This window comes from Pelophylax lessonae, assembly GCF_965119305.1.
Source record: "Pelophylax lessonae genome assembly, chromosome: 10".
Taxonomy (NCBI): domain Eukaryota; kingdom Metazoa; phylum Chordata; class Amphibia; order Anura; family Ranidae; genus Pelophylax; species Pelophylax lessonae.
In genome coordinates this window covers 52,437,914-52,510,002 of record NC_138777.1, presented here as the reverse complement: position 1 = coordinate 52,510,002, position 72,089 = coordinate 52,437,914, and the positions used below count along the sequence as shown (strand labels likewise).

General features: G+C 43.2%; 1 pseudogene across 1 annotated transcript; it reads right to left on the bottom strand.

Moving 5' to 3' along the window:
- Window positions 1-24,863: 24,863 nt before the first annotated feature.
- Window positions 24,864-53,869, bottom strand: LOC309565934 (annotated as a pseudogene). The gene is made up of 6 exons: window positions 53,574-53,869; window positions 52,922-53,187; window positions 52,662-52,806; window positions 28,876-29,010; window positions 27,450-27,538; window positions 24,864-25,038 (listed from the first exon to the last, which is right to left on the bottom strand). The product of its transcript is annotated as an uncharacterized misc_RNA (transcript).
- Between the last annotated feature and the right edge of the window lie 18,220 nt (window positions 53,870-72,089).

Below are 72,089 nucleotides of genomic sequence, written 5' to 3'. Positions count from 1 at the left end.
AAAAACTGATGGAGTCTGCAAAAGACCTGAGACTGGGACGGAGATTTGTCTTCCAACAAGACAATGATCCAAAACATAAAGCAAAATCTACAATGGAATGGTTCACAAATAAAACATATCCAGGTGTTAGAATGGCCAAGTCAAAGTCCAGACCTGAATCCAATCGAGAATCTGTGGAAAGAACTGAAAACTGCTGTTCACAAACGCTCTCCATTCAACCTCACTGAGCTCGAGCTGTTTTGCAAGGAGGAATGGGCAAAAATTTCAGTCTCTCGATGTGCAAAACTGATAGAGACATACCCCAAGCGACTTACAGCTGTAATCACAGCAAAAGGTGGTACATACAAAGCAGGGCCGCTGATAGGGGGTGACCACCAGCCCTCTTGTAGGGGGCCCGAGCACACAGGGGGGCCCACACAGAGAGGGGGATTAGTGATGGACAAAAAATACAGAAATCTTCCTCCAGCACTTGAATCTGATCTGTCCCTACCCCTGCTATCAACTTTTATCTGTTGAGAAAGAGACAGTTGTCCCTTACTAAACCCCCTCCCTTGTGTGGGCCCCCCTCCCAGCACTTATCTCTGCTCAGGAGTTTATTTGTAAATTGTAACTTTGTTTCTCTCTCTGTCTCTATGATCCCGGAGCTCCAACTTGCCCATCCTGTATATATTTCTCATCTCATGTTTTTTATTTAACATATTTTTTTTTTTTTTAGATTTAGCAGGAATTATGTGAGTTATGTTATATTTGTGTCTGCTAATAGAGATTTTGTTGTAATTTTAGCTAAATATATCTTTAATATTTTCTTGGGGGGGCCCTGCCAGGTAGTCTGTACGGGGCCCCGCGATTCCTAACAGCAGCCCTGCTACAAAGTATTAACTTAAGAAGGCTGAATAATTTTGCACGCCCAATTTTTCAGTTTTTTATTTGTTAAAAAAGTTTGAAATATCCAATAAATTTAGTTCCACTTCCTGATTGTGTCTCACTTGTTGTTGATTCTTCACAAAAAATTACAGTTTTATATCTTTATGTTTGAAGCCTGAAATGTGGCAAAAGGTCGCAAAGTTCAAGGGGGCCGAATACTTCTGAACCCTGAGGGTTGGCGCGATACATAAATTCAATGCATTAAAACAGTTTGTGGTATGTAATAAAGATAGTAGGTTATGTTGTAATAATGCAAAAGACTAGGAGGCCACCAAGGGGCCCATACTTAAAAATCTGTTAAAAAAGAAATCGCATGCACATGTTCTGCCACTGGGAATATTTATGCCGGGAGCTGTGGGCTTGGGATCCACGAGGGCCCGGCAGGACAAACTGGGCCATACGCAAGCACAAACCAACATAGTGTGGCATCCATGGTGACGGCTATAGTAGACATACCTATGTATCAGACTAATTTCTAAAGTGTAAATGAATAGTAATATCAGCAATCAATACAAAGAGTATAATACTGTACAATATGTAGGGGGTATCAACTAGTAACACTAGGAGTGATCCCAAGTTAAAGTATTTGCTAGTTGCTATTAGTTGGCAATAAAGCAAAAAGTGTGAAAAATGATCAATTAAAGGAAAAAGCAAAACAATTAATACCAGGGACCAGAGGCCTCAAAGAAAGAGGTAGTGAATCAAGGTGACCTACCTAAGTGGGAATATGTAGCAACAAATTACTATATTTTATACTGATATGCAATCAAAGTGAGATAAACATGACTGTCTAGGTGAATTGAATATATCATACTATGTAAGGGTCAGGGAGAATTGAAGAGAGTGAAGATGAAAATAGACTCCAAGATGATGTGGTAAGAAAGAAAGAAAAAGAAAAAAGGGGGATAAACAGCCACCAAGTCACCAGTCTCAAAGACAGAAAAAGTGGATGAAAGTGACCTACCACAGTGAAGCAATGCTCTTGCAAGCGGTTGCATGTATCATCACCGATCACCGTGGAGCCACTTTAGGCAAGTGCAGCACTGGACTCTCTTATTTGTACCTATAACGAGCCCCTGTGGACCCCACCCAATGTCAGGTGGGTGCGACTTACTGGGGAAGAGAGAAACATCCCCAGCAATGGCCGCCACCATGTAGGGAGGACGGCGCTGAGCGCACATCCAACTAGTCACCTCTGCCTATGGCAGGGAGGCTACCAGTGGCGACTGGTGCTCCATCGGTCGGGGGGTGGCAGACGGACCTGGCCACGGACCCCCCTGTCACTCAAGAGTCCAGTCCACACCATATCCCCCTCCCCCGGGCGCCAGTTCACTTACCTTGTTCCTCCGGACTGACAGGCGGTGACGGCTTCCCCCTCAGTCTCCTCCATGTCCCCTCTCGGCGGCCATCTTCTCCGTCCTCCACCAATAGGATGACTTCTCCTTTGGCCAATTGGGAAACAAGTCTCAGGACCCGCTTCCTGATTGGCCGGGAGGAGAATCAGTGTGACAATAGCAAATATTCACTTGCTATTGTCACACAACTGGGTGGGCTCAGGGCACAGTGCTCTGGGTCCCCGAGCCCACTGTCATTACATGTCTCCAAGATGGCCACTCTGCCCCTTGACCCTTGTCATCACTCCTGGGTGGAGCCAGCCTTAAAGTGACAGTACATGTGAAACCCTTCAGGTATAACACCCACCCTTTTTTGAAGCCTATTAAAGCCTATGCCTCTAATCACGTGCTTCTAAAAAAAAAAAATAAAAAACCCTCATTGGAATCCATGCATCCAGTGCCCTGCATGTAGATTAGGGGGCAGGATGCATGGATAGGGGGGTGGCGCCCCAAATGGGTGGGCCGCCACTGGAGGCTACACTCAGAAGGTTAGAAATATGACACATATTAAGCCCCTACATTTGTAACTGTTTGTCAAAAGTAAAACTTGAATTTATAAAAAAAAAAAATGACAGTTTGCTAAAACTTTTTTCTGCCAAAGTTTGCTTCTGTGATGAAATCAAGCAGACACCCATGTGGAAACTAGAAAGGATTAAGTGTTTCAAAGAATGAAAGAGCCTAAATAAAATTCTTTGGGGAATGTGCCAAAATAAAGCAGCAAAAAAACAGAAGGCAATTTTAATCTCCTCTGAATGATTTAGGCTAGGGAACGATGCCTTGTTTAAGTTTTGTAAATATTTCATGCTGTCAGATGTCTTATCTTAACAAGGTCTTTATAATCCATTCCTTGTTAGCCCCACGTCTTTTTTAATGTTCTCCCTCCAAGAGTTTGCCGTTCTCAGCAAAACTGGAAATGTCAAAGAATTTTAAGATTTCTTTGCATTCCTTTTTAAGGCTGTCACAGATCCTAAATGTATGTATTCCCCAAACACTGCAGACTGTATTAGAAGCAGATGGTGCGGCTTGTAAAATCGCTTCTGATATGTTTGATAGCAACTTTTGTTAAATGTGTCTGGGCAAAAAGAGTCCCTGGTCTATGAATGCTTAGTGATACGGTAGGACAGCCAATTACAAAGTGCCTGGCACTGCTTTGGGTCTGATTGGCTGAATCCTGGACTCAGAAGTGGGAATAAAACACAGATATATTCCAAAGCTTCACTTAACATCAAATCTGATAGGGGACATTTGCAGTACAGACCTATACATTGGACAGAGCACTGAAGGTGAGTAGTAATGATGAGCGGAATTTAAAGTTTTAATTTCCTTGACAATTTTGGTGAAAATGGGGAGATTTTTTTCAAAATGTTGCCAATTTTTTTCAAAATGTTTTTAGGAATGCTGTGTGAATGGGAATGCATAACAGACATATAATGAACTTTTCCCAAATTTGATTCCAAATTGGAAATACACTTTACATAAAATAGTGGTGCTGTGCTGTCAGATACCAGCTAATATACATAAAATCTTAAGTGCACAAGTGACAAACTGAAGTGCATGTGCTAATAAAAAAGATGTAGATGGCTAATAAGATCGCAAAATATTAGGAAACTGATAGTCCATATGCAGTGTACACAAAAATATGCAAATATAGCTGAAGAACGTAGAAATGTGAATATTAAACCAAAAAACAACAAGTGAATAGGTGATCAATGTGCATCAATCATCAACAGGATAATGAACAGTCCAATGCACATAAGATAAGTGCATGTGAAATCCCTTTGCCCAGAAAGAAATGTGACTGGTGTCTGGAAGATCCAAAAGGGGTGACACCTCTATTTGTGCTGGCCGTTCTCCTTACAGCTGTAAAGCCTAGTACACACGCAATGAATTTCCGCCGACCGGTCGTCCGTCTTTTGTCCAGAGTTGTGTTTTGTTGGTTGGAATGTGCCTAGACTGCACACGAATTTTCCCGCACGACAAAATTCTACTTCAGAAGTGATGTCATGTGTTGGTTTGCTTTCTTTGTGTTCTTTCTTCTCTGAGCATGCCCAGTCTTGCTCATCAGATTTTTCCCTGTCGAAATCTGTACTGACTGCACGAAAATCGGACATGTTTTGACGGAGGACAAAAATTTTATAGCCTGCAAGTCGGAGTCGGTTGTGGGAAGCATCATACTAACAAGCCGAAAATCGTCAGATCGGTCGTCGGACGAAAATTCCCGGCCGAATTTCGAAGCGTGTGTACGGGGCTTTAGGCTTGATTCACACCTTTGCTTGTTGCTTTTGAGCATTTCTGTAGTGCTTTTTGCTGTGCTTTCCATGATTTTGCCGCGTTTTTACCGCAATTTGCGTTTCTTATGTTTTTTTTTGGAAAATTTGTTGTTGGGCAGATTCAAAAACGCAAAATGCAAATCGCGGTAAAACCGAAATACTTGCATTTTGGTTGCAGGTCCATTGAAGTCTATTACATGCAAAACGCTGCATTTTGGAGGAAAAAAAGTCCCTGATCTTTTCCAGAAATGCCGAGACACAAAAATGCATTGATGTGAAAGTGTTCCATAGGAACCCATGTTAAAAAATTAAATGCATTTTTGCAAAAAGCAAAAAGCATGAAAAAATGCATTAATGTGAACTCAGCCTTAGGTTACACAGCATAGATCAGTGATGGTGAACCTTTTTGAGCCCGAGTGCCCAAACTGCGACACAAAACCAACTTATTTTTTTCAAAGAGCCAACACTGCAATTAATAACAGCCACAGATAATGGCCGCAAGGGCCTCTCAGCAATCCCAGTGACACAACAACACTTCCTCTGAACAGTTGTCCACTCACTCTCGGTTGGCCGTGGCAAGGCCCTCAACTGACATTGCAGGAAGAGTATCCTCACAGCCTCTCTGTCCCCTGGCTCACAGTGTGCTGCTCCAGTCTTTCTCTCTCTCACAATCTCGATCTCTCGATCTCTCTCTCCCCATAGTCTTCCGGGACTAAATGTCCCATGGTGTACTTGTCAACCTCCTCATTGGTGCTTGGTTGCAGCCAATGGGGAGGCAGGAGGAATCAGAGCGGGTGGCGATCTCTGCAAGTGCCGCTCTGTCCCTGTCCAGCGCTGCTTGACAGAAGGGAGGAAATAAACTGACAGTCCATGCTCGCTTCCCTCTTTGTCACAGCGCCGCTGCCGTGTGGGGGGAGGGAGGATTAGAGAGCCCAGGCATCAGCGGAGGCAGCTTCCCAGTGTAGCTGGCGTGCCCACATAGAGGGCCCTGCGTGCCAGCAGTGGCACGCATGTCATATTAGGTTCGCCATCACTGGCATAGATGGATAACTCACACTCTAGACTCCTATGCTTCCCACCGCTTCCAGGGATCATCCTGTTGTGGACTCTGGTGGGTAACTATGGTTGGAGGATGGATGTCACGTCTAAGATGGTCTGGCGGGCTCTCCAGGTGTATCCTCAATATAGGTAATATGTGTAGGAAAGAAAAGCTCCGAATATTGTAATACTATTTCCCAATTTTATTAAATATTTATATAGATATATTTATCCATATAAAATCATTTGGTGGAGGAATTGGGAATAAAAGCAGCTGAAACAGTCACTTTTCCAATTGTGGCACAAAACACATCATCCACGAGCAACGGGCCCTTTATCCACAGACACTTCTGGTTTGCCTATTGCTCAGCCCCGACGTGTAGCATCCCATCTACGTGACTGTTCACATGTAGAAATTTTAAAGAACAGAAGGACTTTTGAGAATTTCTGGCAACGTGGACCCTCCAACAGGAGAACTGGTGTTGTGTTGGTTCAGAAAGGGGGAGTTTGTTCTTGATATTCTGTGGAGCAGTCTCACCCTAACTGCTCAAGCTGAATGACAGGCAGGTACACTTTAAGGTTGCTCCTTTAACTAGCTTGGACCTGCTTATTTCCAAAAAAAAAAAAAAAGGCCCCTCATTAGCCTAATTATTTTACTTTTTTTCTCAAAATGAAAAAAAAAAAAAAAAAAAACAGACAATGAAAAAGCAACATTTATAGCAACAATTCACCAATAATGATTAAAAAAACTAATCTACCCTAAATACATCAAAGTAAAACATTCCATGCACTCTAAATTAGCATAAAGAAAGAAGACAGAAAAATAGAATTCCTGTACAGTATTATCTAAATCACTTCCTCCAAAACTACCAACCGCCAAGTTAGCAAATAACACACATTTGCCTAGAAATCAGAAATAAGGAACAATCTATAATGCAGTGCATATTCTTTGCTTTTGTTCAGGTAAAGGGGAAGTCCACACTAAAACTAAAATCACTACAACTACTGGCATCCCCAATCCAAGACTAAACTATCTAGCCCTGTAAACAAAAAATCAGTAAACATGCCTTTTCTGAAGCCGATCTGGTCTGATCCCACACTGAGCTGTTAGCAGCGGTTTCCCTGTGTAGGCGGGTCTGGAGGAGGCAGCCGACAACGGAAGCCCCATAGTTACTCTATGGGTGAGATAACTTCCCTTTCATTTCACAGCCTATCGGCGGTGTTCTCTGCAGAAATTCTGCAGCTGGAGACCGGACCAGATCGCCTTTAAAAAAGGTATGTACAGTATACTGATTTCTATTTTACAGGGCTATAAAGGTTAGTCTTAGATCTTGGATGCTTGTAAATGTAGCAATTTTAGTGTTAGGTTGGACTTCATCTTTGGGCCACAAGAGTAAGGCTGGGTTCATATATATGAAAATTGGATGCGGGTTTCCGGGATCCAATTCACATAACTAGCGAGTACGACCTGCTCTCAATGGAGCTTGTTCATAAAGGTCTGGGGCGGCCGTGGTCCAAATTGCAGAAGGGTCCTGTGCGTCTTTGGGTCAGGCAAAAATTCAGGCCTGAATCACACCTGAACCGGCGGTGAACAGAAACGCACCAGACCCCAGGCACGAACCCGTGACCGCACATAAGGGAGCCTGGCTTTAAAGTGATTGTAAAAGTCTCGTTTTTTTTTTTCTAATAAAATAACAGACATGTTATACTTACCTCCTCTGTGTAGTGGTTTTTCACATGGCAACACGGATCCTCCTCTTCTCGGTTACCTCTTCAGCCCTCCTGGCCCCTCCCTCCTGTTGAGTGCCCCCAAGTTGCAGCTTCGTGTATCCATTCAGACACTGAGTTGCCGTTCTAACCTATCCCTCTCTCTCCTGATTGGCCAACTGAGTTTGATTGACAGCAGCGGGATCCTCCTTTCGGGTACCTCTTCGGCTCTCCTGGCCCCTCCCTCCTGTTGAGTGCCTCCACATCAAGCAGCTTGCTATGGGGCACCCGACCCAATTTGCAGTTCCATTCAGGCACTGAGCTGCTGTTCGTCCCCGCCCTCCTCTCTCCTGAGTGGCCAACTGAGTTTGATTGACAGCAGCGTGAGCCAAGTGCAATGCTGCTGTGTCTCAGCCAGGCACTCATGGACATCGCTGGATAGAGAGGGGGCTCAGGAAGGTATTAGGGGGGCTGAGGGGAACTGCTGCACACAGAAGGCTTTTTTTTTAATGCATAGAATGGATAAGGATAAAAAAAAAAACTTCTGACTTTACAACCCCTTTAATAATTTAAAGGGATGCATAAGTCAGCCAATTTCTATAAAACGGGCTCACAGCAGCCATATTGTCAGTTGGAACTGCTAGGGCAGGGGTCTCCAAACTATGGCCCTCCAGTTGTTCAAGAACTACAATTCCCATCATGCCTAGTCATGTCTGTGAATGTCAGAGTTTTACAATGCCTCATGGGACGTATAGTTCCTCAATAGCTGGAGGCCGTAGTTTAGAGATCCCTGTGTTAGGGAGTACTGACAATCCTGTGTACGAAGATAATTTTTTTCGTTTATTTTTTTACCTATTTTTTTTTTTATTTTGGCACCCCCCCCCCCCCCCTCAACTTCCCATGCTTTTGGTTTGACAATAGTTTGCTTATTAGTCCTACTTATGGTAAATTGAAAGTTCCCCCTTCCATCTCCACCAATAGCTGTCAATTGGGTTCGCTGCAGAGTTGCAAACTTATAACTTCAAGCAACTTTGTGAATTAAACCCAAGCAGATTCGCTCATTCCTTATTACAAACTACAAATAGAAGCCATGTCTAGGGGTGATCCAGAGTCTCATTTAAAGATATGTTTGTGAATGTTATCATCTTGTGCAATGCTTTGGTTATGTTGTGATTTTATTACCTTAACATCCATTTATAGGCAGTGGGTGCACCTTCTGGCACACCCGTCTGACTCTATCTGAGCATTAGTGTGGAAATGAGCCCAAACATGCACTTTATCAAACTACTTAGCAGAAGCCAATGTTGTGTGTGACTCCTGGCACAGCCATGCTTCAAAGGAAATGATCTTCAGTCCGTGAAAAGGAAGTGAACCAAGAGTTTTCCATTAATAGTGACCTGGAGCAGAACAGCAGAAAATGTACCAATAAAGCCTCACAGTTGGCAAAACATTGCAGATGAAATCCCTGTCTCATCTGACTCTTTAATAACTTGAAGTTGTGCTTTTATTTATTTTTTTCTTTTGAAATGGCTATAGGAGGCGTACAGCGCTTTCAATCAAGTTTTATAAAATATACTTAGACAGAGAAACAGAGGTATTTCATTAAGTGGATGTGCCAAAAACTCAAGGTACACATTGTTTTGTATTAAAAAAGAATAGCGCGCAAATGCAAAAGAAATTACCCCCAAATCTGAAGAGAATCCATAAATAAAAATGGGGGTTTGGTCCCACCATATGGCCATATCGTGCTCAAGCCCACTACTGCGTCAAAGTACCCCATTATCAGTGGGTCCTACACTATCCATGAAAAAGAGATGAATCCAGCCTTTCTAACCCTTGGAGATAATACTCCTTGCTGGGAAAGCTGTGCAAATGCACTACAGGGGACTCCTCCTATATCCACTTGATGGTGGACACTGATTGAGTACAGGTGTGTGTGGGGGGGGTGGGGAGGGTTGCTCAACCTCGATAGTCTGGTCAGACCGAATACATAATAAACAGGCAAAAAATTTTTGGGGGAGCATACCCATGTATTTCTAAAGCTGCTGCAGCTATGAACCAAAGACATGTATATTAACTACATCCCATCCGCGCTACAGCCTATATACGGCTGCAGCGCGGACTCGAATTTGCGGGCGAGCGCGCATCGGGGAGAATCTGTGTCGGCCGTGTCCCTTGGACACGGCCGATCACAGATCGTGGTGAATGGCCAATCACAGCGGCCATTCACCACGTGATCGGACCATCCAATGAGAGATGATCTCATATGTAAACATATGAGATCATCTCTCATCGCCGGCGCTCCTTCCTCACACGGAGCCTGCAGTGTGAGGAAGGAGGGGGAGCCTCACAGCGCTGGGGACACAGAGACATGTAATCAGGGCACTGATCACCAGTGCCCTGATTACTGCAAGGTAAAAAAACATACACACATTGCCCCCAACAGTGCCCACAGTGCCCGCCATCAGTGTCCCCCATCAGTGCCCACAATCAGTGCCCATAGTGCTGCCAGTCAGTGCCCATCAGTGCCTGCTCATCTAGGCACTGATGAGCACTGACTGGCAGCACTATGGGCACTGAGTGTGGGCACTGATGGTGCTGCCCACCAGTGCTCATCAGTGCCGCCCATCAGTGCTCATCAGTGCCACCCGTCAGTGTCCATCAGTGCCATCCACCAGTGCCCATCAGTGCCGCCTCTCAGTGCCCATCAGTGACGCCCGTCAGTGGCGCCTCAGTGCCCAGCAGTGCCGCCTCTCAGTGCCCAGCGTGCCACCTCTCAGTGCCACCTCTCAGTGCCCAGCAGTGCCGCCTATCAGTGCTCATCAGTGCCGCCTATCAGTGCCGCCTATCAGTGCTCATCAGTGCGGCATATTAGTACCTCCTCATCAGTGCCCATAAGTGCCACCTCATCAGTGCCCATAAGTGCCACCTCATCAGTGCCCATCAGTGCCACCTCATCAGTGCCCATCAGTGCCGCCTCATCAGCGCACATCAGTGAAGGAGAAAAATTTATTTTCAAAATTTACTCGCAGAAAATAAGAAAAACTTTTTTTTTTCTTCAAAATTTTTTGTCTTTATTCTTTTTTTTTGTAAAAAATAAAAAACCCAGAGATGATTAAATACCACCAAAAGAAAGCTCTATTTGTGTGAAAAAAATGATAAAAATTTCATATGGGTATAGTGTAGCATGACCGCGCAATTGTCAGTCAAAGTGTGACAGCGCTGAAAGCTGAAAATTGGCCTGGATGGGAAGGGTGTTTAAGTGCACAGAAGGCAAGTGGTTAAAAAAGAATAGCGCGCAAATGCAAAAGATGCAAAACATTGTTTTGTGCCTTTACTATTGCTTTGAATGAGCCTGATCAATTCGTAAATATGTTACATGTCCAAGCCAGGCTGTACAGTGCCTGGAAAAAGTATTCATACCCCTTGAAATTTAACACATTTTGTCATGTTACAACCAAAAATGCAAATGTATTTTATTGGGATTTTATGTGATAGACCAACACAAAGCGGCATTGTGAAGTAGAAGGAAAATGATAAATGATTTCCAAAATTTTTTACAAATAAATATCTGAAAAGTGTGGCGTGCATTTGTATTCAGCTCCCTTTACTCTGAAACCCTGAACTAAAATCTAGTGGAACCAATTGCCTTCAGAAGTCACCTAATTAGTAGATAGAGTCTACTACCTGTGTGTACTTTAATCTCAGTATAAATACGGCTGTTCTGTGAAGCCCTCATAAGTTTGTTATGAAGGCCAAGAAACACACCAGACAGGTCAGGGATAAAGTTATGGAAAGGTTTAAAGCAGGGTTAGGTTATAAAAAATTATCCCAAGATTTGAACATCTCACAGAGCACTGTTTAATCCATCATCTGAAAATGGAAAGAGTACAGCATAATTGCAAACCTACCAAGACATGGCCGTTCACCTAAACTGACAGGCCGGGCAAGCAGAGCATTAATCAGAGAAGCAGCCAAGAGACCCATGGTAACTCTGGAGGAGCTGCAGAGAGCCACAGCTCAGGTGGGAGAATCTGTCCACAGGACAACTATTAGTCATGCACTCCACAAATCTGGCCTTTATGGAAGAGTGGCAAGAAGAAATCCATTGTTGAAATAAAGCCATACGAAGTCCCATTTACAGTTTGCGAGAAGCCATGTGGGGGACACAGCAAACATGTGGAAGAAGGTGCTCTGGTCAGATGAGACCAAAATTGAACTTTTCGGCCTTAAAGCAAAACACTATGTGTGGCAGAAAACTAACACTGCACATCACCCTGAACACACCATCCCCACTGTGAAACATGGTGGTGGCAGCATCATGTTGTGCGGATGCTTTTCTTCAGCAAGGACATGGAAGCTGGTCCGAGTTGATGGATGAAGCCAAATACAGGGCAATCTTAGAAGAAAGCCGGTTAAGAGTCTGCAAAAGACTTGAGACTGGCCCAGAGATTCACCTTCCAGCAGGTCAACAACCCTAAACATACAGCCAGAGCTACAATGGAATGGTTTAGATCAAAGCATATTTATGTGTTAGAAGGGCCCAGCCAAAGTCCAGACCTAATTGAGAATTTGTGGAAAGACTTGAAAATTGCTGTTCACAGACGCTCTTTATCAAATCTGACAGAGCTAGAGCTATTTTGCAAAGAAGAATGGGCAAAAATGTCACTCTCTAGAGTGCAAAACTGGTGGAGCACATACCCAAGAAGACTTGCAGCTGTAATTGCAGCGAAAGGTGGTTCTACAAAGTATTGCCTTGGCTGAATACAAATGCACACCATACTTTTCAGATATTTATTTGTAAAAAAATTTGAAAACCATTTATTATTTTCCTTTCTTTTCACAATTAGGTGCCAATTTGTGTTGGTTTATCACATAAAATCCCACCTAAATACATTTAGGTTTTTGATTGTAACATGACAAAATGTAGAAAAATTCCCGGGGTATGAATACTTTTTCAAGACACTGTAACTCATAGATGTGATTTTTAATTTTCTAGAGAATGGGGACTATACCTGAAATGCAGTTTGATACATATGTTTTATTATAGGATAACAGATATGTAGGTTCTCAAAGATTGGACTCCATCATAACATTGTACCTATGTAACACTAAGGGGTGTATTTATAAAAAATGTGCATAGTAATTCACCCAGTGAGAGTGAATGTGTGCAAATGGGGCAAAAAAAAGACCAAAACTTAAACTTTGGCTGGCCATACATTATACAATTGTATAATTCAATTTCCTTTAGATTTACATTCAACTATGTAGTACAAGGGACTGTCTGATAGCATCTAAAATTGAAAATGTTTAGGTTTGCCCTTATATTATATGGTTTTGGTAACTCTAAAGGAAAATTAAAAAAGAAAATTATATAATGTATGACCAGCCTTTTTCTCGTGCTCCATGAATGCTTTTCATTTAAAATAGAAAACACCGTAGTTGGCCACTAGATGGAGCTAAGCATTATAAGGAATTTCCTATGATACTTACAGCCATCTAGTGGCCAATTGTGGTGAATTCAGTTTTAAAGCAATGGAAACAGTCGATCAGAACAGAAAATAGGCTAAAACACATTTTTTGACCCATTTGCAGAAAACAAATGTACATGCACTTTCACTGGGTGGATTGCTATGCAATTTTTTTTATATAAATACACCCCTAAAACTAAAAAAAAAATTGAATATAAAAATATATTATAACTCTGCGCCAATGGGAAAATAAATCAAATCCGTGTATAAAAAAACTCAAAAGCTGCCTCCCTAGTGAGTAAAATGACACTGTGACAATCCCCCCCCCCCTAAAAAAAATGAGGGGGCGCCAAGCTCAATATACTGCAATTAGCCAATCCCAGTACACAGATATACATACAGTGTAGCACTGGGATTCAGTGATTGGAAAACGAGTATATAGCATTATTATGTTATTATGTGTGTGCAAAATGCCATTTTAATAACATCTTTAATAAACCCTCAGTGGTAATGAAGTACATTGGGAAATTGCATCTCTGGTAATGCAGCATTGCATTCTGCCTGTCTTGCCATCACATTTTCCAATTTTGCTGTGTTTGTCACAGAACAGTGCTGTTTATTAGGAAATTAATGGATGAGTCCTGGAGTCAGGGGTCCTGTGCCCACAGGCTTCTGAGCCATAAATTCAGCTCTACTCATTCCTTAGGACAATCATTGTACAGCTATAGTGAACAGGCAGGCTCCTGTGAAGTTCAATTACATGCCGACACATTGCGCTCTGTCTCCTATTGTTCCGTACAGTACAATGAAACTACTTTAAAAGTTTTGGCCATAGGCAAGCCAGAGGGAGCGATATTCAAATGATGAAGAGCTCTTTCTGTAAGTTCATTCCTAATGTGATTTCCTTTAAAATCACCAAGGAGAAATGGATTATTTGAAATAAAAATTGAACATTTTGGCATGCAGTTGAACTGCATAATGGGGAAATAACACAACACGTCCTACTTTTTAGTGAAAGTAAAAACTGATGGTAGAGATAACAATGTATAATTGGAACAATGAATTCAACATTTTTTGGCTACATAAAGCCTACATTGCAAAGAAAGATTTTACATTAAAAATGTATTAAGGGGGAATAGTTAGGTAAACCCAAGTCGTATATTTAAAGGGTAACTTCACTTTTGTGGGGAAAAAAAATAACAAATAAAGAAAAAAATAATATAGCGTATACAATTGCGACACAAATCATATTGTAATTGAACTTTATTAAAAATTACCTTTCCTTTTCAATCTGTAGCTTTGTAATTTTCTGGAAATGAAATGAAATATGGCTACCTAGAGCTGTTCTGTACACAGAATGTGTACTGACCACACCCCAGAAACATCCTTTCCTGATTGTGTGATTGGCTCACCAATTTTCCCAGAAGTCTGCCTAAGATACAAGTCAGATTTCTGGCATCCCCTGCAACAAAAATGTCATTTTTGGTGAGATACTCCCAATAGGAACACAACTACATAGTTACATAGTTACATAGTTACATAGTTAGTGAGGTTGAAAAAAGACATCAGTCCATCCAGTTTAACCTATGATGTGTGACTAAACTAAAGGGATGCAGGCCCAGCAGCTTTCCTTATTAGAGCTCTGTAGCTGCCACAGCTGATAGATAATTATGAAACCATTAGACCCAGTTAGCACAGAGGCACAGAGGAACAAACAGAGATTTCTTCAGAATAACAAAAGGTAGGAATCTGCAATAAAGTTTGTTAAAATCCTTGTAATGTACAAAGATCACCCAGAGGGGAATGTTTGTTTCTCAACAAAAGTGGAGTTACGCTTTAAGTTTTGGGCTTAAGTGGGAATTATAGGACATCTTCTGCCACCTCCTCGAGGAACCCTGGAGTGGAAAATCTTCAACTTTTTTTTAAACATCACCCATTTATTTTTCTTTTATAAAATAATTTTTTTGCAAAAACAAATTTGGTAAATTAGTTCAACAATGCATCAAATACAGCATAAGGAGAACTCCCGACAGAGGGACACAGAAAGAATGTTATTTAATTTCCTAATGCAGTATTTTCTACTGACTAAAGTCCTTAAGTCCTTGATGATGAAAGTTTGATACTCCAGACTGAAGTGCATGGTGGACTAAAACCTAGACACCCAAACTTATTAGTGGAGGACACAAGACATTTCAAGTGGTAGAGAGTGGATGTCTATTTAAATAGGTATACAATATACTAGTGAGAAGATGTGGTCATTGTAACCATCCTAACTAAAAACCACACCCGGCAGCTTGGTGGGCAATAAAGACCTATATACATAAAAGGAGAAGAGCTAGAGGGAAAGCTGGAAAATAGAGGGAAAAGGAAAAGAAAAAGAGCCAAGAGGAAAGGGGAAAGAAGGGGAGGAGTGAAACAGGCTGTGCAACGGGCGAGCATTCAAATTGAGAGGAGCTTATTATCGAAGCTGGAAGGTTGGATGTATGCTATTCACGGTTGCCAGACTCTGAGAAATTTTTCATGGGTATCCGAAGCAAAGGCCGTCAGTTTCTCATTTACATGGTGTCATTCATTCGGTTCCTAACTGCTTTGAAGCTAAGCACAGGGGTTTTCCAAGCCTTCGCAATGGTCAACTTAGTTGCAGTAAAAAGATGCAGAGCCAATTGGCACTCTGGGTGAAGCAGTTCTGAAATTGGTTTACAAAGAAAAGCAATGTAAGGGTCCCTTTTGAGGTTGGTGTGAAATATGTTACGAGGTACGGTATAAACCCTGACCCATAGTCTGCATACCTTAGGACATGCCCACCAAATATGAGCCATGGTTCCTTCCTGAGAGCATCCCCCCAACACCCATTTATTTTTCTATTATGGCCATTATGGTATCACAGTGTCTTTTGCTTTTGTTTTTTTTGTTTGTTTTACATTGTTATGAATATAACAGGAAGAGTGAGACTTCCATGCTTAACTCAGAAATGGTCATTTAGGAAGACAGAAATTGGATCTTAGGCAGACAGACAATGGTGCAATATTACCAAAAAACAAGATGCTGGTTGGTGATACAACCAGAATCAGTTCAGAGCTAGAGCTTTGGTTTTATGGACTAACTCTTTAAGGCTCCATTCACACCTGAGTGTATCGATTTACTTTTTCATTTTTTCGGGTAGTTTTTTAAGCTTTTTTGCAGCTTTTTAAAAGTGTTTTCAAAATGTATTACAAGTGTTTTACAGCTTCAGGCATTTTTGTTTTGCCAATTGAAAGCACTAGGGGGAGGAGGCTGGAGGAGGGAATTAGGGTTGGAGAGCTGCTATTTGAGCATTTTATGAGCATTTTTCTGCTCAAGTTAGGCATTTCTATTGAAGAGATGGTATTCTGCATACCTTGGTTGTAACAAGTGGTTAATTGTAGTTACTGTTGCCTTTTAATCATATTGAACCAGTCTGCCCATTGTCCTCTGACCTCTGACATCAACAAGGCATTTTTTTCCATACAACTGCCGCTCACTGGATATTTTCTCTTTTTCGAGCCATTCTCTGTAAACCCAAGAGATGGTTGTGCGTGAAAATCCCAGTAGGTCTGCAGATTTTGAAATACTCAGACCAGCCAATCTGACACCAACAACCATGCAATTTTTAAGTCACTTAAATACCCTTTCTTCCTCATTCTGATTCTTGGTTTGAACTTCAGCAAGTCATCTTTACCACATCTAGATGCATAAATGCATTGAGTTTCTATCATGTGATTGGCTGATTAGCAATTTGTGTTACCAAGCAATTGAACAGGTGCACCTAATAAAGTGGCCAGTGAGTGTATATTTCTAACGTGACCTACTCTTCTGTACCATGATAACCAATAGCACAGATGATTCACTGTCATGTTTATTATGAAGCAAGAGCCAGACGGGGTACAGAATCTAGATCTGTCGAGTTGCAATTACAAAGAGGGTCTCATTACTACCACTGCTACTACTACAAGAATACCTGTCCTATTTTTCCATTTTTGTGCTATTTTGTGGTATCCTGCACCCCTAAACCCTCTCTCCTAGATTTGGGTTTCAGTAATCAAAGGAAAAAGATTGGCACTCAACTTTTTTTCACTCCACCATACACCAAGGAACAGACCCTAAAATAGAAATGTTAGCCTGCCACACCACTGAGGGAATTATTCCGGACCCCCAAAGAGGAAACATGCTACAGTTGTAAGTTGCCTTATTTTGTAAAAATATTCTAAAGACTGAAATAATAACATTTGCCTGGAAAGGCCCCGTTCACACTGGGGCGATGCTACTTTGCCGGGCGACCTCATAGGTCGCGGCGCGCTGCTGGCACCGCGACTTCGGAGCGGCCGGCACGGACTTCATAACATTGAAGTCTATGCAGGTCGCTCCGGGTCGCCCCAAAGAAGCTCCGGACCCTTTTTCTAAGTCGGAGCGACTTGTGTCGCTCCTATTAGAACGGGTCCGCAGCTTCTCTATGGAAGGCGACCTGTCAGGCGACCAGGTCGTCTGACAGGTCGCCCCAGTGTGAACGGGGGCAAAATCAGCAATTTTTTACAGTAATAACAATAATATTTCGTGAACTGGAAAAAGCATTTTCATTCATAAAAGAAAAAAAATAAAACAAATTATTGCATTTTAGAAAAATAGGGCCTAAAGTGTTTATGTGTAATTGTTTGAGCTCCAGAAGGTTTTATCCCCTTTATGACCAGGCAATTTTTTTGATATTTAGCACTGTGCTGCTTTACTTGGTAATTGCGTGGTCATGCAGTGCTATACATAAATTAACTTTATGTTATTTTTTTCACACAAATAGAGCTGGCTTTTGGTTGTATTTAATCACCACTTTTTTTTTATTTTTTAATTATATAAATGAAAAAAGTGAAAATGTTAACAAAAAAAAAAAAAGCATTATTTTTTACTTTCTGCTATAAAACATATCCAATAAAAAATTGCTAAAATGTATTCTCCTACGTGTCTTTAGTGAAAAATCAATCTAATTTCAAATGTTTATTGATTGGTTTGTGTAAAAGCATCTACAAACTATGGTGCGTATATACTGGAATTTTTGTTTATTTATTTTTTTATAGTAGTAATGGTGGTAAATAGTGACTAATAGTGGGAGTGTGGTGGGCAATCTGACACTGATTGATACTGGGCGGGAATTGACTAACTGACACTGATAATACTATACACTGTCACTGTACTAATGACACTGGCTGGGAAGGGATTAACATCTTGGGGTAATCAAGGGGTTAAGTTTGTGCCTAACAAGTTTGAATATGTGTATTATGTGCTACTTTTTTACTAAAAATCTATTTATTCCCTCTCCCTGGCTTGGCGTGTACCCCGAACAGGCCAGCGATATACAGGTACATTGCTGTGCCTGTAGGAGCCGCCTGTTCGCAGTACAATGCAGGCAGGCGGTCCTAATGCAGGTTAGCTTAGCTATGTGTTCATTAGTTTACCTGCTTCCCGCCCATCGTATAGTGAAATTATGGACGGGCGGGAGCACTCTCGTTCTGGGAGGACATCACATGACATCCTCCCATTCTAGATGTGCATGCGCACCCACAGGGGGTGCGTGGCGATCATTGATGCTTTGTGTTCCTATAACGTGGGCTCTTTACCATGTGATCAGCTTTGTTCAATAACAGCTTATTACAGGGCACTGATTGGAACCACTTGTGGGCAATGAAGGGCGGCACTGATGGGGCTGCACTGATCATCAGGGCACTGATGACCAGTGCCCTTAATGTCAGTGCAGATATCCCAGCTAAGGAATGGTACTTACCGGCTCTCCTCTCCTCTGTCAGCATAAGGAGAGGAATGCAGATAATCTATATTTCCTGTTTACTCTGTGATCAGCTGTGATTGAACACAGTTGGCTTTAAATGTGCCACCTATTAGCGCCTATCAGTGCTGCTTATCAGTGCCCATCAGTGCAGCCTCATCAGTACCCAGGAGTGTAGTCTATCAGTGCTCATCAGTGCAGCCTCATCAGTACCCAGGAGTGTAGTCTATCAGTGCTCATCAGTGCAGCCTCATCAGTACCCATGATTGCAGTCTATCAGTGCCTGTTAGTGCAGCCTCATCAGTACCCAGGAGTGCAGTCTATTAGTGCCCATGAGTGCACTTTATCAGTGCCCATCAGTGCAGGCTCATCAGTACCCATGAGTGCAGTCTACCAGTGCCCGTCAGTGCAGCCTCATCAGCGCACATCAGTGAAGCAGAAAAATGACTTACAAAACTTTATAACAGAAACTAAGAAAACCTTTTTTTTTTTTAAATTTAGCAAAAAATAAAAAAACCCAGTGGTGATTAAATACCACCAAAAGAAAACTCTAACTTTGAAAAAATTGATAAAAATGTTGTTTATTTATAGTGTTGCATGACAGAGCAATTGTCATTTAAAGTGTGACAGCACTGAAAGCTGAAAATTGGCCTTGGCAGGAAGGGGGTGAAAGTGTGCAGTAGGCAAGTGGTTAATGGGAAAAATGTGATGCAGAAATTTTTAAAACATGAAAATGAATGAACCCCCCTATAGATTGGTTTAGTAAAGACTGTAACAAATGGGATGAAGCTGGTAAAGCAGTCAGGAAGTCGTTCAACAGATTACAAGAAGCTCAAAAATAAAATATCCATTTGAGGTGGACTGATGAAGGATAGAACTTTTTCTAACCCCCACCCCCCTCCACCTCCACCACCACCACCACCACCTCCGCCACCTCCGCCACCTCCATTCCATACATAAACGATACCTTACATCTGCCAACATCCTCATCCACTCACTGTGGTCCACAGCAGCTCCAGGGGCACTCCAGTTCTCTTTACTTAGCTTGCAGATTGTGGTGCACTGTATATGCCTTTATCTGTAGGCCCTAATGGTGGAGGTGTCTACATGCAAGTCTACAGCTTCTCAACTAGGGTCTATGGAGAATAGCAGGAGTAGGTGGCTAGCTCAGTGAAGGGGATCTGAAGGGTCAATGGAGACATTGGAGGCGGTTGCCAGTTGATCTTACGTAGGTATGAGACTGTGTATGAGATGGAGAGGTTTCAGGTCTGCCACCTTAAAGTAAACCTATGCAGCTATGGCATAAAGATGAGAAATAGCTTCAAAACAAAAGCAAATATTTCAATTTATGCAAATGTACACACTCATTTGAAGCATCAATATACCATTCCTTTTTTTTTTCTTTTGCAGAGTACTTTGTAGATTATCTAAAATGATAATGTGGATATGTGAGATGTAAATTATGCTAACAGTGTTTACATTTCTTTTATTTTCCTATTACTCTTTCAGTGAGAAATATTGACAGAGAATTTCTAAAAGCATCAAAACGAATGAAATGAACATGATTGATGCATGCAATAAACGAAAAAAAAAAACAGTTCTTCTAACAAGTCCATGGAGGATTCCTCTGGAGCAGCGGGATATCGCAATAAACGGAACAGAAACAAACGAATAACAGTATCTAATTATGCAAACACTTCATTACTTTTAATTACTTACTTTTTCTGACATAAAATGTTAAAAATTATTTTGCCAATTCTTTTACAACACACATAACGAGAAAAACATTACTCAAAACATATATATTAATTACGATCTCAATTAATATTTTTTTCCCCTGGAGGTTCAAATATGGCTGCCCCTTGGCCATGCTTTTAAAACAAAGGGCTTTTAATGTGAAACTCTGGGCATTTTTTTCAAGTTTTGGAAAGAATGGGGAATAATTAAAGCCTTGGTCCAGTTTTATTGCTGTGAACATTACCATGGAGTAGACTTACCCTCAGTATTTATCCTGATGACCACCTCTACCAGGGAAGATAGTCAGAGGAAATTCAAAACTTTGCAGTTGTAGGGAAAATCTTTTATAGCTGAAGTTTAGGGATTTTTTTTTCTAAATCAGCAAAAATCAGAAAACTATTTATATATCGTACAATTTATAATACTTTTTGCACTATTTTGCACCAGTGCAAACATTCAATGTCATCATATATCAATATGGAAAAAACAATAGTGAAAACAGTCTAATTTTATGGATTGATTATAGAAGGTCTAATGTGCTTCTCCAAATAATGGTTTAAAACAAATGGCAACCCCAAGCAGGTTCCAGGTTCTATAGCACTATGGCAAAAAAGGGGTCAGTGCATTGCCTGACCAATATATTCAAAATAAAAACAAGTGGCCACTGCCCCCACCTATAACTGATCTTTACAGCAAGGAGCACTGGAAGGAGGATTTATGTCAAAGCATGCATGAAAAAACACGTCACTCTGGCGTACACGATGACGTCAGAGCATATGCTCCATCCAATGTGTTTCATTGGAATTGACATCATCAGGGGCCTGGAACAAGATGACATCAATTCAGATAAAATGCATCGAATGGAGCATATAATCTAATATCATCATGAGTGTATAATGAGGATATGGCTTTTTCACCTATGCTTATTCATTTGCCTTGTTTGTGATTATTTGTTAACTTAAACAAACCCAAGTGTTTTATGATATTATGTAAACTCCACAGCATCCGATTATGCAATAGTCATATTGAGAGAGAAAAAGGCTCCACTTTACATAATACCATAAAACACTTGGGGTTATTTAAATTAACAGATACTCACAATCAAGGCAAATGAATAGGCATATGTGAAAAAGCCATATCGTCATTATGAGCTCATGATGATATTAGATTATATGCTCCACCCGTTGCATTTCATCTGAACTGATGTCATCTTGTTCCAGGCCCCTGATGAAACACGTTGGATGGAGCATATGCTCTGATGTCATTGTGTACGCCAGATTGACGTGGTTTTTCATGCATGCTTTGACATACGTCATCCTTCCAGTGCTCCTTGCAAGAGATGTACCGATTGGTTCGCCGGCAAACGGTTCCCGGTGAACTTCGAACGTTCGCGTTCGCCGCTGCGGGCGAACATATGCGATGTTCGGTCCGCCTCCTATACATCATCATTGAGGCAAACTTTGACCCTGAACATCACAGTCAGCAGACACATTCCAGGCCAATCAGCATACCTCCCTCCCACACCCTCCCACCTCCTATAAATAAGCAAGGGCAGCATCCATTTTAGATCATTTCTGTGTTACTGAGAGCAGGGAAAGTGCTGGTGCTGCTGTTATAGCTGGGGACAGTTCCCGGTCTTGTTAGCCAGTGTTCTTGGTACACTCCTGCTGTAAGGACAGCACCCCAAAAAGCCCTTCCTAGGGCTGGTATTTGAGGTTTTTTTTGGATATATATATATATATATATCTATTGTCCCCAAAAGCCCTTTTGAGGGCTGGTATTTGTGTAATTTTTTTGTTCTGTGATATATATATATATATATATCTCTATTGTCCCCAAAAGCCCTTTTGAGGGCTGGTATTTGTGTAATTTTTTTTGTTCTGTGATATATACATATATATATATATATATTGTCCCCAAAAGCCCCTTTGAGGGCTGGTATTTGAGTATTTTTTTAATATATAATATATATATATATATATATATATATATATATATATATATATATATATATATATATATATATATATATATATATATATATGTAGCATGTCCAGAACCAGAAAAAAAAGATCATATAGGTGTAAAAGGGGTTCCCACCATCCCTGCTCTACTGAAAAATTATCTTTTTTTTCTGGTTCTGGACATGCTACAGAGCTGAAACTTCACAGGTACACTTTTTAGACCCCCTAGACACTATATCACACAAAAAAAGTTCTTAAAAATTGTCATTTTTGATAGAGAGCCAATTATTGGAAAAAAAAAAAAAACTTAACAAAAAAAAAATTTCTTTGGATTTATTGTCTGGGGGGTCTAAAAAGTGTACCTGTGAAGTTTCAGCTCTGTAGCATGTCCAGAACCAGAAAAAAAAATAGAATCAGGGTTAGGGCTAGGGTTAGGGTTAGGGTTAGGGTTAGGGTCAGGGCTAAGGTTAGGGTTATTTTTAGTGCTTAGGGTTAGAGTTAGAGGGGTAGGGGTAGGGGTAGGGCTACTAACTCTAACCCTAAGTATCTCACCGTAACCCTAACCCTAGCCCCTAACACTAAACCTAACCCTAACCCTCTAACCATAACCCTAACCCTCTAACCTTAACCCTAACCCTCTAAGCCTAGCCATAAAAATAACCCTAACCCTAACCCTAACCCTAATCCTAGCCCTAACCCTAATTCGTATTTTTTTCTGGTTCCGGACATGCTACAGAGCTGAAACTTCACAGGTACAATTTTTAGACCCCCAGATGCTAAATCCAAAGAAATTTTTTATTTTTATTTTTTTTAAATTTTTCCAATAATTGGCTCTCTATCAAAAAATTACAATTTTTAAGAACTTTTTTTTGTGTGATCCCTCTCCGGCATGCCACAGTCCAGGTGGTTGTCCCCTTGAAACAACTTTTCCATTTCTATTGTGGCCAGAAAGAGTCCCTGTGGGTTTTAAAATTCGCCTGCCTATTAAAGTCTATGGCGGTTCGCAATGTTCGCCGGTTCGCGAACATTCGCCGATGTTCGCGTTCGCCGTTCGCGAACAGCGAATTTTATGTTCGCGACACCACTACTCCTTGCTGCAAAGACCAGTTATAGGTAGGGGCAGTGGCCACTTGTTTGTATTTTGAATATATTGGTCAGGCAATGCACTGACCCTTTTGTAGTGCTTTGTGCTGGGTATTCAGTGTGCCCCTGTACCTTTAGGGAGGGGTGGGCTCCTTCCAGGCTCATCTGCCTTCTGCCTATCCATTAAAATGCATGTGCTCGCATTGTGGAGACTCTCAGAGGGTAGAGTTAGCAACTACAGAAAACAGGGTGCCATGATGGGGCCTGTAGCTTACGCAAGTATTTGTAAATGTGTGCAGACTCAACCCCTGTTCTTAACGCATATTGTTAGACAGGTCAATTTGGTTGGTCGCTGGCTGGTTGGAAAGCTTGAGCTTGGAAATCCCTTTGTATTTGTTAGACATATGTTGCCCTTCCAGTGCTTCTTGCTGCAAAGACCAGTTATATGTGAGGGCAGTGGCCATTTGTTTGTATGCTTGTTCATTTACCTTTGCTTGTGAGTATGTATTTGTTTAAAAAAAAACAATTGTTTTATTGTATTATGCTATGTGGAGCTTTTTTTCTCTCTCAATAAGGTTATTGCAGTATCTATTATTTTAAATAAACCTAAGTGTTTTAAGGTAGAAAAGTATATGTAGCCATTTTCTCTCTCAATATGGCTATTGCATAATCTGATGCTGTGGAGTTTATTAGAGGAGTGGAGGAACCTGTCTGGGGTTGCTATTCATTTTAACCCATTATTTAAATAAAGCGCGTTGGACCTCCTATAACTAAGGGGTCTTAATCTCTGATAAGGGGCATGCTATTTATGTTGGTTAGAAGGAGAGAGTCACCAGTTGTATTACACACCTGGCTTTTGGATTCCATGAAAGTGGACTTTTTTTCACTATTGTTTCGTCAATATTTATGAATGTTTACAAGGAATTTTTGGACCGGTCACTTTCTGCACTCTTTTGCACACTTATTATGAATTGTATGAAATACTGTATGTATGGTTTTTTGTTCTATGATATTTTTTTTAAAGTGATAGCACAACACATGGTATGCATTTATTATAGTTCAATATCTGTTTATGGGTGCTGCTGCCTGTTTTCACTATCTACGTCTAGCCAGGTGCTGGCTATGTTACTTCTGCCACTGTGAGACAGATTGCAAAAGATTGCACGGAGTTCTTCTTTCCTTTGTTCCCAACATGGGGACTATTGCATCACTTCCTGACTGCAGAGGGAGAGAGTCCTTTACTGAAAGCAGGGCATCGTGGGACATGTAGTCCGGATCGCTGGGATTCCAGTGGATCTAATTCTGCTGCAAACTACAAGTTCCAGCTGGCCGGAGCAAATAAATAGAATGGTCCGGGGACAGGGGATCTACAGTGCAGGAGTGAGAGGCTAGGCTCCCCTGGCTGATATGAGCAAGCGCTGTGGCCTTGATGGCACGAAGGGCCTTTCCATGAAAGGTATTCAGCCACAGGTTTCTCATCGGTGGAGTGGCTATTCAGGGCCACTTTCACCTACATCCACGCAGAGCACCCAGAACCCCTGGTTTGTCAGGTTGCCAGTCGGGCATTCTTTATCTGACTGCAGGTTCTTCAAAAGCTTGTTCTGGGAGATCCTTTCTCCACTAACCTTGGTAACTCCAGGATTGATGAGCAGGCAGAAGCCCACCCTTTATATTACATTCAGAGACATGTCAGACACCTTCACCCACCCTTTTCTTTATCAAAAGGCCTTTAGCTGGGAAGCACCTTGCTTATCCGCCATTGCCCAGCAACATTTTTGGGCCCCTTCATAGCTAACTGAGGATTTTTGACACCCGAGCTTCAAGGACGTTTTCACACAAATAAATCAGCCTACAACACCTGTTTATATCAAAGGGGAACTCTCATTCAGGTTTTACATATTGTGTTTTGTTATTTATTGTCGTCTGTGGCATCAGGGTGTAGAGGGAGCTGACTAACAAAGAGTCTTCTCTCCCCCCGTCTTGTACCTGGGGTCCCCCTTAAGCTTTGTTGGCCTCTATTGTCAGGTTTACTCTTATTACCATTTCATTGCATATCCCTATAATTCTGTTTTATGCTAATGTTGCAATTTGGGGAATACTCACATTTCACATTCTTCTTACCCTTGTTAACTCAAGAATATCCAGTAAAATATCCATTTGCAATCTGTTATTTCTTTGGTGTCTTTTGTATTTGCATTCTCTCTTTGAATTATGTCAGAACCCAGGTTGTGAGAGGCTTGCAAGGATAGGGCAACCTCTGGGGACAGTCACCTTCCAGCGGCCCCTGGGGGGGGGGGGGGCGCTTGGTGCTGCGTATGCATTTTATTTGATCTTATTTGCTATTATCATTGAGCACAGAGTTTTTTAAAAATAAAATGTGTTCTATGGGTTGGTGGCTGCTCTGTTTCTTGAAATCATCTGTCCTCTGCCCTCCAAAATAGCCGCTGCAGCTGTGAACTTCCAGTGCTGCATGGGTTTTTTGAGCGGCTCCTCCTGTCACAGGCACTCGTTAAAAGTGCAAACTCTGCCCACCCTCTCCAACCCCTGCTCAGTTAATAGAAGCTGTACTATCTCCTATTCCTGCAATGAAAAGAGCTCTATGAAAAGGAGGGGACTGACCCCATTCATAGAACGTTTTAAATTTTGGGACCTGAAAAGCTCTTTTTAACTATCTTGAACCTGTTCTTGTACCAAAATATGGACCATCACAAGCTTTTTTTTTTTTTTTTTACAGAAAACGAAAAGCAAGCGGTGGCGACTGGCACTCTTGGTAAGCTAAGAATCCTATCTTAACACACCATCCCGATGTCGGATGCCCGCTGGTCATTCCACATGGTCCACCCCCCCACCGTTGGCCCAAGCCAAGTGCCCATTACAGTTACCTGTTAGTTAGCTTATTGTTTTCATGACTTGTTGTATTGCCTGGATACTGCTCTTGAATTCCACTCCTTAGCCCTCCCTTAGTCAGAATTTTCTGTTAGAGAGTTATGCACTAATCCAAATACCCAAATGTTTCCTCTACTGCTAGTTCTCTTCTAGCTCCTGTTTTATTTGTTGGATCCCTTAATTGGTTGATCGTATTTTTGTATCCTTGCTAAGTAACGTCTGCTTTCACTTAGATACCCTTTATCTTGCTGCAACTTTGTTTGTTATATAAAAAAAAAAAAGACAAAAATTCAAATGTCTGTTATTTTTGTACTTGTTTTTGCTATCAACTAATACATATTAAAAAAAAAATACAGTACAATAACAGGGACACAGCCCACATAGGTATAGGGTAAGTGAATATATACATGGGATACATGCAGGAGGACTGTCAAAACAGCATACTTCATACAAATGAGAAAGGGTATAGGCAACAGTCTAAAATAATTACAAACAGATATGGCAACAGGTTTGATTATTTTTTTTCAATACAATTTTGCCTAAGCCGCAAAAATTGTGAGTTTCCGTTTTGGCTAAAATGTACCAACAGTCAAATTAGTTTAACAGCGAAAACATTTTTGTTAAAATCACTTCGCTCACCCCCTATATACCATCTATATTTCAAATATATAAAACTTTTGTACTTCCCTGAAACTTTTATATCTTTGCTCATTTTTAAAAACTATAACTAGCATGATTTATAGTATTTATTTTTAGCGGGTCCTTAACAACATTTGTTTGTTTTTTCTTATGTTAAGTTACAATAAAAAAGGCAGATTTATTCCTGCTGTCTGCCCTAAATGACTACCAGAAGGAACGGGTGACTGATTCCTTATCTTCAGCAGCGGCTGAGTGCCCTCTACATGATGATAAATTGCTGGATTGATGAGCATGCAATAGCTGGCAGTGCTTAAAGATCACCTTTTGCTGTTCTGTGATGGAGCAACACTGTAAGTGACAACGGGCATGAAACAGAGAGAAGGAAGTAAAAAGATCTTTTGGTATGAAATTATCAGAAAATAAGACTTCCTTTGTTACTTAGAGCAGCTAAATTCTTATTTAATTTATCTATTTCACTGTGTAGGCAACAAGATGGGGGGAGGGGGCACTGCCATAGAGCGAAATTAAACTCAGTGATAATCACCTCTCACCTCTGCTTCAATGGTACAACGCCCTCAAGGTCCCTTGCCAGCCCTGCCATCTTCTCCCTGGCTTCTTCCAGGTGACGGTCTTCATTCATCTTGATTTGAGAGAAAAGATGGTGTTATGCACCAACAATACCGCACAATGGGAGGTGAATAAGTTGATAATTAAATAAATAGTGATATAATAAATAATACAGTGTAGGAAATTACTCCTATTTGGGGTCGCAACAGACCATGTAAAAACGTATAGTGATATAAAATAATTATTTCTAAATATAAAGTTGCGCTCAACCAAAATACACTTTAATAAAAACAGAGAAATATATAATAAATATAAAGTGCATAAGTGAATACATAAAATCAAATAGAATTGCAGATAAAGGTGCAAAGATACAAATGCAAATAAATATATGTGACTTATGCAGATAATAAGAGTTCCACAATAAATAATTATAAATGAAGGGGACAGTCCACAGTATGTGTACAAAAATAAATTAGGACAGCGCTAGCATCACATCTAGAGTGACTAGTGTATATGGTGAATATTATAGGTGCAAAGTAATCGATATAAATGATATAAAATATATAGATATGAACCAGCAATAAGTAAGAACCAGCAAAAAAACAGCAAAAAATCACAAATATTGAACCAGTATTGAATCACCATCAATCACAATAAATAAAGAATAATTAAAAGAGGCCTTAAATCTTGGTGTGATATAAATATAAGGTGCTCAAGTGCAAAAAAACATCCGATCAAATAGTGCTCAGGTGAGTGGCCCGTCCCTCCAGGTCCCCTACTCACCACAGGTATACATCATATGCGCTTGATAGGATCATGTATGGTTTAGGTGATCGGGCTTCAATATAAATGGTCCCAGAGAATAGGAATGCCTTAGTTAGGATCGCTCCAGAAAGGGTTTCCGTTGTTCCAAGATAATCGAACTGAACTCGCATTGAGTGTATACAGAAAAACGAGGAGCGCTGCTATCAGCGTGCGTTCCACTGAATCCAGGAAGTAAAACCGGATGTGACGATGCGTACTCGTGTGCCGGAAATTACGTCAACGCGTTTCACCCGTAAAGTGGGCGTTTTCAAAGTCCACAGTATATATTAGTGATTCAATAGGTGACAATCCGTTGGATGAAGTCCAGAATATTGTTAGGGATTGATAGTAGCAACAAAACCAGCACTTGATATTGATCTCCAACACCTCCACCAGAAAAACAAGATCACCCGGTGTGCACTAGAGGCTTACCAGATGGAGCAGACCTCTTGATTATAGGGGGTCAGTTCAGGTGCAGGCAGGGAATCACAAACAATCGATACCAGGTATTCAATTGGCACCTCCCATACACCTCCAGATATCCACCTTTATGTCTTCTTATCGCCGGTGATAGATCTCTCAGACACAATGTCCTTTTATGCATACAGAAGAAATCCCGATCTCTCTGGAAGTTTCTCCTTCAACTCCTACGCTGTCTCCAACTTTAGCTCCATCCAAGTTGCTAAAGTTGGAGACAGCGTAGGAGTTGAAGGAGAAACTTCCAGAGAAATCGGGCATATTCTGCAATTATTTCAAAAAAAATATAATAGGATATTTACCTCAAAATCTGAAACAGCCCAGTCAGCAAAAACAAAAGAGACACCGAGGTAAATGTCCCCGGGCGTGCATGGGAGCAGATTCACAAGACCCCTGCTATATGTAATACAATATGTTAATGTGGAGTCATATTTATAGATCCCAATGCACTGTTGTCAGTCAGACACATTGCAACATGCAGGGCGTAAGATGGGTCACAAACTATGTAGGTGGTGGGGAAGATGGAGCACAGATGGATCTTTAGGTCCTAAAAGGAGATTTAGTATAAAAAAATTAGACTATCCCACTTTTACTTTCACCAATTGGGGTGGTATAAAGTACCAATGTTATTTCTAGAATAAGAAACAATGCCAATTCCCAAACCAAACAAATAAGCGTAGAGTAAACATCATAAAATTCCCAAATGAGGAAGGAAAAGGGAGAGGAAGAAGAAAAGATAGGTTGGGGGGGGCAGAAAGGGAAAAGGAGTAGGAGGAGGAAGGGGGGGAGGGGAAAGGGAAAAGGAGGGGGGTCAAATGTGTGTAAAACAAACCAATTACAAGGTAAATACCTGGGGGAGAAAGAACCATCTGCGTGCCATGTGTCAAAGAAATGACAGCAGGGTGGGCCCTTAAATACTGCTCCAACCCCATGACGCTAGCCGATGATGTCACAAAGCCTAATACCTGATTGCGCACGTGCCAATGTGTTGGGCGCATGCGCGTTGCCATCGAGGTTGAGTTGGATTGCATGGAAGGCCGCCTTAATGGCCCAACTGACAAACAGTTATACTTTTTCCCCTGTGCAGTGGTTTTGCACAGAGCAGTCTGGATCCTCCTCTTCTCGGGTCCCTGGCTGGAGCTCTTGGCCTCTCCCTTCTGTTGAGTGCCTCCACAACAAGCAGCTTGCTACGGGGGCCCCCAAAGCTGAGCTGCAGCTCCGTATCTCCATTTAGACACTGAGCTGCCATTCGGCTCAGCCCCCTCTCTCTTCTGATTGGCTAACTGAGTTTGACGGACAGCAGTGCAAGTCAATGGCGCCACTGCCATGTCTCAGCCAATCAGGAGAAATAGTCCCTGACTGCTGAAGCACTCAGGACATCGCTGGATTTATTTACCTCAAAAAGCAAAAACGCTTGGTAAATACCACATAAACAGTGTTAACCACTTGATGACTGCCCAAAATGTTCTGTAGGCTTGTGGCTGCTGTAGACAAAGCAACGTACTGGTATGTCACTGCCTACTTCCAGATTTAGGGCGTGTGCATGCATGCTCCCCTCCCGGTACCCGCTATGATTGTACACAGCGGGAGCCTGTCAGCAAGTCCCGGCCAATGATTCACAGCAGGGACCTCCTGATTGGCTCTGTGCAATCACAGCCTGGAGCTCTGTGTAGGTAAACACAGAGCTCTGTACAGAGGGAGGAATCGGTCAGTTTCTCGGAATGAAATGGAGTCTGCAAAAGACCTGAGACTGGGATGGAGATTTGTCTTCCAACAAGACAATGATCCAAAACATAAAGCAAAATCTACAATGGAATGGTTCACAAATAAACATATCCAGGTGTTAGAATGGCCAAGTCAAAGTCCAGACCTGAATCCAATCCAGAATCTGTGGAAAGAACTGAAAACTGCTGTTCACAAACGCTCTCCATCCAACCTCACTGAGCTCGAGCTGTTTTGCAAGGAGGTTGGGCAAAATTTTCAGTCTCTCGATGTGCAAAACTGATAGAGACATACCCCAAGCGACTTAAAGCTGTAATCGCAGCAAAAGGTGGCGCTACAAAGTATTAACTTAAGGGGGCTGAATAATTTTGCACGCCCAATTTTTCAGTTTTTTTTTTTGTTAACAAAGTTTGAAATATCCAATAAATTTCGTTCCACTTCATGATTGTGTCCCACTTGTTGATTCTTCACAAAAAATTACAGTTTTATATCTTTATGTTTGAAGCCTGAAATGTGGCAAAAGGTCGCAAAGTTCAAGGGGGCCGAATGCGTTCGCAAGGCATTGTATTATTGAATGCTAATTAGACTTTCTTTTATAGACTTTAGGTCAGATGTCTCCAAACTGTGGACGCGGGCCAGATGTAGCCCTTTGCTAACCTTTATCTGGCCCTTGGGGCACTATTCCTCCTACTGATAAAAGGCACAATTCCTCCAACAGACACTAGAAATGGGGCAAAATTCCTCCCACTGACACCAATGATGGGACACTGTTCTTCCCTCTGATGCCAATAATGAGGCACTATTTCTCCCAATGAGACCACTAATGGAGCACTATTCCACTAAGACCAGTGATGGGGCACAATGTTTCCCACTGATACCAAAGACGAGGCACTATTCCACTGGTGCCAATAATGGGGCACTATTCCACTGGTACCAATAATGCGGCACTATTCCCTGCACTGATACCAATGATGGGGCACTATTCCACTGATACCAATGATGGGGCACTATTCCCTGCGCTGATACCAAGGATGGGGCACTATTCAACTGATACCAATGATGAGGCACTATTTCTCCCAATGATACCACTAATGGAGCACTGTTCCACTAAGACCAATGATGGGGCACAATGTTTCCCACTGATACCAATGATGAGGCACTATTCCCTGCACTGATATCAAGGATGGGGCACTATTCCACTGATACCAATGATGAGGCACTATTCCACTGGTACCAATAATGGGGCACTATTCCACTGGTACCAATAATGGGGCACTATTCCCAACGATGGGGCACTATTCCACTGATACCAATGATGGGGTACTATTCCTTCCGCTGATACCAAGGATGGGGCGCTATTCAACTGATACCAATGACGAGGCTCTATTTCCTGCTCTGAAACCCACTATGGGGCATTATTTCACTTGTACCAATGATGGGGCACTATGTATTCCACTGATACCAATGATGGGGCACTATTCCACTGATACCAATGATGAGGCACTATTCCACTGATACCAATGATGAGGCACTATTCCCTGCACTGATACCAATGATGGGGCACTATTCCCTGCACTGATACCAATGATGGGGCACTATTCCACTAATACCAATGAGGGGGCACTATTCCACTAATACCAATGAGGGGGCACTATTCCACTGATACCAATGATGGGGGACTATTCCTCTAAGTAATACCAACAATGGGGCACCATTCCCTCCCTGCACTGATAGCAATCATGGAACACTATTCATCCCACTGACACCAATGATTGGGCACTATTCCCCCCAACTGGCACCAATGATTGGGCACTATTCCTCCCATTGACACCAATGATGGAACACTATACCTCCCATTGATACCAATGATTGGGCACTATCCCTCCCACTGATCAAAGGATCTATGTAATTTATTTACTCCTATTGTCCATCAAGCCTGAAGCATTGTTTATTCCCACTGAATCCAGGACATTTTCTATCCCCACTGGCCACAATCCGGCCCCCCTAAAATCTGAAGGACGGTAAACTGGCCCTTTGTGTAGAAAGTTTGGAAACCCCTGCTTTAGGCAATTGAACGTTGCTGGGGCAGATTTAGTACAACTAAAAAAAAAAAAAAGAAAAGGAAAAAAAAAAAATGTCTGTTTTGCCCCTAGTTACCACTCCAGGTTCTACCTTTCCTTGCCCCCTCTGCAATACAACTGTGCAGTTAATCTGATTGGTTACCACGAGTGCATATTTTTTCTCTGATTCTAGAAATCACCCGTAAAGTGTTTGAAGCGTAGCTTCAAGTCGGTTGATTATATGGAACTTTTGCATTTTCAATTATAACCTTCCATTCTGGAGGCATTAATACTTCTCTATGCAACCTCACTAATTTGCTGTATACTTAATGAAGCATTCACGCAGGAACACAAAAAGCTATTCTGTGTTGGATTTTAGACAGCATAGTTTAAAATCTGATTAGCATATACCCCTTGAACTGAGTGTTCCAAACAAACTTAATGATGTGTCAAAACTTTATTTGTAAGGATACTTTTATTCTAATAGGGTTATTTATCAAAGCAGGCAGTGGGCAACGCTCACTGCCACCAAGATAGGATAATTTATGAGCATATCTTTCATGGCTTCTACTAAATAGGTCGCCATGAATTAACATTTTTAGATTTAACAGAATTTCACAATTTTGGGAATAAAACTTGAGCGGACACTTTGCACAGAGAAAAAGGGCAATGGTTACAGACGTATTTTCTATATCCTGTTCTTAAGGATCACAAAAGCCTGCCAACCTCACACCTGTACGGTCCAATGGATCTGCACCATGTTTGCAGATGGAGCCAACTACAATGCACAGCACTGCAATGAATGTGCATTGGTTGTCCACTGGTTTGGTGTGTTGGAGTGCCTTTCAAAACTAATGGCACTGCAAACGCATCCCATCACAGTGTGTGTTGGGATAATGCGCACTAAAAAGGCATAGGTGGGAAATTGGCTTAACAGGCCATGTTTTCCAAATTTTTAGACATAGTTAGATATTAATAAGTAGCAAGCAAAAGACTGAAACTGATGTCAGCTGTGCATAAGTAATAAATAAAATAACACAACTTTTTTGGGGGACTGGTTAAAGCTGAAAGAGGTATTAAACTTGAAAGCAAAAAAGTGAAATATTGCAGCTTACCAATCATTAGATGTGGTGGCTGTATTTATACTTTTCTTTTTTTAGTTTTTTTTCCCCCTCTGTTTTCACCTGGTGATCTGGCTAGTAACAAACCTCCGGTATTTGAGTGCCCCCACTCTGGATGAAGGAGCACAGGGTCACCTTTGAACAGCAGCATTGTCAGTCTGGGGGAGGGAAGTTTTAGATGTACTAGCAGATTTAGAAACACTAACAAATTGAAGCCAACCCCCCAGCTCACACTTCAGTTACACAATCAGTTACAGTAACAGTGTAAAAAGCAAAAACTTTAAATATTGCAGCTTACCAATCATTAAATGTGGTGGTTGTATTAGTTTTCTTTTTTTTGGGTATTCCTTCCTCTGTTTTCACCTGGTGATCTGGCCAGTAACAGACCTCCTGTTTTAGATAGAGTGCCCCACTCTGGATGAAGGAGCACAGGGTCACCTTTGGACAGCATCACTGTCAGTCTGGAGGAGGGCAGTGTTGGATGGACTAGCAGATTTAGAAACATGAACAAATTGAAGAGAACCCCCAGCTGCCCCCTTTAAAGTGATATGCCACTTCAGAGTTTAATAGAACAGAAGAAAAGGTATGGCGCTACTCAATTACATCAATAAAAATATTTTAAGCAATCCAGTCTCATGAAAGTCCCAAAACAACTGTAGACAGATCTTCAGAAAGCAATCCAATCACCGGGATAAGATGTGTGTTATTTGAACGTTTCCTTACACCGTACTCCACCACAAATGTGTTAAAATGCACACTCACCAACCGTCTATGGTAAAATTCGCCTTAATATAATCCAACTCGTTGATCACCATCCATCAAAGGGATCCTTTGGCAACATCAACTCTCAAGCCCAAATGTTATTCCAGGAATCTCTCTCTGATACATCATTTAAGAAACGGAACCCAGGAAAGGTAGGATAAAACATCATCGTGCAGTATGTTTAGAAAACACTAAAATCAACCATGAAGAATACAAAATGCGCACTTACATTTGATGGTGCTATAAGTCAGCACCAACATAAACAGCCTCAATGTGCGCTTACTGTGTACTTCAGAAGCGGCGTGCATGCCAACAACCAGATACGTGACCCAGGGTCACTACCAGTTAACCCTGAGTCGCGTATCTTGTCGTTGGAATGCATGTCGCTTCTGGAGCAAGCGCACATTGAGGATGTTGAAAGAAAGAATTGTGAAGGAAGCGACATTATGGGTAGCCATAATGAGGATCCAGTAAACGTAAAATAGGCAGGATTGTGTGAAACTGAAAATTGAAAGGATTATAAGAGGTGCATGGAAGCCAACCAGCCCCCAGTCCGATGTACGCACCCTCCAGTCTGCCAACCAACCAAGTAGACCTGTCTCACGATATAAATTAAAAACAGGGGTTTAGTTGACACGCATTTATAAACACATGTGTAAGCTGCAAGGCCTCTACTAGAGATGTATAGAACTGTTCGCCGGCGAACAGTTCCCGGCGAACTTCGCATGTTCGCGTTCGCCGCTGCGGGCGAACATATGCGATGTTCGGTCCGCCCCCCATAATACATCATTGAGGCAAACTTTGACCCTGAACCTCACAGTCAGCAGACACATTTCCAGCCAATCAGCATACCTCCCTCCCACACCCTCCCACCTCCTATAAATAAGCAAGGGCAGCATCCATCTTAGATCATTCTGAAGCAGTGTGTGTAGTGAGAGTAGGGAGAGCTGCTGCTACTGCTGCTGCTGCTACTGCTGCTGCTGCTGTTAAGCTAGGGACAGTTAGTCAGTGTTCCTGGTCTTGCAGTGTTCTTGGTCCACTACTGCTGTAAGGACAGCATCCTGACAGCACCCCAAAAAGCCCTTCTAAGGACTGGTATTTGTGTAATTTTTATATATATATATATATATATATATATATATATATATATCTAGCGTCCCCAAAAGCCCTTATAAGGGCTGGTAATTGAGTTGTTTCTTCTTATATATATATATATATCTATCTATCTAGTGTCCCCAAAAGCCCTTTTAAGGGCTGGTAATTGAGGTTTTTTTTATTTTTATTTATATATATATATATACATATATATATATATATATCTAGCGTCCCCAAAAGCCCTTTTAAGGGCTGGTAAGGTAATAGAGTTTTTTCTATATATATATATATATATATATATATATATATATATATTGTACACTGTGACTGCAGTTGCCTGCCCGCTGTGTGTGAGAGGCCACAGACCTACCACAGACTGTACTGTGTGCACACCACACTCATTTCGGGTGGCACAGGCACAGTACCTGGCATTTTAAAAAATATTTTTTTTTTCCTCTGTCATAATTGCAGTGAGTGCTGTGTCAGGTCCACAGAGTGCACTGTACCCACTGCAGTGCACTGCCCACCACTGATATATATACGGTGGCACAGCATCTTGTTGCAATAAATTGAAAAAAAAAATATTTTTTATTATTGCAGTTGCCTGGGCTGCCAGTGACTGTCAGGTCCACAGAGTGTACTGTGCCCACTGCAGTGCCACTGTGTGCCCACCCACCACTGATATATAAGGTGGCACAGCAGCTTGCAAAGTAAAAAAAAATATATATTTTTTTTAAATTGCAGTTGCCTGGGTGCCAGTGACTGCTGTCAGGTCCACAGAGAGTGTACTGTGCCACTGCCCACCCACCACTGATATATAAGGTGGCACAGCAGCTTGCAAAGTAAAAAAAAAATATATTTTTTTTTAAATTGCAGTTGCCTGGGTGCCAGTGACTGCTGTCAGGTCCACAGAGAGTGTACTGTGCCACTGCCCACCCACCACTGATATATAAGGTGGCACAGCAGCTTGCACTCATAGTACAACAGTAACAACACATTAAAAAAAATATGACAGGCAGAGGCAGGCCACCCCGCAAGGGCCGTCGTGGTCGTGGTGCTGTGATTTCCTTAGGCACTAGAATAATGCCCAGTGTTCAGAGGCCACCACAGACCCTGAACTCAAAAAATTCTGAGGCCATAGTTGACTGGCTTACACAGGACACCCAATCGTCTACAGCTTCTGCTCGGAACCTTAATGCACCATCCTCCTCCAGCTCAGCTTCGGGCACCTCTCAATTTACCACTCGCCAGCCCGCCGGCACCACCACCAACACTAGCACCACAGCCGCTTCACTTGATCCGTCAGAGGAGTTATTTTCACATCAGTTGGAAGAAATAAGTGATGCGCAACTATTAGTGCCAGAGGATGTAGATAATGGGGATATGTCTCAGTCAGGCAGCATTATACACATGGACGTACATTGTGATGATGATGATGATGATGTTGTACCTGCTGCTGCTGCCTTTGCTGAGTTGTCAAGTGAAGCGGCTGATGATGACGATGTGTCTGTGGATGTCACCTGGGTGCCTGCTCGAAGAGCAGAAGAAGAGGGGGAAAGTTCAGATGGGGAGACAGAGAGGAGGAGGAGACGAGTTGGAAGCAGGGGGAGGAGGTCATCGCAAGGAGCTAGTGGCGCAGTCAGACAGCATGTAGATTCGGCACCCGGGGTCAGCCAGACAGCACGCCAATCAACGCAAGCTGTTGCCTCCACCAGAATGCCGTCCTTGCAAAGCTCAGCAGTGTGGCATTTTTTTTGTGTGTCTGCCTCTGATATCAGCGATGCCATTTGTAACCTGTGCCAAAAGAAACTGAGTCGTGGGAAGTCCAACACCCACCTAGGTACAACTGCTTTGCGAAGGCACATGATCTCACATCACAAACGCCTATGGGATCAACACATGAGTAAAAGCAGCACACAAACTGAAAGCCACCATCCTCCTCCTGGTCCAGCATCTTCAGCCACGTCAACCACTGCTGTCCTCCATGCCCCCTATCAACAACCCGCCCCTCCGCCTCTCACCTTCAGCAGTTCCTGCTCGTCACCTGCCCACAGTCAGGTGTCTGTCAAGGAAATGTTTGAGCGTAAGAAGCCAATCTCACAGAGTCACCCCCTTGCCCGGCGTCTGACAGCTGGCTTGTCGGAACTCTTAGCCCGCCAGCTTTTACCATACAAGCTGGTGGAGTCTGAGGCCTTCAAAAAATTTGTCGCTAATAGGACACCGCAGTGGAAGGTACCCGGCCGAAATTATTTTTCACAAAAGGCAATCCCCAACCTGTACTCTATTGTGGAAAAGGAAATCATGTCCCGTCTGGCACACAGTGTTGGGGCAAGGGTCCATCTGACCACTGATAGCTGGTCTGCAAAGCACGGTCAGGGCAGGTATATAACTTACACTGCGCATTGGGTAAACCTGCTGGCGGCTGCCAAGCATGGAATGCGTGGCTCTGCTGCAGAGGAGTTGGTGACACCGCCATGACTTGCAGGCAGGCCTGCTGCCACCTCCTCTACTCCTCCTACTCCATCCTCTTTGCTAACCTCCTCGGCTGAGTCCTCTTCTGCTGTTGCGTCTTGCTCCACACCAACTGCACCCCCCCAGCTCCCCAGGGGCTATTCCACATGCCGGATACGACAGTGTCACGCTGTCTTTGGGTTGACTTGCCTGAAAGCAGAGAATCACACCGGACCAGCACTACTGTCCGCCCTGAACGCACAGGTGGATCAGTGGCTGACCCCGTACCAACTGGAGATCGGCAAAGTGGTGTGTGACAACGGCAGCAATTTGTTGGCGGCATTGAATTTGGGCAAGTTGACACATGTGCCGTGCATGGCACATGTGTTGAATCTGATTGTGCAACGTTTTGTGCAGAAGTACCCAGGCTTACAGGACGTCCTCAAGCAGGCCAGGAAGGTGTGTGGCCATTTCAGGCGTTCCTACACGGCCATGGCGCACTTTGCAGATATTCAGCGGCGAAACAACATGCCAGTGAGGCGCTTGATTTGCGACAGCCCGACACGTTGGAATTCAACACTGCTAATGTTCGACCGCCTGCTCCAACAAGAAAAAGCGGTCAACGAGTATTTGTATGACCGGGGTGCTAGGACAGCCTCTGCGGAGCTGGGTATTTTTTTGCCACGTTACTGGACGCTCATGCGCAATGCCTGTAGGCTCATGCGTCCTTTTGAGGAGGTGACAAACCTAGTGAGTCGCACCGAAGGCACCATCAGCGACATCATCCCATATGTTTTTTTCCTGGAGCGTGCCCTGCGAAGAGTGCTGGATCAGGCCGTAGATGAGCGTGAAGAGGAAGAGGAAGAGTTGTGGTCACCATCACCACCACCAGAAACAGCCTTACCATCGATTGCTGGACCTGCGGCAACACTGGAAGAGGAGTGTGAGGAAGAGGAGTCAGAGGAGGAATGTGGCTTTGAGGAGGAGGAACACCAACCACAGCAGGCATCCCAGGGTGCTCGTTGTCACCTATCTGGTACCCGTGGTGTTGTACGTGGCTGGGGGGAAGAACACACCTTCAATGACATCAGTGAGGACGAGGAATTGGACATGAGTAGCTCGGCATCCAACCTTGTGCAAATGGGGTCTTTCATGCTGTCATGCCTGTTGAGGGACCCTCGTATAAAAAGGCTGAAGGAGAACGACCTGTACTGGGTAGCCACGCTACTAGACCCCCGGTATAAGCAGAAAGTCTGTGATATGTTACCCAATTACCGGCAGTCGCAAAGGATGCAGCAGCTACAAAATAAGTTAAAAAGTATGCTTTACACAGCATATAAGGGTGATGTCACAGCACAACGGGAATCCAACAGGGGAAGAGGTGAAAGTAATCCTCCTCCTACCACCACAACCACGCCGGCAAGGACAGGACGCTTTACAGACGTCTTGTTGATGGAGGACATGCAGAGCTTTTTTAGTCCTATGCATCGCCACAGCCCTTCGGGGTCCACCCTCAGAGAACGACTCGACCGACAGGTAGCAGACTACCTTGCCTTAACTGCAGATATCGACACTCTGAGGAGCGATGAACCCCTTGACTACTGGGTGTGCAGGCTTGACCTGTGGCCTGAGCTATCCCAATTTGCCATTGAACTTCTGGCCTGCCCCGCTTCAAGTGTGCTGTCAGAAAGGACCTTCAGCGCAGCAGGAGGTATTGTCACTGAGAAGAGAAGTCGCCTAGGTCAAAAAAGTATTGATTACCTCACTGTTATTAAGATGAATGAGGCATGGATCCCGAAGGGACTGACAGTGGGGGATGCATTTGACTAAAAAAGGCCTGGTGATGACTGAGATGCCTTGGCCTAAAAATGGTCCACACGCTGCTGTATATAATCATTCTCTGCATGCCGGATGACTTACGTGACGTCTCCGCCACCAACTACGGTTCAAGCCGCAATGTTTTAGTGCACTTTCTGCCTTAAAACCTCAATTTTTCAGGCCGCTGCTACAGCAGCGGCTGCAACAATACCTGCTTTTTCATGCATGTGTACATGCCTAATTTTTCTGGCCTCTGGTGCTACACTGTGGCTGCAAAAAAACAAAAAACAAAAAAAAAGGCACATACATGTGTCAATTCCCCTTCGTGATCGTTACCTTGTCGTGGTGAAGGGGCTTGCGTATCACAATGAAGCGATCACCTCTAGGATTGTGTTGGCACACCCCAGATGATAAGGTCGTTGCTTCATTGTGTACAGACCAAAAGCGATCCGCAGGATAATTTTTCATAGAAAAAACATTCATTTTCTTTCATTCTTTCTGCGGAGCTGGGTATTTTTTGGCCGCGTTACTGAATGCTCATGAACAATGGCTGTAGGCTCATGCGTCCTTTTGCGGAGGTGACGACCCTGGTGGTCAGTCGAGCCCAAGGCAACATCATCGACCTCATCCCATATGCGTTTTTTCTGGAGCGTGCCCTGCGAAGAGTACTGGATCAGGCTGTAGATGAGCATGAAGAGGAAGAGTTGTGGTCCCCATCACCACCAGAAGCAGCCTTGTCGTTGTCAATTGCTGGACCTGTGGCAACGCAGAGAGAGGAGTCTGAAGAAGAGAAGTCAGAGGAGGAAGGTGGCTTTGAGGAGGTGGAAGACCAGCCACAGCAGGCGTCCCAGGGGGCTTGTTGTCACCTTTCGGGGACCCTTGGTGTTGTACGTGGCTGGGTGGAGGAAGAGACCTTCAATGATGTCAGTGAGGACAAGGAACGGGACATGGCTAGCTTGGTATCCAACCTTGTGCAAATGGGGAGTTTGCGGTTGTGCAAATGGACTGACTGACTGACTGTTGTTAAGCGGGGAGTTTGGTCTGTCAGAGTTTGGTCTGTCACTGTGAAGCGGGCGTAACCCTTACACTACTTGACCGATAAAACATCATACCTGATCGTATTCACACACTGGATGTTTTAAAGCACGTTATTCCAAACAATTTAGGAATGTTAGGTGATTTATGCCCTTTATGGATCAAAACCCGACTCTGCGTCAACTATGTAATTTTCCATGGGCGTTTTGCCATGGATCCCCCTCCGGCATGCCACAGTCCAGGTGTCCCTGCTCTACTGAAAAATTATCTTTTGTTTCTGGTTCTGGACATGCTACAGAGCTGAAACTTCACACAAAAAAAGTTCTTAAAAATTGTCATTTTTGATAGAGAGCCAATTATTGAAAAAAAAAAAAAAAAATTAAAAAAAAAAAAAATTCTTTGGATTTATTGTCTGGGGGGTCTAAAAAGTGTACCTGTGAAGTTTCAGCTCTGTAGCATGTCCAGAACCAGAAAAAAAATAGAATTAGGGTTAGGGCTAGGGTTAGGGTTAGGGTTAGGGCTAGGGTTAGGGTCAGGGCTAAGGTTAGGGTTATTTTTAGTGCTTAGGGTTAGAGTTAGAGGGGTAGGGGTAGGGCTACTAACTCTAACCCTAAGTAACCCTAACCCTAAGTATCTCACCGTAACCCTAATCCTAGCCCCTAACACTAAACCTAACCCTAACCCTCTAACCATAACCCTAACCCTCTAACCTTAACCCTAACCCTCTAAGCCTAGCCATAAAAATAACCCAAACCCTAAACCTAACCCTAGCCCTAACCCTAACCCTAACCCTAGCCCTAACCCTAATTCTATTTTTTTTCTGGTTCTGGGACTTTAAATGAGGCACCAGCCTGTAGGCACAGCGCCTCCATTCCTGGTTGCATGAACAATATAGGCTATTGGGATTGTGTGAAACTTGGAAAGGCATCTCATGAGCAGCAAAATCAGTACAAGCCAGCACCAAAAAAGAAAAACATACACCTTAGCAAAAAACAAAAACCCAATTGGCACTGAAGTGCATACCCTGCCCATATCCGACACCATCCCAAAAACAAGGAAGGGTGAAGTTAGGGGACTAATACCCATAACAAATAACACAACTGGTAATAGGAACCAAAACTATGTCCAGGTAGGCACTAGGCCTATATAGCAAGGGGGGGAAGGGGATCCTGTAGCAATAGCCAGCAATTGGACTCCAGTCAAAGGTTTGTGGGGTATGAACAAGGAGCCACAAATGATTAGGCACCAATAACTGTAAAGTCAAAGAGGAAAAAAAAATTGTAGAAAAGCAGATGGAGCTCCTGTTGCGCGTTCATCGGCAAGTCTGCGGCAGGTAAATGTAATGGACTAGATGGGATGACCCAGAAAACAAGCGAAAGGAGATAACATCATAGCTGCTCTCGTAATGAAGAAGGCATACGTTTAAAGTCCAACAAAAGAAAAGAGAAAGAAACAAAGAGTCAAAAGGAGAAATTGACAGCGATCACTTAGCTGGTAAACAGGTAACATGGAATAACAGAGTGTTATTCAGGTCCTAACACACATCAAGCCACTCAGAGGCGACCTCAAGGGTGTCAAAAAACCGAGCCCGGTCTCCATCAGTGACCCTCAGCCTGCTAGGATAGATCAAACTGAATCCAGTGGTTATGCCTCATACACATGCGTCGATAGTTGGCGGGGAATTTTCGGCCAACGTCCGATCGGCCGATTTTCGGCTTGTTAGTATGATGCTTTCGACAACCGACTCCGACTTTTTGGCCGAATAAAATCTGGTGTGCAGGCTATAAAATTTTTGTTGGCCGTCAACACAACGGCCGATTTTCGGTCAGTCAGTACAGATTTTGGCAGACAAAAATCTGATGAGCAAGACTGGGCATGCTCAGAGAAGAAAAAACACACGGAAAGTAAACCAGCACATAACATCACTTCTGAAGTTGATTTTTGTTGGTCGAGAAAATTTGTGTGCAGTCTAGAGCACATTCCAACCAACACAACAACACTGGACAAAAGACGGCCGATCGGTCGGCCGATAATCGTTGCGTATGTACAAGGCATTAAAGGGACGAGATGGCAAACCTACCTGGGAAAAAATCCCTTGTAAAGTGAAGAATCTACTTGCTTTTTTATATACCAACCCCCTTATGTTTTGATGCACCCGTTATATATTTAGCTAATTTAAAATAAAGGTTCAGTTGGGTCAAAACTTCAAAGTACTGAAGTAGGGGGAAGCCGGGCAGTTAGCATGTTCAGTAAGGGTAATCAATGGCATCCTATATATTTCTATCAGCACAGGCCTTCTTTGAAGCGCTGCCCAAGCAGTAGTATTCAGCTAATATTTTCAGTGCAAGCTTTTTCAGCACTTTGAGTGACAGTGCAGCTTTAACAAGATAAAAAAGGACAGGAAAGGAAAAGAAATTATAATTCTTGGCACAATGCCATTGCAATAGGTAATATACACATTTCACCGGGGATCTTCACTTCACACATCAATCATTTTGCATCCTATTGTGGCACTAACTAAAACAGAATTACCTTCCTATGCTTTTCTCCAAGGAATGCGTCCTGCCTACCTACAGTTAGAGGAGAAAAACAGCCTCGTAATTGCTGTTCTCTTAATGCCTGTAGTCCTTTCTCACATGGCAATCATGGCTGCTTCACTTGGTTAATGAAGACTTGAGAGACTAGGAGGAATAATTAAAGCAGGTGTTTAGATTGACTACGATCTAATTACTCTCTCAAACATTCCGATGATAAGAAAGCTTCAGAAACACAAGTCCTTGTAACGCTCAAGTAGAGAAAAAAAAAAAAGAAAACAAAAAAAATAAATGTATTTGTTTGCACTTAAATTAATAGGCAGATGTGATTTATTATACTCTGATGCTCTGGCATTATAAATCGTTGGAAAAATAAAATAAAGCTGCATAGATCAACAAGTGTGGGTAGAATGATATTAATTCACCACTTTTTTTTTGAACAGATAAATATTGGCTCAAAAGATTTCAAGTAGTTGTATAGGATGAAGGATATTTAACTTCATGCATCCTCTCCCAACAGCCCCCCCTTATACTCACCTGAGCCCCCTCTCAATCCAGCAATGTGCGCAAGAGACTCGGCTGTTCCTGAACCCTCAATCCTCATTGGCTGAGACAGTAGCAGGCGCCATTGGCTCCTACTGCTGTTAATCACAGCCAGTGAGCCAATGAGGAGAGAGGGGGGGCAGGGTTGAGACGCAGCTCTATGTGTCTTATGGACACATAGAGCTGGGCTCGGGAGTGAGCATGCAACAGTGCCCCCATGGCAAGCTGCTTGTTCTGGGGGCACTGGCCAAAGAGGAGGAGCTAGGAATGCCATTGGCGGACCCAAGAAGAGGAGGATCGGGTATGCTCTGTACAAAAACCACTGCACAGAGCAGGTAAGTATACCATGTTTGTTATTTAAAAAAAAAAAATAACCTTTAATGCCACTTTAAATGGATTGTAAAGGCAGAAGTTGTTTTTTTTTATCTTAATGCATTCTTTGCATTAAGATAAAAAAAAAAAGAACGTCTGTATGCAACCCCCTTCAGCCCCCCTAATACGTACCTGAGCTTGTCTTTATCCAACAATGTTGCAGGAGTGTCTAAGCTGCTTGGGACTCTTCTCCTCATTGGCTGAGACACCTGCTTCAAGATTGGCTGCTGTCAATCAAAATAATTAAACCAATGAGGAGAGAGAGGGGGTGGTGCTGGGTCACGGCTCCGTGTCTGAATGGACACACAGAGCTGCGGCTGGGCTCAGGTGCCCCCATAGCAAGCTGCTTGCTGTGGAGGCACTCAACAGGAGGGATGGGCCAGGATCACAGAAAACAGACCCAAGAAGAGAAGGATCCAGGCTGCTCTGTGCAAAACCAACTGCACAGAGCAGGTAAGTATAACATGTTTGTTATTTGAAAAAAAAAAAAAACAATCACTTTAAACCAGTTTGTGAAGAGTATTGAGATGAGCGCTGTATAGGTTATTGCTGATAAATAGTTATGAGGCTGAGTCTAAATATAAAAGTAAGCGGTACTTAATGCATAGACTCAAGGGAGTCCAAAAGGTTCATATGGGGGATAAGGTGGTATAGTGGTAGACAGGCAGCCAGCTAATAAGAGTAGAAAGGACTCTGTAGACAGAAAAGCAGACAAAAGAGCAGCGCCGATCTAAGTGCAGTATTATACAGTAACAAGGATAAACTTTATTAGGATGCACTCATGGAATGGAGAGGTAGTGATAGCATGTAGTAAGTCCCATTGTGCGGATCCGACCTGAAGGTGGGCTGGGGTCCTCCGCGTGTCACGTAGCCGGCAGTGCCGGTGGATTCCAGAGCTTCGGGTCAGTGGGCGGAGGAGAGAGCCAAGCGGTGCCACTAGCGTTGCAATTAGATTATCATACAATAGCTTTGAATGCTGTATTTTTCATCCAAAAAAACCTGGCAGGGTTCAGCTTGAATCAGATTCTTCGGGCGCCAAACACCACTGAATACAATAAGAGGTGAAACTTGCTAATTTTTCTGTCCTTTCTCAAAGCTAAAAAGGGCATGCGGAACTGCCATGTAGCACACGCAGGGCCGGCCTTAGGTGTTAAGGCGCCCTGTGCGAGCTAATCCTGTGACCGACCCCCCCCCTCTGCGCGCACATTTTCTTACACCTTTTTTGCACTTTATTTGACTTTTCTTTTTTATGATCACTAATAACTTAGCCCCCCTTACATCAGACGCCCACACAGAGCCCCTCTTACATCAAAGACCCCCCACACAAAGCCCCCCTTAATTTAGAGCCCCCCCTACATCAGAGAGCCCCCCCACACAGTCCCCCTTACATCAGAGACCCCCCCACACAGAGCCCCCCGCTCACATCAGAGAACCCCCCACCCAGAGCCCCCCTCACATCAGAGACCCCCTTTACATCAGAGACCCCCCACACAGAGCCCCCCTCACATCAGAGACCCCCACACAGAGGTCCCTTTACATCAGAGAACCCCACACAGAGCCCCCCTCACATCAGAGACCCCCCACACAGAGCCCCCTTACATCAGAGACCCCCCACACAAAGCCTCCCTCACATCAGAGACCCCACACACAGAACCCCCTTACATCAGAGACCCCCCACACAAAGCCCCCCTTACATCAGGGACCCCCCCACACAGAGCCCCTCCACACAAAGCCTCCCTCACATCAGAGACCCCACACACAGAGCCCCCTTACATCAGAGACCCCCACACAAAGCCCCCCTTACATCAGAGACCCCCCCACACAAAGCCCCCCTTACATCAGAGACCACCCACATCAGAGACCCCCTTACATCAGAGAGCCCCCCTTACATCACAGACCCCCCACACCAAGCCCCCTTACATCAGAGCCCCCCCACACAGAGCCCCCCTTACATCAGAGAGCCCCCCACACAAAGCCCCCCTTACATCAGAGACCCCCCACACAAAGCCCCCCTTACATCAGAGACCCCCCACATCAGAGACCCCCCACATCAGAACCCCCCCCCACACAGAGCCCCCCTTACATCAGAGAGCCCCCCTTACATCACAGACCCCCCACACAAAGCCCCCTTACATCAGAGCCCCCCACACAGAGCCCCCCCACTTTAGAGAGCCCCCTTACATCACAGAGCCCCCACACAAAGCCCCCTTACATCAGAGCCCCCCCACTTTAGAGAGCCCCCCCTTACATCACAGAGCCCCCACACAAAGCCCCCTTACATCAGAGCCCCCCCCCCCACACACACATCCCTCCACATCAGAGAGCCCCCCTTACATCACAGACCCCCCACACAAAGCCCCCTTACATCAGAGCCCCGCCCCCACACAGAGCCCCCCCATATCAGAGAGCCCCCCTTACATCACAGACCCCTCACACAAAGCCCCCCTCACATCATCTTACATTTTTTGAAGGAGAGAGACCTCACTTACCTCACACTGTCTGCAGCTTTTTTTTCTTTAAACTTCCCGCCCACACAGTGTGGGCGGGGCGGGAGGGGGGAGGTTTTTTTCTTTAAACTTCCCGCCCACACAGCGGGAGGGGGAGGAGAAGGGGCGGGAGGAGGAGGAGCTGAAGATCTCTCCTCTGGCGTCCCTGCAGGGAGGAGGGATCTGTCAGCGTGGATCGGAGGCTGAGCTGTGTGTGATACACAGCTCGCCTCAGACTGCAGCTAGGAGACCGTGGCACAGCCACACAGCGGGAGGTAAGCGGCGGCTGCGGCCTATGTTAACTCCATCGAGGCCGCTGTCGCCGCTTACCTCCCGCTGTGTGGCCTGATCTTCTGCGAGCTGTGTTGGCCGCACGGCGCCCTTGTTGCCCATGGCGCCCTGTGCGGCCGCACAGCTCGCACACCCCAAAGGCCGGCCCTGAGCACACGTACCAATGCAAAGGTTTGTTTCTCTGGAGCATCTTTCCCCCCTGCAAGACACCCTTGTCCCAATGTTGAGAACATAGGTGTGTGCAGCCTATTGCATTAGGGTTTGCGCCACAAAGCTCAAATGCACACGCCTTTCTCTGCAGCCTCAGCTGCATGGGACAGTGAATGAATGTGTAGTGCTCTGTGCTGAGCGGTTTTCTGTTCATTCACAAACTGAAGTATAGTAAACACAGTAAATTTACATATTTACTAGCCCCTTTCCCCACTCTCCATCCTGAAATATCCTCTGCAGCAGGAGAGAAGAGGAGGGAAGTCAGCAGAACTTCGGGGCGTGTGGGCAAACACAGGGGAAGCCCAGGCAGTCGGGGAATCGGCACTGCACGTAGTGATTAGGGTGTGCCCACCCCTGGCACTCCCCCTGCACACGTCTATGGTTGAGAGACAAGGGCCTCTTTCCCACATCTAGATTTCCAAAAACCAAGTGGGAGGACTTGCGGTGGAAGGAAGTATGTATAGCAAATCCTGAAACTCCCTTTTATATTAAGAGGATCCCCAGATATTCTCACTCTCCTAGGGGAATGAGTACAGGGGTACAATTGTACCCTTTATTCAGTGCCCTACACTGTTTAGGAGCCTCGCGATAACGGATCAAAATATTATTGATTTGATCTTGAAAGAAAATTACAATTAAGCTTTCTTAATGGAGTTGTAAAGTCAAAACGTTTTTTTAATCTTAATGCATTCTATGTATTAAGATAAAAAGTCTTCTGTGTGTAGCAGCTCCCTTCAGCCCCCCTATTACTTACCTGAGCCCCATCTCCCTCCAGTGATGTTCACGAGTCCCTAGGCCGTCCGGGACTCTCCCTCCTGATTGGCTGAGACACAGTAGTGGCTCCATTGGCTCTCGCTGCTGTCAAAGTCAGTTACCCAATCAGGAGGGAAACGGGGTGGGGCCGAAAAGCAGCTCCATGTCTGAATGGACACATGTAGCTGCAGGTCGGCTCGGGTGCCCCCATAGCAAGCTGCTTACTGTGGGGGCACTCAACAGAAGGGAGGAGCCAGAAGCAGCAAAGACGGACCTGAGAAGAGGAGGACTTGGGTCACTCTGTCCAACTGCACAGAGGAGGTAAGTATAACATGTTTGTTATTTTAAAAAAAACATGAGACTTTACAATCACTTTAAATTGTTTAGAAAAGATAGAAAAAAAGAATCAGCTGAAAGAAGCAAAAACTTTAAATTACCAGTTGCCGACCACCCGCCGCAGTTGTACTGCGGCAAGGTGTCTCAGCTGCGCGAATCAACCTACCTGTATGTCGGTCACGCGTGGGGGTAAGGGGCATGCGCTTGCGCCTGTCATCCCTGCAATAATCTGGATCGGTTCAGAACCAATCAGTCATCAGGTCCAGGCCAATGATTTATGGCCTGGACCTGGTAAATGGTTCTGACCAATGGCAGACTGTCCTGTGCCTTTGTAATGTAAACACAGGCACAGGAAATGATGCAATCTCCTCTCATGGAGCCCTTTTCGTTTCCAGCGTGAGAGGAGAGAGATTCAAACAGTGAGTACACAAGCACTACACTGACACCAGTACACATAGGCACATATTTAACCCACGCCCTGATCAACCCCTAATTAACCCTTTCACTCCCTGTCACAGTATCACTATATGCAGTATAAAGATAATTTCTGATCACTATATTAGTGTCACTGGTGAGCGCCAGTTAGTGGTAGTTAGTGTCTGTCCCAGATAGGCTTAGGATACCCCCCATATATCCCCTAATAAAGATATAACCCCCTAATCACCCCCAGTTAACCCTTTCACTGCCCTGTCAGAGTTTCACTATTATAGTGTAAAGATCTTTTTTCTGATCACTGTATTAGTGTCACGGGTAACGTTAGTTAGCGTCATTTCAGGACAGCATCAGATTGCCTGCCACATGTTTAGTAATACATTTTAACCCTTTGATTGTAAATGACACATACACACACTAAACACCTCCATTACAAGTATAGTGTCTGAAAAAAATCTATATATTTGATCAGATCAGAACTATACTAGTGTCCCCGATAGTTTAGTGTAGTGTTCCCAAAATTCAGTGTTAACAAGATCAGCTCTGACACTTGCCAGCACCTGCTTTTTGCCCCTTTGCCCAACCCCCAAGAAGTGCAGTATCAGCAGATTACTGTCAGTTCCGATACACAGCATACAAAACTGCATTGTTAGCAGAGTCAGTCCTGAAAATCCATGAGGCTCCAGCATTTAGCAGTGGCTGGACAAAATGGGACACCGATGGCCAAAAAAAAAAAATCTGACAGGGGTTATAAACCCCTACTCTTATCTAAAAGGAAAAAAAAAACGTTTTTCCTATAGTTCTACTTTAACCCTGGATCCTCATGCACCGGGGCAAAATGCCTAGTGTGCTTAAAGCGTAAATGGGAAAGAAGATAATTTACTAGGTAAACTTAGTTTAAGAAAATGCGGGCCTTAATTAAACTTGAATTTTACTGAAGGTACAGTTGTCACTTAAATATTTTCTAAAATGTTTCCTAAAGTGTTAGTCTAATATCCTCAAATATGTGATAACCATATGTACAATCAATAGAGTATAACTGCATGAACATCAAGGTCAACAAAAAAAGAAAAACCATACAAAATATATTGCAACGCAACCAGTGAGTCTGACATCAATAGTAGGTAAATTAATGGAAACCCTATTAAAGGATAGGATTGTGGAACATCTTAAATCCCATGGATTGCAAGATGAAAAACAACATGGGTTTACTTCAGGGAGATCATGTCAAACAAATCTTATAGATTTTTTTTGACTGGGTGACTAAAATAATAGACGGTGGAGGTGCAGTAGACATTGCATATCTAGATTTTAGTAAGGCTTTTGACACTGTCCCACATAGAAGACTTATCAATAAACTGCAGTCATTGAGCATGGACTCCCATATTGTTGAGTGGATTAGGCAGTGGCTGAGTGACAGACAACAGAGGGTTGTAGTCAATGGAGAACATTCAGAACAAGGTCATGTTACCAGTGGGGTACCTCAGGGATCTGTACTGGGACCAATTTTGTTTAATATCTTCATAAGTGATATTGCAAAAGGCCTCGATGGTAAGGTTTGTCTTTTTGCTGATGACACAAAGATATGTAACAGGGTTGATGTTCCTGGAGGGAAACGCCAAATGGAAAAGGATTTAGGAAAACTAGAAGAATGGTCAGAACTCTGGCAACTGAAATTTAATGTGGATAAGTGCAAGATAATGCACCTGGGGCATAAAAACCCAAGGGCAGAATATAGAATATTTGACACAGTCCTGACCTCAGTATCTGAGGAAAGGGATTTAGGAGTAATTATTTCAGAAGACTTAAAGGTGGGAAGACAATGTAATAGAGCAGCACGAAATGCCAGCAGAATGCTTGGATGTATAGGGAGAGGTATAAGCTGTAGAAAGAGAGAAGTGCTTATGCCGCTGTACAGAACACTGGTGAGACCTCACTTGGAGTATTGTGCGCAGTACTGGAGGCCATATCTCATGAAGGATATAAATACTCTAGAGAGAGTTCAGAGAAGAGCTACTAAACTAGTACATGGATTGCAGGAAAAAACTTACCAGGAAAAGTTAAAGGACCTTAACATGTATAGCTTGGAAGAAAGAAGAGACAGAGGGGATATGATAGAAACTTTTAAATACATAAAAGGAATCAACTCGGTAAAGGAGGAGAGCATATTTAAAAGAAGAAAAACTGCCACAAGAGGACACAGTTTTAAATTAGAGGGGCAAAGGTTTAAAAGTAATATGAGGAAGTATTACTTTACTGAGAGAGTAGTGGAAGCATTGAATAACCTTCCTGCAGAAGTGGTAGCTGCAAATACAGTGAAGGAGTTTAAGCATGCATGGGATAGGCATAAGGCTATCCTTTATATAAGATAGGGCCAGGGACTATTCATAGGATTCAGATATATTGGGCAGACTAGATGGGCCAAATGGTTCTTATCTGCCGACACATTCTATGTTTCTATGTAACATATTTTTTATGTTGTTCATATAAGTGTTGGTATATTTGCACTGATTGCATGCTGCTGTTATTTGATTAATTTAGCGCTGACAACACATTGTTTAAAAAAAAAAAAAAAAAGACTAGATGTTACAAACTGTTACTTAATGTATCTTTCCACAATCACAGTTTGTTACATGCAAAGTAGGAAACAAGTTTAAAAAATGAAATTAATTTTCTGAATCCAAATGTACACTGCACAGATTTTGCCAACATTTATTATTCATCACTTATAGATTAACCTAGTTTAACAGAAAGAGAAGTGTTAATGAAATATTCAGAAGATGAGATCATATCTTATACTATCTTCATAGATTAAGTATATATTTAGGTCAATGATAGGGATATGATAGCTTTGTAAAGGGCTATTGAGGGAGACAAGAATAAGCACCCCGATCCCGATGTTAAAGAAGAGCTCCATTCTTACTCATTTTTTAGAATGAGGAGGTAAAATCACTCAATTTGAGCAGTTTAGGCAGAACTCCAGGCAAACAGCTGGCAAAAACTACAAAAAGTGTAGCCGCTGACTTTTAATCACTTGCTGACCGTCAGCCGCAATTATATTGCAAGCAGGCTGGCTTGGCCGTACGAACTGACACATAGATGCGTTGGCCGCGATTGCCGCTGGGCACCCGCAATCTCTTCTCATGGAGAGAGAATTATGGTCTGCTGTTGTAAACACAGCAGACCGTTGTTCTCTCTGGAATGAACACAGAGCACCTGTGATCCTGTTGACTCCATAAGTTCCTCCCCCATACAGTTAGAAAGCACTCCCCTAGGCTCACACTTAACCCTTCGATCACCCCTGGGTTAATACCTTCCCTGCCAGTGTCATTATTACAGTAACAGTGCATATTTGTAGCACTGATTACTGTAGTAATGTCATTGGTCCCCCCAAAAGTGTCAAAAATGTCAGTTAGGGGCCGTATCTGTCTGCCGCAATGTCGCAGTCCCCCTAAAAATCGCAGATCGCCGCCATTACTAGTAAAAAATAAAGAAAAATGGCATAAATATTTCCCCTAGTTTGTAGACACGATAACTTTTGCGCAAACCAATCAAAATACGCTTTTTTACCAAAAATATGCAGCAGAATACAAATTGGCCTAAAATGATGAAAAAATTTGATTTTTTTTTTTTTTACACTTTTTAAATTGGGAATGTTGTATAGCAGAATGCAAAAAATACAGGCATACCCCACTTTTAAGTACGCAATGGGGCCGAAGCATGTATGTAAAACAAAAATGTACTTAAAGTGAAGCAATACCTTTTTTTCACTTCTCAATGCATGTACTGCATTCCAATAGTTATTTCCAGGCATAACCGATATAAATAATGCATTGGTAACTAAAATAAACATAATATTAAAAGAAAAATTGTAAGCTTACCCTATCTGATTACTGTTGCAAGGCCAGAGAAGCTGAGAGAATTGAATGTAGTAGGAAGGATGAAGGCTTCTGTTTCACAAGTCAAGTCTTCAAAGGTGAGACGCTTTCTTGCTGGTGAATTGGGTGTACTACAAGTAGCAATCAGAGTAGGAGCAGGACTTGATGATGATGTCAGAGATGATGTCACAAGTCAAGTCTTCAAAGGCGAGACACTTTCTTGCTGGCAAATTGGGTTTATTACAGGTAGCAATCAGAGTAGAAGCAGGACTTGATGGGGATGTCAGAGCTGAAAATGGACTGTCAGTTGATGATGATCTGGGATCAAAATGACTGTCAGTCAATGTGGATGATCTGCGTGCTGATGGACTTTTAGAAAAGTAAGTGTCTATGGAGGTTTGAAGTGTAGCTCTCTTCTTTTCCCTGTAGATTTCTTTATAGCAGGCATAAGCCCCTGAAATGTTAGCATTGACTTTGGAACTTCTTTCAAAATCCCTATCATGCTTTTAAAAAAGAGCCATGACGCCGCTATCAAGATGATGGTAAGCTTGAGGCTCGGTTCACATTTATGCGATGCGGGAAGGCTGCGAATTTGCAGCCTGTTCCCACATCGCACACGCACCCCCGGCAGTTCACACTGCCATATGCGATACGCTGGGGGTGTCAATGTAATCTTAACGACACCCCCAGTTTGATCGCATATCGCAGTGCGATCGTGCAGTTCGCACAGGAGCGGATCGCACAAGTGTGAACCGCTGTGCGATCCGATCCTGATGCGGCTGCAAAAATGCCTCCTGTGCGTGTTTGCTCCGGGTGCGATGCGAATTTAGCCATACAAACTGTATGGCTAAACTCGCACCGCACAGCTGATCGCAAGTAATGTCGGAGCAGTGCGCACCGATATTACATGCGAACCCGGCACTCGCACAAATGTGAACCGGGGCTCAAAGAGAATTTTTGTAGTCAAGCCTTCAGGCTGTTCAATGATCTCAACCTCATCAAGTACATCTTCTTCTCTCTCCTCCTCAAGTTCTAGAAGATCTTCATTGCTGAGGGGCTCAGTGTGGGAGGTCAGCAACATCTTCTGGCTCCACTTCCAGCTCTAACTGCCTTGCCATCTCTACAATATTTTCAGTAACATTAGCTACATGTTCTTCAAAGCCTTTGAAAGCCTTTGAAATCATCAACTAACTGCGGGCATAATTTTTTCCAGGCCCTTTTCATTGTGGTTTCCTTTTTGTCATTCCAAGCATCTCTTACAGTTTTAATGCAATCCAAGATGTTGTAGCTTTTCCAGAATTTGGATATGACTTCTTTACCATCACTTTCTTCTTTGTCTATTGCTGCAACACACTTACTGAATGTTATTTTCAAGTAGTTCAACTTGAAGGCAGCTATGACACATTGAGCCATTGGCTGCAGTAGTGAGGTGGTATTTGGTGGTGGGAATTGCACTCGAATGTTAGGGTTCAGCTCATCTAGCGTTCAAGGGTGTCCAGGGGCATTATTGACAAGCAGCAAAATGTGGAAAGGGACACTGTTGTCCTTGCAATAGGCTTTCACCTCTGGAACAAAGCAGGTGTCAAACCAATCTTTAAAAAGGGTTGCAGTTACCCATGCTTTTTTGTTAGCTCTCCAGTGCACTGGAAGTCTAGTTTTAACGTAGTTCTTCAAAGCTCTTGGATTTTGCCATCAGTAAATTAGCAAAGGCTTTAGCTTTAAGGTACCAGAAGCATTGCCACCTAACAGAAGGGTTATTCTATCTTTAGCTGGCTTGTAGCCTGGCATTGAATTTTCCTGTCTTGCGCTGAAGATTCTTGCAGGCATCTTCTTTCAAAATAGCCCAGTCTCATCCACATTAAAAATTTGATCCATGGAGTAGCCTCCATCTTGAATAATTTTGGCAAACTCGCTTGGATAGCTTTCTGCAGCCTCAGTATCTACAGCAGCTGCCTCTCCTTGTATTTTAATGTAATGTTGGTTATACCTCTTCTTGAACCTATCAAACCATCCACAGCTTGCAAAACATTCTGCATCCTTTGCTGCCTCACCTTTCTTAGCCTTCAAGTCATTGAATAGGCTTAAGGCTTTACTTTGTATAATTGCCTGGTTGACAGGAAAATGGCGTGTAGTCTGATTTTCTATCCAAAGTGTTAAGAGTCTCTCCCTGTCTGCAACAATGCTATCTCTTTTTCGAATTGTTGTTGTGTTAACGGGTCTTAATTTCTGCAAGAATTTTTTCTCTGTTCATCATGATGGTGTTAACTGTAGTCCAAGTGAAGCCTAGCCTTCAGCCTATTTCAGTTTGAGCTACACCTACATCATATACTTTAATAATTTTAGCCTTCATATCCAAGGTAATAGATTTATGTTTTTTTTTTTTTTGGATCTGTCATTATTAATGTACAGTGCAGTACACGATAGGTACCTGTAACAATCAAAAGAACAAATAGAAGTTCCTAAAATATGTACTGCAACTGTATTTCAAAACTATACTTAAATTATTGTGCTTAAATTCACACACTTGTACATTATTTACTACTTCAGAGGGTCAGGGGCTGTAGTGAGGGGGTCAGGGGATGCACTGGGAGGTCAGGGACTGTAGGGGGGGGGTGTCAGGGGCTGTAGTGAGGGGGACAGGGGATATAATGGGAGGTCAAGGGCTGTAGTGGGGGTGTGAGGGGCTGTAGTGGGGGGGGGTTGTAAGGGGCTGTAGTGAGGGGTTCAGGGCTCATAGTGGGGGGAATCAGGTCCTATAGTGGGTGGCCATGGGCTGTAGTGGGGGGGGGCTCAGGGCCTGTAGTGGGGCGGGGTCAGGGCCTATAGTGGGGGGATCAATGCCTATAGTGTGGGGGCCATGGACTGTAGGGGGGGGGGTCAGGGCCTATAGTAGAGGCCCATGGGCTGCAGTGGAAAATAGTGTACAGGTTTCACCACAAAAAATACACAGTACAGGTAATGTACAAGTACATTTGCTCTAATGTTTATTCCAAATCACTTCTACAGTACTTTACAGTACAGTACTCTACTTACAATTATGTAATGTAGGCAGGTTTTTGGGTGGGCGAACGGTGGGCAGTCGGCAACTGTGGGATGGCTGACAGGCAACTCTGAGCTGACTGTGCGCTGGCAACTCGGGGCTGGCTGGCAGCAACCCTGGCCTGGCTACTCCGGGCAGCAACCTGGTCTCTTCACTAGCAGCCTCGCAACTCCAGGCGGCAACTGTGGGATGGCTGGCAGGCAACTCGCGGCTGGCTGGTGGTCAACTCCAAGCTGGCTGTTGGTTGACAACTCGGGGCTGGCTCGTGGCAACTCGGGGCTGGCTACTCCGGGCAGGAACATGGCCTCTTGCATCTCCAGACAGCAGCTCCGCTTCTTCCAGAGTATACTGCGGCTGCGCAGCGCGGGAATGTCCGTACTTGTGAGGCACTTTACGTACACTCTTGGGATATGTCCGTACTCGCAAGTGTACGTAAAATGAGTGTACGTAAAACGGGGTATGCCTATATTGTTTCTTTTTTCCGGATTGTCGCTATTTTTTTGTTTATAGCGCAAAAAATAAAAATCGCACAGGTGATCAAATACAGTACCACTAAAAGAAAGCTCTATTTGTGGGAAAATAAGGACATTAATTTTATTTGAGTACAGTATCACATGACAGCGCAATTGTCCGTTAAAATAATGCAGTGCCTAATCGCAAAAAATGGCCTGGTCATTAAGGGGGCAAAACCTTCCAGGGCTGAAGTGGTTAAAAAACACTCACTCAGCTGTCCCAGGATGCAGCGATGTGGCCGCAAAAAACCATTGCTTCTCTCCCTCGCCTCTCCCCAGCCCCAGCATTACAAGTGTAGGCACCCTGCTGTGACAGCTTGCGGCTTCACAGCCGGGTGGGCACTGTGCATGCGTGCTGCACCTCCTCAATGGTCAGGAAATCTTCTGGGACCTGTGACATGTCCCAGAAGACTGCACGGAGGGAGGGGATGAGGGGAGCTTCTGCTTGAGTCACCTAGGCGGCCTGAGTTGAAGTGGGAGCAGGTACCTGTCAAAACTAGGAACCTGCCCCCCAAAAAAAAATGATATGCCAAATGTGGCATGGGGGGGGGGGGGGTTATGCTTAAAGCAGAATGTCCCCTTTTGAGTGGAGCTCCGGTTTAATTGAAATACACAGGGCTTTTTTTCAGCGGGAACGCTGGGGAACGTAGTTCCTGCACCTCTAGCACTGAATGCATGAAATGGCAAGGGGTATTGAGGTGTGCTGGAGGATCTATTGTTGCTGGGATTCATTTGGTGCTGGGAGGGATCTACTATTGAGGGAGAGGTCTAATGTTGGCTGCTGGAGGGTCTATTGATGCTGGCTGCTAGGAGATCTATTGTTGCTGGAGGGGTCTATTAATGCTCTGATGGATCTATTGTTGCTTGGGGGGGGGTACTTTTTGTGGGGTGTCCTTTGTGGCTGGGGGAAACTATTGTTGAAAGGGGGGTGTATTGGTTGTCGGATGCAGGGGATATATTTTATGGCTTATCAATAAAAAAATTCCATAAAATTACTACAAAATGATACTTGGTGGAACTGGGAGGTGGATAGAGGGAGGAATCAAGGGATGCTACTCAGAGGTAGGCAGGGCCAGATTAACGTAGGGGCTATTGGAGCTGCAACTCCAGGCCCCTACCTTTATATAGGCCCCGGGTTGGCCATATTCACTGTTACCGCTCTTCTGTCACTTGTAAACACAGAAGTCTGGCTTCTATGCTCGCTTCCCCAGGCAGCTCCCTCAGAACCTCCCCACACAGCACGAAGGCCGGACAAGGAGGGACAGTTGCCGATGCATGGATGTGTTTATGGGCTTCAGAGACAGCATCCCAAGTTGAATTAGGCATGCATGGCTGCACCCTTCCTCCTCTGGGTGCATGCCAAGGCACGGCCCTTAAGGCCCTTCAAAATCCTCAGCACCAAGCCCATGATGCTCTTAATCCGGCCCTGGAGGTAGGTAAGGAAGGAGACAGGGGGTGACTTGAAAGGAGAGTTCCTACACCTTTTCTCTGAGAAAAAAAGCCCTGGAAATACATATAAGTAAACTGACAAACCCTCCAAAGAATATCTGTTCTGGCACTTTTGCGGTTTACTCTATTGCTAAAACAGCAAGAAGAAGAGTCACATCTCACACCAATCAGTCATTGAAGAGTCACATCACTGTTCAATAGTGCACATACAATTTGCTCCATTTAGGCTCTATTCACACCGATGCATTTTTTCATGCTTTTTGCAGAAACGCAGGACATTATTGTTAACAAGGGTTCCTATGGGACACGCTCACATCAATGCATTTTTGTGCCTCTGCATTTTTGGAAAGGGTCAGGGACTTTTTTAAATGCAAAACTGTGCTTTTTTGGTTTAATAGACTTAAATGGAGAAGCTGAAGAAAAGCATGTAGTGTGTTTTTACTGCATTTTTACCACAATTTTGCTGCAATTTGCTTTTTGCTTTTTTTTTTTAATCTGCCCAACAACAAATTAGCCCAAATGAAAGCATAAAAAACACAAATCGTGGCAAAAACACAAAATTGCAGAAAAAAAAACCACAAAAAGCACAGCAGAAAGCACTGCAGAAATGCTCAAAAGCAAACTGTATAGGTGGCTAGCAAGCAGCAAGCTGTATAGGTGCGAATATAGCCTAAGACCTCAATCACATGGGCATACACTCTGTTCTGCAACATGCACCTGCATATAGTTCTGTCCATGCAGCAACTGGGTCTGCATACAGATGCAACCACAAACACGAATGCATCATGCATGCAGTATGGGAGCCAGTGCCCATGTGAATAAGGTCTAAGGGTCAAATGGAAGATGTGTTTGGCACATTTCAGGGGTATCTTTAGGGCTTGCAATAGGAAGCAATGTATTAGGACTAAAAAGCATATGAAGCTTAAATAGTATTTTATCCAGTTTAATAATCTTGACAGATCTCATCAGCAGCTGGTTTTGGTTCCAAATGAAGGGGTTATATTGGAACCCTGGATTGTGTCGGATACTCTTTTTATTGTACCTATTCAAATAAAATTGTATCCATACTAGTGAAAAGTGTTGTCACACTTCACTTTTTTCTCGCTGTTTGGGCTACAACCAGCGTAACCTTGTCCCATAACAGGGTTTGAAATCCCCACCTGCTCCAGGGGTCCAAAGAAAATTTTAATGCAAAGTAGAATTCTGGGATAAGTCTAACTAATCTGTATAAGAAAGATGTATATACCTACCTATTTTCAGCTCATGTTATCTCCCTTTTGGCAGACAGGGCCAGATGCAGGGGAGAGGAGACCATGCTCGACAAAAGCTGCCAATGCCTGGGAGTGGTGACATAACCCATAGGTTTTCTATGGCACATCCATTGTCAGCGCTCCCTCATATTCTCTGCAGTCGCCACTGCCTGAAACAGGGGAGCCAGATCATGTGACTGTAGCGGCCTTAATATATGTAAAGAAAATCCAACCATACAATCCCATATACACAATCCTATACCCGCAGTTGATCCAGAGGAAGGCGAAAAAACCCCCCCAGCAAAGCATGATCCAATTTGCCACAGCAGGGGAAAAAAATTCCTTCCTGATCCCCCGAGAGGCAATCGGATATTCCCTGAATCAATTTTACCTATAAATATGAGTACCCATTTATATTATTTACACCCAGGAAAGAATCCAGGCCTTTTTTAAAGCAATCTAGTGAGTTAGCCAGAACCACCTCTTGAGGGAGTCTATTCCACCATTTCACGGCTCTTTCTGTGAAGAACCCTTTCCGTATTTGGAGACAAAATCTGTTTTCCTTTAGATGTAAAGAGTGTATATGGACCCCTTATGTATTTATACATGTTGATCATATCCCCCCCAAATCTCCTCTTCTCAAGAGAGAATACATTTAGTTCCTCTAATCTTTCCTCATAGCTGAGCTCCTAAATGCCTCTTATCAGTTTGTTTACCCTTCTCTGCACTTTCTCCAGTTCCCTGATATCCTTATTAAGAACCGGTACCCAAAACTGAACTGCATATTCCAGATGAGGTCTTACTAATGATTTGTGCAGGGGAAAAATGATATCTCTCTCTCTAATGTCCATGCCACTGCCAGTATATAGTATATACACCTTTCTTATACAGGCTAGTCAGCATAGGTGTTAGAAGGGGGAAGGGAGCATTTTTAAGACTAGTTAGGTTTACCCTGGAATTCTACATTAACAAGATTAACTTGTGCATTTTTTAAACAGAACAAACTGTGCGGCATCATGGAAGCTCACTGGTTAATGCAGTATGAAGCACTATCTTCAGTTCTCACCAGGGCAATCTCTGTATGGAGATTTTATGTTCTCCCACTGGGTGCTCTGGTTTCTGCCCATAACTCTGGAATATACTGGTAGGTTAATTGGCTTCTGCTGAAATTGGTCCCAGTGTGTGTGTGTCTTTATGACTGTGGTAAGGACATTAGAGAGAGTAAATTCCTTCACACATAGGTACTTAGGTGACAATTCAAGTTAATGTTGCATTAAGTGCAGCAGAATATATTTGAGCTACATAAAATAAAATAACTGTTAAATAAACAATAAATGAAAATCTATGACTTTGATCCTTGTACGTTCATGTGTCACAAGAGAGGGAAAGTCATAGTACTGTAGAGATTAAACAATGCTAAGTCTGATATGAGTTTTGCTTTTCTATTATTCATTAATTGTATATTAAAACGTCTGCAGCACCTTTCACAGTACATAACCCATTCAAATTAGTTCTTGCCCTTGAAGAGCTTACAATCTAATATCCCTACTGTAGTCTCATGGGACACACTGGAACCTTTCGGGGAAAGCTAATTAATGCCATTAGGTTTTTGTGTTGTGAGTAATCACACATTAAATGAGAAAGAATACAAAAGTCCAGACAGAGGGATGCAGTTCTAACCACTATACCATTGTGCTTAAAGGGTTAGTTCCCCTTTACAGAAAAAAATGAAAAGGGGAACTAACACCCTACACCTCCCCAACCCTTCAGTCCCCACTATATTTACCTCCACTGGGTGATGACTGTACCCAGGCACAGCTGGCACACCCTAATCACCCAATGCTTTTTAGCATTATCGCTCTGTGTGCCAGCAGGAAGATGGGAAAGATCTCCCTCTTACCGTCTCTGCCATAAGAGAAGTGTTTTCACACTTCTCTTTCACTGTGCTGGCAGGGAGATCAATGTGCCGGGGTCATATACTTGTAGACGCACACATGCGTGTTTGAGTTTTAGAGAACACATCCTAATGCAATAGGCTGTGCACATCTATAGGTGTTGAGCTGTCAGTGCCCACGCAGCTAGTGTAGCAGTCCAGGGATCAGAAATCCCCACTCTTAACCCTCTTCTTTCTGCAAGGCTTTCAGGATGGATCTGAGTGATTCTGATTGGTCACCACTGGCACAGAGCATCCTTCTTATCCATCCCGCAAGACCTGCAGAAAGCATGGAAAGAAGAGTGCTTTTAAATCCCAGGACTGCTACACTGGCTGTCGTTGGCACTGACAGCTCAACAGCTACAGAGGTAAGTACAGCAGGGACTAGACGGATTGCAAGGTTGTGGGGTGTTAGTTCACATTTAAATTTTTTCTTGAAAAGGTGAATTTACACTTTAAAGAAAAATTGCAGGCAAAATGTGTTTAGCTGTACTTCTCCTGTGGATCGCAGGAGTGCAGTCCGTTCTGCACTCCTGCGACCCGTTTTCAGCAGACAGCGGGCTAAAGCCTGTTGTCGGCTTAGGTCACAGAGCCGGTCCAGGCTCAGGCACGGTTGCGACAATGAGGTTGGGATTCTCCCACATGGCTGGACCAGCACATGGCTTAGATTCTCAGCGACCTGAGGCAGCTGCTCCTGGCCCCTACACAGCCCAGCACTCCAGTGAGAAGGGGGGTGAGGGGAAGCAGACAGTGGTCACTGACAGTCACCAGCTCCCTGCTTGGAGGGCTCTGAGAACCAAGCCATAGACTTAAGCCCCGTACACACGTACCGATTGTCGGCCGTAAATATTCGGCCGACAACCGATCGGCCAATTGTAGGCTTGTTAGTATGATGCTTCTGACAGCCGACAGTGCATTTTCGGCCGAACAGAATCTGTCGTGCAGGCATTAAAATTTTTGCTGGCCAACACCAGAACGGCCGATTGTTCGCCAGTCAGTACAGATTTCGGCCGACAGACAGCAGATTAGCAAGACTGGGCATGCTCAGAAAAGAAAAAAAGACAAGGAAAGTTAACCATCACATGACATCACTTCTGCAGTCGGCTGTTGTTGGCCGACAAAATTCGTGTGCCGTCTTTTGCAGTTTTCAACAGACACGACAGCCCTGGACAAAAGACGGCCGATCATTCGGCCAACGATCAGTACGTGTGTACGGGGCTTTAGTCTTAAAGCCAGCAGGGGACAGATGCAGCATTGGACTGATGCTACATCCACCTAGGCAAGTATCATTATGCAAAAAAAACAACAAAACCCATACTTCTCTTTTAAAGTGTATATACAAACAATTTTTTTTTTTCTTAGCATTGGATGAATTGTAGAAGTATCAGACCTTGTCATGAAATCTATGTACAGACAGCCGCACACTGATCACATCACTTATTAACAAAAACATTATATCAAGTCTATTCTTTGACAGTATCCGCCCATACCCACACCCCACGAACATGTTTCGCCATGGTTCCACTTAGAGATGGGGGTGGCCAAAGAAGGGGGATCTTTATACCATGATCAACTGAAATTGATTAAAAACAGTTTGGAATATTCTTTAGTATTTAGCAATTGGCAAGAACATGATTTACATGCAAACATATTCTAAAGGACCCACCTATTGTAGACCACATTGGGGTAAGTAAATTCAAAGGCAGCATATGAACATAACATGTGAATACATAGATTTATCCTCTCACGGGAGTTCAAAAGGTCTATAAGAAACAAATGAAAAACAAAGAACAAGTAATCATGAAAATGACCCTCTGTCACATTTTAATTGTGGTTTATGTCCCAACTGGGTCCCAACTAGGTGGATGTACCCTCTCTATTATTATCAAGGGAGAAAGTGAGGAGATATCCAAAATATTAGAGTTGTCACCAATGTAAGAGGAAGAATAAATCAGCCAATGAGGACAAATGGTCCAATGGCAACTGTTTAAGGCTGGGTTCACATTAGTGCAATGCAGGAACCATGGCAATTCCTGTGCGGGTTCCCGCACCGCATCAGAATTGCAGGCAGTTCACATTGCGCTCTGCAAACTGCTGCGGGTGTCAATATAAAGTCAATGACACCCCAAAATTGGTTTGCAGAACATAGTGCAAACTGTGAAATTAGATGGAATTGGATCACATTGGTCTGAACACCCATGTAAACCAAGTTCAGTGGGACCAAAAAAAAGGGTCCTGCACCATTTTGGTGCGAATGAGATGTGATTTCCACCATACAAACTGTATGGCTGAATTCGTACCACACAGACATTGCATGTGATGTGCACAGGAATGCGGTAGGAATCCCACACAATGTCTGGTGTGAACCCAACCTAAGATGTTAATTCCCCTTGCTTTGGTATGATTTTCTTTTCATTTTCCTCTGCATCCCCAGGGTGGAAAGAGAAGGAAAATCTCCCCAGAGGGACGAAGATAGCTAAACTGATAGGAGTTTTAAATCTCTCACAAAGACTTAAAGCTTTTATACATTAGAGCTGCACGATTAATTGTATAATAATCGCAATCTTTATTCACCCCCCCCTTGCGATCTCAATCCCGAATTTCCATAATTCTCAGTGCAGTCATAATTGGTTAAGATGACACAGTAAAAATTATCAGCTCATATTTGTGTAGATGCTGGGATCAAGGGTGTCCCTGGGATGCTGGTGAGATAGGTAAGGTACCCTGGATTGGCGGGACTGGAGGGGAAGCCGTCGCCCATGGCGGAGCCAGCGTGGAACTCAAATGGCGCTGATACAGGAAGTGATGTCAGCTGAGAGAAAACGTGATGTGGAGGATGGACAATACCGTGTTTCTTCTTCAGACATAGGCCCCGGGGACACTGCACTCTTCATCCCTCTCCGTGAAATGTACAGTCATGCCATGCTTTTTCAGATGGGAGCTGTCTTTATTTAACTCATTAATATCAGGAAAAAGGAGGGGGTGATTCATGAGAGAGGGGGGGGGATTCCTAATTACAGCTTTATATCAAATGGTTAATTAGAAAAAAAAATATATATAAGTGTGTATATATATATATATATATATATATATATATATATATATATATATATATATAAATTTAAGTTTACATTCTCTATATAAGTGAAACACACAGTTGTGAGGCGGAGCAGCTATAGCCTCCGGATTTTTTAGCATTCCCTGAATTTACTGAGGTTGCCAACCCTGATGGGGCCCCTCACTGGCCCTGGGCCCTCGGGCAGTGCCCGAGTACCCCAATGGTCAGTCCGCCACTGAGTGAAACACATATGGCACTTTTCCACTGCAAATACCGATTCGGCTCTACTCGGCCCTGCTTGGCCCTGTTTGCTTTTCCACTGCTGGTACCGCATGGTACGGTGTTGGAACGGTCCGATACGGTACGGTATGGTTTGCTTTTCCACTAAAGTAGTACTAAAGTTAAGTGGGTGGGATAACAACTGGGTGGGTGGGATTCTCTGACCAATCAGTGGCTAGTAGTGACTGCATGCAAAGGATTGTGGGATATGGTACCGGGTATGGTACCTCTTGGAACCACAATCGAGGTGGTACTGTTTTTGAGAGTCGTACCGTTCGGTTCCATGCAGTGGAAAAGCGCCGCCGTACCGTACCGTACCGAACCGTTCCTACACCATACCATGCGGTACCAGCAGTGGAAAAGCACAAAAGCGAGCAGAACCGTTCGGTTCCATGCAGTGGAAAAGCGCCAATAGTAGCTTCCCTTTATGCTACAGCCAAATGTGATCTTTGACGTCTGCACTGCACATGCACACTACCTTTTTCAACTACGTCTTTTCTTGCCTGCCATCTACCTTAGGGTATTCTGCTGACAGCAGTTTGGCTTGTGTTCAAGAGGCATCAAAATGCACTTGTTTGCTCCTGTCAATGAAATTATATATATATATATATATATATATATATATATATATATATAAAATGATTATAATAATAATAATAAATAATATAATGAAATTAATAATTTGTGAGAGAATTGAGGAAGAATCATGAGAGAATCGTGATCTTCATTCTAAGCAAAAAAATTGCGATTCTCATTTTTGCCAGAATCCTGCAGCTCTACTATATATACACTTTATAGACTAACTCCAGATTCAGTATACATTTGCATAACGCTGCTGTAAATTTCTGCAAATATATTGTAGTAAAAAAATTATAATTATTGTGATCTGTCCTTCATTTGCAATTCCTACATTTGAGGCATACGTCCCTGAACACATTTGGCCCTAAACGCAAGTATCACTCAATGCGACGTCCAACCCCCATATACTTCAGCCTGTCATAGATTTTGACAGGCTGCTTGGCAGTAGGGCAGCACACTGCACCTGTGCCTTGCAGGCATCCAAAAATGTTGGGATTTGATGCTAATGGGCTAAACTGCCTGTGTTAATGAAGAATAAACTTCACCCTAACAATCCCTGAAATGTGCCTTTTAGGTTGATGTAAACCCTAAATGAATGACGTTTTGATTGCTAAATGCTCTGTATCATAAACATGTTTTAAATAAAATACTTGTCCCCCTCCCCCTTTTTTTTTTTTTAAAGCGTATCTATGATCAAATGTAAAATCCTATATCTATTTCCACTTTTTACTTTAAAAATGTCCAGCATACTCTTGTTACTCTGAATGTTTTTGAAGTTTGTAAACCTAATTTGTTAAGATCCCCACTCATGTACTTCCTTGAATTCTGTGGTATGAATTCACTGTCCTATGAGTAGGCACTGCTGTGTCGCACATTTCATAGATCCTGCCTTCTGAACTACAGAGGTGCTGAGAGAAGAAGTTTCAGGAGGCGGATTCAGCACAGGAATCACTGCTTGAAGGCAGCAAGGTACCATGGGATATGTAGTCCTTAGAAATGGAAAGTAAACAGCAGAGGAGAAGCTGCAATGCATATTGGGAGTCCAGGAAGTTGTGGAAAGAGATGACCAGCAGGCAGGCAGCACTCACAACATGAATATATAAGTAAGCTTATATTGGATTGTCAAAAATAACTATTGCTTGTATTGTTAATAAAATGCTGATATTAATAAATTAATGTGTATGCTGTGGCCATATATTTGCTGTAATCTCTCTTCAAATTCAGAGGTTCTAATCCTTCCTTACCCCACCACAAAATGAAAAAGAAAGTTGGGCTATACACCTCAACCATGAATACCTAAAGCTGGCCATAGATGTAAATCTATAGATTTCTCCCAATTACGCTAAACAGAGTTGATGAATATCCAGCTGCAGGGACCTACAGCTTTTAGAATACACAAGAGCAAATGCATCTGATTGGCTGTTCAGCTGATTTTTTTTCTGCCTTGCTTCGATCCTCAAAAGAAGATTGTTGAGTTGTGTGGTGTCAGCATGGCCACCCACAGCTCAAACTTGTATCCAGTTCACAACAATCGTACAAAATTTGAGCCATGTATGGCCAGCTTAAAGGAGTTGTAAAGTCAGAAGTTTTTTATCCTAATGCATTCTATGTATTAAGTTAAAAAGCCTTCTGCACACTCCCCCCTCTTCCTCAACCCCCCCTAATACTTACCTGAGTTCCCTCTCTGTCCAGCGATGTCCACGGGTGTCTCAGCAGTCCAAGATTCTCCCTCCTGCCGCTGCTGTCAGTCTGAGTCAGTTAGCCAATCAGGAGAAAGAGGTGGTGGGGCCAAGTCAGGGCTCTGTGTCTGAAAAGACACAGGGAACTGTGACTCGGCTCTGGTGCCCCCATAGCAAGCTGCTTGCTGTGGGGGCACTCAACAGGAGGGAGGGGCCAGCAACACAGAAGAGGGACCTGAGAAGAGGAGGATCCGGGCTGCTCTGTGCAAATCCACTGCAACAGAGCAGGTAAGTATAGCATGTTTGTTATTTTTATAGGGAAAAAAAGGAGACTTTACAATGGCTTTAAAAACACCTTCACACTTGCTTTGTCCTTTAAAGAGCAAACTATGTTTGAATCGCTCTTCAGAGAGCATTTGATAGGCGGTGCATTGCACTTGGTTATGGGGTGATTGCAGAGCAGCCTCATTCACTTGAATGCAACATCACAGCCATGACATGTGTACAACCCAAGCCGTGCCTCCGCATCTAACAGGGGAGCAGTTAGGGGACGGTAAAAAAATCTCAACCACAGGTTTTTACTGCCCCTCAACTAGTGTAAATGAGCTCTTAGGCTAACAATAACCTAACCCTGAGCCTAACCCTGAGCCTATTGCAATTACAGACATTGCACGTGATTCACACAGCATTGCTGTGCAGATCACATGCGATGTCTGTGCAATGCAAATTCAGCCATACAGTTTGTATGGCTAAACTCGCATTGCATTCACATGAAAATGTTGCAGGAACCTTTTTTTTCTCCCACTGGAATACCCATGCGATCCAATTCCTGTCCAAATTCATAGTTCGCACTGTGATCTGCGAACCAATCTGGGGGCAGGGGAGGACTGGGACAGGGGGGCAATTGTCCCCCTGGCCGCTCTGATGCCCGTAAAAAGGCTGCACCACTCCTGCCACAGACATGCCTAAAGGATTCCTGGTGAAGAGAAGTAAAACCTCCCCACTACTGACCTACTGAGTGCGGGATGAAGACAGAGCGCAGCCCTCCCTCCCAGCATGGATGGTGTAAACTGTGTCTGAGCAGAGGCCAGTTCCATACCCCACTGGAGACTCTCCTCCCCCTGCCAGCCACAACCTAGCTGTCCCAGCTCCCCCAACCACCGCCTGCTGGCCAGATCAGGAGAGAGAGAGTACCTGGAGCGAAGCTTCAGCCTGGAATGGGGGTCAGGAGGAGGCCAGGGAGAGTGGGAGGGGGGCCGGGTCGCTGCACCATGGGCTTCTGGTTTGTACTTGCCCCCTGGGCCGAAAGTTGCCAGTCAGCCCCTGACCGAGGTATCATTAACTTGGTGTTGACACCCGCAGCGGTTCACATTTGGCAGTGTGAACTGCCTGCGAGTCCTATGTAATGCAGAACCGGCACTGGAAGAGTGCGAACCGGGGGTTCAAACTAAGCTCTTTCACTAATTAACATGCTTGCAGCATGAAGATACAGATGTCAGAAGAATTGTTCTCTCTCCTTTGTTACCAGTGATCACATTGTACGAAGAATATTGTGATGTAAATTGGGGTTAATCAAATATTTGTTAAATATTCTTCGAATTCTTCCAAACATCGACCTACACATGGCTATCCTAAACCAATAAATCCTTCCTGCCAGTAAATCTCTATATTGTTAGGAGCCTGGAGACAAGCAGTAGAAGTGGCAAGCTTTCCTCTAGTGTACATTGGGTTAATGAGTTAAAGTTTAGGACAGATGCAATTGTCACACATGATTTATCTCTGTTCTGTGAAGACAGCCAAAGTCATCAATGGGGCTGTCAGATAATGGTGCTGCTGACTGTTTTCATCCTTCTGGGGTTATCGTAGCTCTAAGCGCAGACTGTCTATATGTGTCCTGTCTACTGATGGGTATTCACCTATTACCTTCTCCGCTCCTTACCCTGGGAGCTGTCTGTCTGATAAAAGTGCAGCAAGTAGTCAGACGTATTTACTATGTATTATCAAAAAAGTGCTGCGCCACTTAAAAAAACGACTGCATAGAAAGTGTATAAAATGAATAATGATTGGAATAAATTGAGTGATAATATAAAATTCACATCAATCGTGAAAATGTCCAATGCAATTCATTAAAAAAGTCCCAATAAAGTGCAAGAAAAAAAGTTGTGCAAAACTGCAAATCCAACGCAAATGGAAAAGTGCCAGTGCCTCAGCAATCAATCCCGTCCCGTGTCCGTGCACACCTTCACCAACTATTGCACGGCTGCTCACATCAAATTCCAAGGCTTGTGTTACCAATGGGTCAGAACTAGCAGTTCCCTTAACGGGATATATTCTTGAAGGCAATGATCAATAAACTCTCCAATTTGCTGACGATCTCTCAGTCACCATATAGTCAAGGTGAATCCCAAGAAAAATATATAAAAAAAGGATAAAATGCTCTACATATGGTAATTTATTAGAAACAATGTAAAGGAATACACTTACATTAGCAAGCACAATGAGCTGTGCGAGCTATGACAGATGATCTGCTCGGTATGGAAACAAACAGCAAAATGGCATACGATAGCAGGCTCCGCCCCTATACGCGTTGCGTCTTCCGTTGACGTCATCAGTAGGGGTTCTTCTGACTGTTTTCATCCTTCTGGGGTTATCGTAGCTCTAAGCGCAGACTGTCTATATGTGTCCTGTCTACTGATGGGCATTCACCTATTACCTTCACTGCTCCTTACCCTGGGAGCTGTCTGTCTGATAAAAGTGCGGCAAGTAGTCGGACGTATTTACTATGTAATATCAAAAAAGTGCTGTAAAATGAATAATGATGGGAATAAATTGAGTGATAATATAAAATTCATATAAATCGTGAAAAAGTCCAATGCAATTCATTAAAAAAGTCCCAATAAAGTGCAAAAAACAGCTTGTGCAAAACTTCAAATCCAATGCAAATAGAAAAGTGCCAGTGCCTCAGCAATCAATACCGTGTCTGTGCACACCTTCACCAACTATTGGATAGCTGCTCACCTCAAATTCCAACCTTTGTGTTACCAATGGGTCAGAACTAGCAGTTCCTTTAAGGGGATATATTCCTGTAGGCAATGATCAATAAACTCTCCAATTGCTGACAATCTCTCAGTTACCATATAGTCAAGGTGATTCCCAAGAAAAATATAAAAAAAGGACAAAATCGAATGCTCTCCGTATGATAATCTATTAGAAACAATGTAAAGGAATATATATGTGAGATACCGCGCCTACCCTTACAATTTTTTATTATTGGCTTTGGTTAATTTCGCAGTCAATTTAAGTATATGCTTAAATTCAGATAACGGAGTATAGTGAGGCGCTATTGCCCTTATTTTTTACTGATTGAAGAGTAAAATTATAAATTTTTTAAAGTGCAATTGTGCAATCTCAAATGCAATCAGATTATTACACATTCTTTTGCACATTTTTTTTGCACATTTTCTGATTGCACTTGAGATTGCACAATTGCACTTTGAAAAATTGATAATTTTACTCATCAATCAGTGGAAAATAAGGGTAATAGTGCCTCACTATACTCCATTATCTGAATGTAAAGGAATACACTTACATTAGCAAGCACAATGAGCTGTGCGAGCTATGACAGACGATCTGCTCAGTATGGAAACAAACAGCAAAATGGCATATGATAGCAGGCTCCGCCCCCTACGCATTGCATCATCCGTTGACTTCGTCAGTAGGGGTGCTGCTGACTGTTTTCATCCTTCTGGGGTTATCGTAGCTCTAAGTGCAGACTGTCTATGTGTCCTGTCTACTGGTGGGTATTCACCTATTACCTTCACTGCTCCTTACCCTGGGAGCTGTCTGTCTGATAAAAGTGTGGCAAGTAGTCAGACGTATTTACTATGCAATATCAAAAAAAGTGCTGCGCCACTTAAAAAAATAGTGCATAAAAAGTGTATAAAGTTAATAATGATGGGAATAAATTGAGTGATAATATAAAATTCACATCAATCGTGAAAAAGTCCAATGCAATTCATTAAAAAAGTCCCAATAAAGTGCAAGAAAAAAAGTTGAGCAAAACTGCAAATCCAACGCAAATGGAAAAGTGCCAGTGCCTCAGCAATCAGTCCCGTGTCCGTGCACACCTTCACCAACTATTGCATGGCTGCTCACCTCAAATTCCAACCCTTGTGTTACCAATGGGTCAGAACTAGCAGTTCCCTTAATGGGATATATTCTTGTAGGCAATGATAAATAAACTCTCCAATTTTCTGACGAACAATCTCTCAGTCACCATATAGTCAAGGAGAATCCCAAGAAAAATATATAAAAAAAGGATAAAATCTAATGCTCTCCATATGGTAATACATTAGAAACAATGTAAAGGAATACACTTACATTAGCAAGCACAATGAGCTGTGCGAGCTATGACAGATGATCTGCTCGGTATGGAAACAAACAGCAAAATGGCATACGATAGCAGGCTCCGCCCCTATACGCGTTGCGTCTTCCGTTGACGTCATCAGTAGGGGTTCTTCTGACTGTTTTCATCCTTCTGGGGTTATCGTAGCTCTAAGCGCAGACTGTCTATATGTGTCCTGTCTACTGATGGGCATTCACCTATTACCTTCACTGCTCCTTACCCTGGGAGCTGTCTGTCTGATAAAAGTGCGGCAAGTAGTCAGACGTATTTACTATGTAATATCAAAAAAGTGCTGTAAAATGAATAATGATGGGAATAAATTGAGTGATAATATAAAATTCATATAAATCGTGAAAAAGTCCAATGCAATTCATTAAAAAAGTCCCAATAAAGTGCAAAAAACAGCTTGTGCAAAACTTCAAATCCAATGCAAATAGAAAAGTGCCAGTGCCTCAGCAATCAATACCGTGTCTGTGCACACCTTCACCAACTATTGGATGGCTGCTCACCTCAAATTCCAACCTTTGTGTTACCAATGGGTCAGAACTAGCAGTTCCTTTAAGGGGATATATTCCTGTAGGCAATGATCAATAAACTCTCCAATTGCTGACGATCTCTCAGTTACCATATAGTCAAGGTGATTCCCAAGAAAAATATTAAAAAAAAGGACAAAATCAAATGCTCTCCGTATGATAATCTATTAGAAACAATGTAAAGGGATATATATGTGAGATACCGCGCCTACCCTTACAATTTTTTATTATTGGCTTTGGTTAATTTCGCAGTCAATTTAAGTATATGCTTAAATTCAGATAACGGAGTATAGTGAGGCGCTATTGCCCTTATTTTTTACTGATTGAAGAGTAAAATTATAAATTTTTTAAAGTGCAATTGTGCAATCTCAAATGCAATCAGATTATTACACATTCTTTTGCACATTTTTTTTGCACAGTTTCTGATTGCACTTGAGATTGCACAATTGCACTTTGAAAAATTGATAATTTTACTCATCAATCAGTGGAAAATAAGGGTAATAGCGCCTCACTATACTCCATTATCTGAATGTAAAGGAATACACTTACATTAGCAAGCACAATGAGCTGTGCGAGCTATGACAGACGATCTGCTCGGTATGGAAACAAACAGCAAATTGGGATACAATAGCAGGCTCTCAGCCTGTGAGCCTAGGGTGTGTTTTCACAGTTAGAAAACACACCCTAGGCTCACATTTAACCCTTTTGATCGCCTTGGGTTAACCCC